The sequence below is a fragment of the Pteronotus mesoamericanus genome, unplaced genomic scaffold (assembly GCF_021234165.1).
Source record: "Pteronotus mesoamericanus isolate MK-2021 breed Mesoamerican mustached bat unplaced genomic scaffold, CSHL_Meso_final contig_538, whole genome shotgun sequence".
NCBI lineage: Eukaryota > Metazoa > Chordata > Mammalia > Chiroptera > Mormoopidae > Pteronotus > Pteronotus mesoamericanus.
Genome location: NW_026555197.1, coordinates 86,087 through 147,034, shown reverse-complemented (window position 1 = coordinate 147,034; position 60,948 = coordinate 86,087). Strand labels below are relative to the sequence as shown.

The following is a 60,948-nucleotide window of genomic DNA, read 5'->3' as shown; positions in this document are numbered from 1 at the left end:
GGGAGAGGCAGCAGGGATGAGGAAAGGGGAGGGGAGAGAAAGGGAGGCAGAGGGGAGGGGTCACAGACATAGTAAATAGTTGTCTCCGTCCTAGCAACACTTCTGTCTGGATTTTTCTCTCCTTTTTGTGTTTAACAAGGAGCTAACATCTCAAGGACAAATACTCAAAAATATACATTATTTTTTCCTTTTTTTTTGTTTCGCCTTTGTCATCGTCATCTTGCTTTGGAGACTGCTGAGGTCAAAGTTCAAACCGCACAAAGGAACTGCGGCTTGTTTTGTGTATTTTTTTAAAATTTTTATTTTTAAATTTTTTTCACTTTTTTTCCCAACGTATAAAAAGGTAGCGGAGTTGTCTGTGGGTTTTTTTTTTTTTTTAATGGTTAAATCTTTGGTTTGTTTCTTTTTTGTCTTGGAGGCCTTTATCTCTCGCACTTGCCTTTCCCACTCAGAGACCAGTGGGGGCCCGCGTGTCTCAGTCTTGCTCAGTCTGTCTCACTCTCTCACTCAGTTCCCCCTACCCTGGGCTAAAAGGGAGAGAGGCAGTCTGGAATCTGGGTGGATGAGGAAATCTAGTCATGTCAGGAGGTCGCCCCCTATTTGGCTTGGGTGTGAAGCTCAGAGACCCTTTCTCTTGGCCCTCTCCAGGGAGAAGTGTGGGACACTCATATCTTTCTCCTTTCTCCTGATCTCAGCGCCAACTCATACAGAGGCCTGGTTAACCCATCTTCACCCACCCCCACTTACAACTCAGCTCCTCTCTCCCAGAAGAGAACAGAGACAGATGTTTTAGTTACTGGCTTTTTTTTTTTTTTTTTTTGGCACAATTAAAAGGCCCACCATTAGGGTAGACCCAGTCTCTGTCCCTCCCTCAGCAGGAGGTCACAGTTGGGGAAAAGAGAAATTCACCACCCCTTTTCTCCAATCTATTCATCTTCCTCTTTTTCTAGCCCAGGCCCCGGCCCCTCACCTCAGACATCTCACCTAGCCCAGAGCCTGGCCTGGAGTCTCCCTCCCCAGCCCCAACATAATATTCCTCAACCCCCCAACTCTCGCTCACACACAGACACACGGACACAGGCTCTGCACAGACCACAAAATAAAAACGATGAGATAGTTTTGTTTCCCGGAGTCGAGACGGGGGACTGGAGTGGAAGGGGCAAGAGGAGGGTGGGAGGCATGAATTCCCCCATCACCTTCCCAACCCTGGTTCCCTCCTGCCCCCCAGCCCCTTGCCCTGGCTGGCCCCCAGCCAACGATATTTGGTTTCCTTTTTTAACATTAAAGTTCTATGAGGTATTTGGTGCCTTATCTCGAGTCCTCGGGGGAGGGGGCCCAGGGGGGAGACCTGGGGCACACTTGCCCCTCCCTCCCTCCCACCCCCTTCCCAATATTTGGTTTCACAGCTGTAGTTAAAGCTTGGGATTTGGTTATTTTTTCCCCCACCCAGGAATTTTCTTTTATTCTTGTTTTTCTTTTCCCAGTCATGGGGGTTGTATGGGGAGGGTCCCCACCACCCCCAGCTGCATTGGGGGTCCCTCCACCAGTGTCAGGGCATCAGCCCATCCCTGCCCCTACTTCCTCCTCTGCTGTCTGCCCCACTCCCCCCACACTGGGGTTGGGGAGAGGTCCCAGGTGGCAGGACTTGATGGGGAGAAAGCAGGATGAAGTGGGTGGTGGTGAGTCCTGGATTTTTTTTCCTTTTTTTTTTCCATTTTTTCTTTTTTTTTCTTTTCTTTTTTTTTTGTGTTTTTTTTTTTTGTTTGTTTTTGGTTTTTTTTGTTTTGGTCTAGAATCATAGTTTTTGTTTGAGTCATCTCCACCATGCCTTCCATGCTGCCTGTCTTCTCGGAGGGGTTTTTGGTTGTAATTCTTTCAACTTTGCTCAAATGTCCTTACTGTCTGTTCAGGAGCCCTTGGCCCCCCTCTCCACCCTTGGGCTGGGGCCCAGGCCCTCTCAACAGTCTCTTCTCTTCAGGAAATAAAAATGGACAAACTCAGAGGTAGGGTGAGGGCAGGGAGTCGGAGATGCTTACATTCCGGTGAGGACGGGCCAATGGCAGGCCAGGCCCCATCATGGGTGCCAGGGTCGTAGGGGTGACCACCCCATTGCTGCCCAGACAAGGCACCCCAGACCCCCGCAACAGCCGAGTCTCTGCTGCTTCCGCGGCCCAGCCCAACAGTTTCATTTCCCAGGTGGAAGGAGACAAGAGAAAAAGAACGCTGAGGCCTTGAGACCCAGGGCGGCCCCCGAGGCTCTGCCTGCCTCTCCTCGGAGTGTCCAGCAGCACTGTCTCCCAGGGCGCTCCCCTCCCTTTGCTACACTCTGCCCAGTGAGGGGCGGGGCCACTCTGACTTCATGGCTCGTGTCCTTCACAGCAACACTTTGGTTTGAGGAGAGACACAGAAAGAACGAGATTGAGAAAAGTGAGAGAAGAAGGAGAGGGAGACAGAGACAGAGGCGAGCAGAGAGAAAGGACACAGAGGAGAGAGGACAGACAGAAGAGAATAGAAAAAGAAATCAAAGGAGAAATCAAACCACCCGAAAGTTTGTTAGTTTTCCTTCGTCCACTCGTTTTGTCTTCTTATTCCTTTTTTCCTTTTTTAAAGCTTTTTCAGTTGATTGGGGTGGGGCAGGGAGTGTGGAGCTCTTTACCCCAGTCCCTGACACCCTCTCTCAGCCCTGCCCACCCACTTCCATCCGCCCTGGCTGAGGGACAGGCCCTGCCCCAGCCGCCCCCCTCCGGCTTTCCCGAAGACGACGTCCATGAGGTATTTGTGAAGAGAAAGAAGCATCCGTCCTTCCATCCATGCCTTGGGGACCAAGGGCCTGGACCATTGGGGCAGGGCTTGGCTCCGCCTCGCGGCTCCTTCTTGTACTTTAAGAGTCCTCATCTTCTTTCCCTTAAATATATATATATATATATAAATTCTTTTTTTCTAGTTTTAATTTATTGTTTGTTTGGTTTTCTGTTTTTGTTTTTGGTTCAAAACTTTGTTGGCCTCCACAATAGCAGGAGGGCAAAGTGGCTCCCAGCAGCGTCTCCCCTCTGTCTGTCGTCGTCGTCAAGATGTGTCTAGGGCTGAGCAAACACAGGATCCAGCCAAGACTCTGGGGAAGTCTCATGGGAGCACTGGTTACCGCAGTGCCCTCTTGGATGGGGACCACAGGTCATGGCACTGTCCCCGCCACATGGACCCTGATGGGGGTGCCATCTCGAGGAACCCCACCACTGGGGTGCGTGCGTGTCTGCATGTGTGTTGGGGGAGAGGAAGAGGCATCTGCCAGTATCAGAGGGGCACGGGATAGGGGGGGAGTGAATGAGTTCTCTTTTTGGTTTCTGGTCAATGTCAAAGAACGTGAAGGATTCCACGGATAGGCACTGGAATATGAATTTTTTTTTTCAGGGAAACTGACAGACAAGGATGGAAAAAAAGACAACTTGAATGCCCTCACCTCGTTCCCCCCTTGCCTGGAACTTCCACCTTCCCATGGGCTGGGGAGGGGGGAGATCCCAGAGCAGAGGAGGGTGACCTGGTGAGGGGGATGGACAAGTGAGAGCTAGAACTTGGCAAAATGGCCTAGCCCAACCTTCAAAGGAAAACGGGGGAGGTACGGGGATGATAAGTCATCCCAGGCCTTCCCCTGTACTTTCCCCTGGCTGAGTTAGGGAGAAGGTTAAAGCGAGACCCCCCTGTCTGGGTGAGGAGAACCAGGGGTCAGGGGAGAGAGGGACACATGGTAGGGACACATTCTGTTGAGCGCAACGCTAAAAATTCTGTACATCCTTTGGATGAAGCTACTGAATATTTGGTGTAAGGTTGTTTAGGCCCTTTCTCTTTCACCTTCTGGAAAGGAACATTTGGTGGGTGGTTCTGAGCCCACCCTTCTGCCCCAGGCTGTGGCCTGTCTTCACTGGCCCAGGGCTGGGGTCTGAGGCTAGGAGGCTGGCACGTTCTCTTTTTCCTTCTTTGGCCCCCACTGGGGGAGTCAAGGTTGTGGGTTGGCCCCACGGCCAGGGTTTCCGGGTGAGGTCCGCCCTGCAAGGCTTCTCGGCCCCTGGCTGGGGGTTCTTATTTGGTGTCATAGCGGTGAGGGTGAGCACACTGAGGTCTGGCTTGCAACTGGTTTTTGGTTTGTTTAGTTTTGTGAGGGATTTTTTGGTCTGTTTTTGGTTTTTTGTTTGTTTTTCACCTCTGGTTCCTTTGGGGCAGCTGGTTTCTGTTGTGACTATTTTTGGTTTTCTTTTTGTTGGTTTCTTTCTTTCTTTCTTTTTTTGGTTGGTTGATTTTTTTTTTTTTGGTCTTTCCTCCCTTGTCACTTCTGCTCCGAGGACCCTCTACGCCCCCACCACTGGCCTCCTCGCCCTCTTCTAGGCGAGGGACCAAGGCGGGGGTCAGAGGAGTAGGAGGGGAGGCGTGGCGGGCCTTCACTCGGGCTTGGACCCTGACTCTGGCCCCCCTGGACCTCCAGGGGTCTGTGCTGCAGCCTCACTGCAAGTGGAGGAGGAGGACGAGGACGAGGACGAGGACGAGGAGGATGAGGAGAGGCCAGGAGACTTGCTGGAGATGGAGGCCGCCACAGCTGCAGCAGCTGCTGAGACCAGGCCCACGCCAGGCGGGGCACTGAGCAGGGGCAGCCCAGCGTGGTTCAAGAAGAGCGGCGAGGTCACCAGGCCAGGGCTCCCCGGGGCTGCACCAGCTGCCCCCAGCACCAGGTTCCCGCTGCCGTCAAGGCTGGTAAGGGGCAGGGTTCCACCAGAGGCCAGGGCTGGCAGGGAGAGAGAGAGGCTGGGCTGGGGGCGCCTTTCAGCATCCTGCCTGCGGCGCCCTGTCTTTCCATCAGCCCCACTGACCCCCGTGAGCAGCCTTCACACTTTCCCCAAAGGTGAGATGGGTATGAAGAGGCGAGCAATGCAGTGAGCAGGGGCAGGGTGGCATGGCTGGAGCAGCAATGGAGGGGCTCGAGGCCCCCAGGGGTGGGGCTGGTGACCATGGGAGTGACATGAGGCAGCACGCACCTTGGATAGTGGCCAAAGGGTTGTTGCTCATGAGGGCTGGACTCAGCCCGGAGCTCAACCCCACCATTGTGCTTCTGCAAGAGGCAAAGCAGAGGCATTAGCAAGGGCAGGGCCACCGGCAGAACTGGGGCTCGGCTACCCGCCCTGGAAGCAGCAGCGATCCTGCTTCTCCCCGCAGTCTCCCCACCTGCAGCTGCCCACTTACCCCGCGCTGGGGTTCAGACCCGACAAGCCGATAGCCGAGTGGCTGCCTTGAGGGCTGGGATTTGTGCTGTTGGTGGTGGCCGGGGGTGGGGGAGTGACAGAAGGGATGGAATTGAGGGGGGGCGCGGCCCCGCCCCCGCCCCCGCCCCCTCCAGCTGTCCGGCTGGGGTGGAGCGTCCCCACAGCTGAGGATAAGGTAGTAACTGCCAGAGAGAGACAGAGAAAGGGAGACTTCAGCTTCCACTTGCCCTCCACTCAGGAACCTGGGGTCAACTCCTGCCTGCCTCCTCCACCCCCCAGTCTGCCAAGATCTCCTCATTCAGAGCCTACTTAGGCCTCCCTCCCTCTCCTCCCAGGGCCGTTTCTTTGTGCCACTGCCATGATAACGGCAGTCACAGTCATCAAACAAGAGCAGCTGTCACTCACTGAGCCAGTGCGCTGCGCCCAGCGTGTGCCACCACCCTAGCACATCTTGTACGCTGCCCTGAACCTCACCCAGGGCTCCTTTTATACAGATAAGAAATGAGGGAGGAAGAAGTGGGGGCACCCAGAAGACAAAGCCCCATGGCTCCCTCTAGGGGCCAGGTCGGGGAGTGCAGCTGTGATTGGCTTTTGGCTCAGGAATTGGCCGGTTGAGAGGGCTCAGAGCCCAGACTCAGGCCAGACAGCCAGGACAGCCTTTCCTGGCTCTGTCACATCCTACCTGTGCCCTTGGGCAAGCACCTTCACCTCTCTGGCCTTCAGTTCCCTCATCAGGAAAATGGGGATAATAAAATGGGTGTGAAGATTAAATGAGTCAATATTCTTTGTAAAGCATTTAGAACAGTGCCAGGCACACCCTTACTGTTTTTTAAATCTCCACTTATTATTTACTAACCTGGGGAAGGGCAATATTGTGGGCTTTTAAAGATAGTATTCTTATGCGTGGTGTATGATGCCCTGTCCCCAGTAAAGGAGGGCTTTGTACAAAAGTGTGTACATGTGTGTGACGCTTGTATGTATATGTATATATGCATGCATATAGCTTCTGCATGTATTATACATTCACAGTAATTTTATAAAAACTGAGGCCCAGAGAGGTAAAGTCACTTCTGGTAAAGGTCACAGTTTATAAATGCCAGGAACAGAACCCAAGCACATCGCCTTTAAGCAACCCCATGCTTTTTGCTGGCCTGAAGGAGTGAGTCTGTCCTCTCCCCTCTGTCCTTCCTGCCCCCTCCTCCCCAGGCTCAGCCTTGAGGCCTATGGACACCCTGAGCCACTTGAGACCCTTGGGCTCAGGCCTGCATTGTGTCCTCCCCCACCATCTTCTGCCCTCCCTGACCTGTTGTGCTCAGGCTGCTGGAAGCTTGGGACATCGGCAAGGTCCCAGCACCCCCTTGGGGTGTGACCTGGGGAGAGAGGAGAGAAGACATGGTTAGGCCGCTGTCTCCCAGCAGCCCCTGTGGTGCTCCGTGTGGGTATGACCCCTACTCCTCTGCTCCCAGGATGGAGAAGGGGGGCTCTGGGGACAACACTCCATGTTGTGCCAGGTGCTTCCCACCATCTTTCTTCACGAGAAGCACAGGTGATCCCGAGCCACCAACAAGAGGGAATAATTCCCAACTGAGGGGCTCCCCACCTCTCCTCTGACACTATACACTTGTTGGTCTCAAGGGTGTGTCGGAGGGTTAAGGGTTAGTTGTGTCTCTGCTTCAGAGGTCTCAAGGGTGTGTCGGAGGGTTAAGGGTTAGTTGTGTCTCTGCTTCAGAGTGTTAGGATGTCCGGCGGCTTGGTTTTCTGGGAACACCCACCAGGCTTCTTCTTGGCCTCCCTGCCTCCAGTCTCATCCTTCCATCGGCCCCAGAAGCTTCACTCTAAATGTGATCCTGTCCCTGCCCAGCTCAAAACTCCTCCTTAGCTCCTCACTGCACAAGATCAAGTTCAAGCTCCTCAGTATATAACTTGGATATTTGGTCCCTCCCCACCCCCTCACCCCCATTCAATTCAATACATTCCAGCTCCAACCACACTAAACTGTACCGGAGTTCCTCAAATTGGGCTGGACACACTCTGGCTTCCAGGCCTTTGTGTGCCCCCGTCCCTTTGCCTGTCTTTCACGGGGCTGGCTAGCTCTCTCTTGCCCTTTATGACTCAGCTCAGATGGTCCTTCGCTACCCAGCATCACGGAATGGAGGGTGCTCCTCTCTGTTGTCACAGCCCTCTCCACGCTAGATGGAACAAAGGGATGTCCTGGTGTGTCTGATCCCAAGCAGGTCTGTGTGCAGCTGTAGACCCGAGTGCACACTGAGGGATGAACTAATGTCCCTGCCTCTGTCTGTATGGCTGTGCACCGTGGGGGGGATGCCTGCATCCCCTAGCTGGTATCCATCCCTGTGTGACTATGTCCTGTGATAACTGTTTGGCTGTGTCAGTGTGTGTGGGTGCTTGTATTCCCCACATGAGACCACAGCTCCCTGGGAGCTCTGTGTCCGTGTGAGACAGTGCTCCACCCACGTGACAGACTGTCCGCAAGGGTGACTCTCCTTGGTTCTGTTCTAGGCACTGTGAACAAACATGCAGATTGTGCTTCATGCACGGTGCCTGCTGAGGGACAAGGAGGCGGCAGAGTTTTGTGCCCCCGCCCCGCCCCGAGGGGTTCTGGTACCAGATGGGGGCTGTAGCTGGCTGGCTTTCCCGGGCTGGGCAGCATGGGGGCCGCACTGCAGGGGTTGATGCGTTTCTCCTTCTGGCGCCTGTTGCAGAACCAGACGCGGATCACTTCCTTCTCCATGTGCAGCTGCTCTGCGATCATCAGGATCTCCTCTGAGGTAGGCTTCTGGTTCTGCGGGCAGAGGGCTCATTAGCCCAGGCCCACTCTCCCACCAGCCCTCAGGGCTGCCCAGGACCGGGGCCTCACCGCTAGAAAACTCTTCTCTAAGGCGAAGCGGACGTTTGTCTCGATGCTGGTCCTCTTCTTGCGTCTCCGGCCAGGGAGCCCGTCGAAACCCAGGCTGGGGCTGCTCAGCTGGTTGGGGCTGGGCAGGCTGGAGTCCACAGACATAGTCTCTGTGCCCAGGAGGAGAAAGGAAGGGGGGCATGAGAGGGCGCCTCCCCCGACCCTGTGCCTGCCACCCACCTGGGAGCCCCAGTCCCACCTGCATCGTTGAGCCACTTCTCCAGGAGGGGCTTAAGTTTGCACATGTTCTTGAAGCTCAGGTTGAGGGCCTCGAAGCGGGAGATAGTCGTCTGGCTGAAGTCATTGCCGTAGAGCTTGCCCATGGCCAGGCCCACGTCACCCTGGGCCAGTGTGGCAGGGAGAGGGTGGTGGTCAGGGCAGGGTTTTTGGGTACTGGACTCACTCCACCCATCAGCTTGTCCTGTCCCCTCACCCCCTCGCCCACTGCCGGTTCAGCCAGGTGGCCCCAGACCTGCGTGAAGCCCAACTTGATGCGGCGTTGCTTGAAGGTGCGGGCGAACTGCTCCAGCTCCTCCAGGTCACTGGGCTCCTCGGGGTGGGATGGTGGCTCCAAGCATTTGGGGGGCTGCGGGTGTGAGAGGTGCGGGTCGGGCAGCATGGGGCGGGTCACGGCCTGGTGAGGAGGGCAGGTGGGCAGGAAGCAGGACGGGGGAACCAGGACGGGGCTCAGCAATGGCTGCGCAGTCCCCCTCCCCTCCATCCCTCCCTGCCTTCCAGCCTCTTCCTGCAGATTCTGCTTCACTGGCCCCCAAAAGACCCCCTTCCCCGACACCGGGCTGCCAGTTCCATCAAGGTTACACTCTGTGCCCTGACTGGCGTGGCTCAGTGGGTTGGGTATCATCACAAGAAGCAAAACATTGCCAGTTCGATTCCTGGTCCGGGCACGCGCCTGGATTGCAGGCCAGATCCCCAGTTTGGAGCATGAGAGAGGCAACTGATCAATGTTTCCCTCACACATTAATATTTCTCTCCCCTTCTTTCTCTGTCCCTTTCCCTCTCTCTAATATATATATATATATATATATATATATATATATATATATATATATATATATAAATTTTTTTTTTTTTAAAGTTACACTCTGCTGCCCTACGTGTGGCCTCTCACTGCTAGAACTCTCTGCAGATTCCCTCCCAGGCTGCAAACCCCCAGAAGGAGGGTTCTTGCACCACGAGCTCTTTTCCTGGAGCTGGGACAGTGAGTCCTCTCAGACAGGAAACAAGGACTGTCTCTGCTACAGAACTGAGGGTACTCATCAGCCTCAACTTCCCAGGGCCTCAGTTTCCCCCTGTTCTGCCTACCCCATGGGGTTGTTGAGGGAACTTGGTTTAAAATGGTACACTGTTCCCTAGTTGGTGTGGCTCAGTGGATTGAGTGCCAGCCTGTGAACCAAAGGGTCACCAGTTTGATTCCCATTCAGGGCACATGCCTGGGTTGCGGGCCAGGGCCAGTAGGGGGGCGTGTGAGAGGCAACCACACATTGATGTTTCTCTCCCTCTCTTTCTCCCTCCCTTCCCTTCTCTAAAAACAAATAAAAATAATAATAAAATCTTTAAAAAAATAAAATGGTAGGTTGCAAATAAAGTAAAAGTATTAAAAAGCAGATGGAAAGGGCAACTGGGGGATTTACAAAGAAGCAATAGCTCTTCCTGAAATGCTTCATCTCCCTAAAAACAAGGGATCTGAAGCAGATGGTAGGTGCAGAGAAGTTGGTCACACAAGTCCTTGATCTGTTATCTAAAACCTGGGCCAGATCTGTTTCGGAATTCAGAAGTGTTCAGATTGTAGAAAGCCTACATGGGGCATATATCATAGATGGTGTGACCCCCTCCCCCCCCCACCATCAGGGTCAAACCATCACCCTGTAACTGGGCACATTAACAGTTCTCAGTAAAGCCTGAATCACACGAGAGAGAAAGAAAAGTCACTGGCCACCCTGCATCAGGTCAGGACAGGTTTTGCAGCCAAATGACTTCTGGTGTCCACATTACAAGAACGGCTTGATTTCAAAACATTTTTCGATTTCGGAATTGCAGCTAAGCCCTCTATTGGTCTATAAACTTTTAGGGCTTTCTAAATAGTTCATATTTTTTTTTGAAAGGGCTGTTACAAAAATGGGTAGGAGGGAGCTTTGAAATCTGTAAAGGATTGTGAAAGATTACTACGAAAGTCTAGAGCCTGGGCAGCAAACCAGGAAAGACCACGGAGGCCGGGCAGGAGGAGGCCGAGGTGGCCTGCAGAGTTCACACCCTGTTCGAGGGGACCTCTGCTCCGGCCAGTGGCCAGCTGCCAACTGCCGTCACACCATGTGGACACAGATCAGTTTTGCCAGGGTTGCTGGTTTGTCAAGAAAAGGTGCGAATCTGGCATTTTCTGGGAATTCTGTCAACTAATTCAACTTTAAAAATATGGTGTGGGCTAACCCTGGCTGATGTGGCTCAGTGGATTGAGCACTGCCCACAAACCAAAAGGTCACCAGTTAGATTCCCAGTCAGGGCACATGCCTGGGTTGCAGGCCAGGTCCCCAGTTGGGGGTGTGCGAGAGGCAACCCATTGCTGTATCTCTCACACATCCATGTTTCTCTCCCTCTCTTTCACCCTTCCCCTCTCTCTAAAAATAAATAAATAAATAAATAATATGGTAGAGGCTGAATAAAACATATCTGTGGGCCCTTGTTTTCAGTGTGTGGTCTAGGAAGAGGGTGCAAACTAGTACCCAACAGGGCCTTCCTCAGAGACCCTCCATTTGGAGTCCTGGAAGAGACCCAAGGCACTTGAATCTAAAGGCTTTCTAACCCCCCAAATTTCCTGTGTTTGTGCACATGTGCAGTCAGGGGTACTTGGGGTCAGATCCAAACCTTCCATCAAATTCTCAAAGGAGTCCATGTGCCTGAAAGATTAAGAGCCACTGGTTTGGTTGACTTCCCTCATTCTGCAGAGCAGTGATTTTCAACCTTTTTCATCTTGTGGCACACATAAACTACGAAAAATCTGCAGCACATCAAAAAAACTTTTTTGCCAATCTGATAAAAAAAAATTGGTATAATTTTGATTCATTCACACCAGACAGCTATCGTTGTGTTGGCTGTTGTCATCTTTTTAAAATTGACAATCTAAGAAAAAAGATCAGTGCTCCTAAGTAGTCAAGTATTGCATGTTTTAAAAATCCTTGCAGCACACCTGTGGAAAATCGCTGCTGCGGAGGAAGATGCAGACAGAGGAAATGGCTTCCCTAAGGTCCCACAGCAACTTAGTGGTAGAACAGGGCTGGGTTCCAGGTTTCCCAACACCCGTCCTGGCCCCGTGGTTGTGGAGTGGGCCAAAGGGAGAGGAGACCCTCACCCTCAGCCCCACCCTCATTCACCCAGCCCTCCACAGCCCTGCTGCCGGCCCAGCCTGGTGCGCTCGGGGGACACTCACCTGCGTGGGCAGCCCGGCCCGGGGCTGGGAGGTCAGGAGAGCTCCCTGGGTTTGCTGAGGTAGCTGGAATAGATTTGGCGTCGGTAGCAGGCCTGGGAAGACAAGGGGGACAGCCAGGGTGAGGGGGAGGGGAGTTCTGTGGGGGCATCAGGGAGGCCACCAGGTGAAGGCCTTACCTGGCTGACTCTGCTGGGCCTGCGGCAGCAGGAACTGAGCAGGTGGCTGGAGGTGATGACCCGGCACGAGCACCAGCTGTTGGAGCTGGAGGAGCTGCTGTATGTCCTGGCAGGGAGGGGGATGGACAGAAAGACAGCCTGAGCCCCTCTGCCTCACCTGAACCATCAGGGGTGCTGCACAGGGTGGCCAGGCAGCAGATGGGGAGGGACAGAGCAGGGGGTCTCTGAACAGCACACCTGAGCTAAGGGCACCTGGGAGGTTTGTCCCAACCTTAGGCTTCCAGGGTGTCCTACCTGGGCCATCCCAGGAGGGCTCACTCTTTATTTACCTTTTCTTTCTTGATGAAGTATTTGCCTTGTCTTACATCCCCATAGAATAAAGAGAATTGTTAAAAAATGTAAATCAGACCAAGTCTTCTCTCCTTTTAAAATACTCCCGAGACAAATGGTATCATGTCTGGACTGAACTTCAGAGTATTGCAGCACATAGTGAGTCAGAAGATTGAACAACCACTTTGGAAAACTTCGGCACTGTTACAGTTGAACTGTGTTTCCCCCAAAATGCATATGTTAGAATCCCCACCTCTTGACCCCTAGTGTGTGCCCTTACTGAGATATGGGGTCTTTGCAGATGATCAAGTTAACATGAGGTCACTAGGCTGGGGCCTGATCCACTATGACTGGTTTCCATACGAAAAGGGGGAATTTGGACACAGACAGACACGCACAGAAGTAAGATGATGTGAAGACACAAGGAGAAAATGGCCCCCTACAAGCCAGGGAGAAAGGCTGAAACAGACCCTTCCTTCACAGCCCCCAGGAGGAACCAACCCTGTTGATACCTTGATTGTGGACTCTTAGCCTCCAGAACTGCAAGAGAATAAATTTCTGTTTTTTAAGACACTCAATCTATTGTTCTTTGTTGCAGCAGCTCTAGCAAATGAATACAGGCACTGTTTACTAAAGCCGATTCCATACCTGGGTTTGAGCCACCACAAGTGGCTCAAAAGAAGTTTACACTTGTGAGTACGCCAAACAATTAATTCTTGTATTACTACTTATTAATTATTGTAGTATCTTCCATACGAACAACTGTAAACCTAGTTTTGCCCTACCCTGCATATTACCTACAGTTAAAATACTTTTTGCTTCTGAGAACTTGGAAAGATGACACATGCTCCTCAATTCCTCCCAATGCTATTATTATTCCAAAGACCAATTTAATGTCCCAGGAGGTGAACCACTGGGGGAAAATAAAAGGAACTCAACACTAAGTGCTTATTTCTCCAATATATGAACAGCGGTTTAAAATCAGTAAGAAAAAACCTAATGACCCAATAGTAATCTGGTCAACAGATAGGTCTGATGACTGCCCAGCAAAAGAAAAAAAACAGCTCTGAATGAAAAAATATTCAGAGTTACTCACAATAAGATAAACACACCTACAACAGCACCGAGACACTATTTTTACCTATCAGATCAGCAAAGATAACAGTGAATAACATGCTATGTTAGGGTGTGAGGGGAAATACTCTTGCACTTTGCTGGTGGGAGAGTAATTTGGCAATGTCTATCAAAGTTACAAATGCACATACCTTTTGACTCAGCCATTCCACGTCTAGGGATTTATCTTAAGGATATACTCATACTTGCGCAAAGTAGCCTCTCTAAAAGGATAGCCCCAACTGCAAGCTGCGTGTTAGCAAGAGTGGAAACAGCTGAGCATGCAGCAGCAGGGGACAAGTGAGTGCATCAGGGCAGATCTTTACAATGAAATATTAGGCACTCGTGAAAAATAACAGGGATGATCTTTGTGCCCTGATACGGAGCAACCTCCAAGAAGTTCTGTTGAGTAGAAAGCTCAAAAGGCAGAAGAGTGGGTATGATGTGTGCTACTCTTTGTGTTTTTAAAAAATTATATCTAGGTATCTGCTTGGGTATACATGGATTAGACCTAGAAAACTATACCAGAAACTGGCAACACTGTAAACCTTCTGTATCTCTTGAATTTTCATCATTTAGTTAGTCCAAATAAAGAAAGAAATATTGAACAGTCACTTCTGCCCAGCAGTTCTGCTTTCCCAACCATTCGTTTTGCCACATTTTTTCCCCCCAATGACTCAGATGTTTCTTTCTAATGAATTGACCATTAAATTCCCTAAGTTCTGAAATGGCCAACAGGCCATAGGAAGACATTCCTTTAGGCTCCTGCTTGAAACCACTCATCTTGCCACATTCCAAGGCTGTTCCCTGTCTGCCTGTGAAGGTCTCTGTGTGCTTTGGAGAGTGGATGGGGTACCCGGATGCTCCTGACCTTTCACCTTTCTCACTCTTACTGCTAATCATCCAAGATTACAGTTTAAGGGATTCGAAGTCCTAATGCTCTATCCTTAGAAACTGTGTCCATGGTGCCTTCCCTTTCACAACCCCCTACCTACTCATCAATAAAAACTGCATGGCTGTCTCCCTCCTGCATGCGGACTGGCCCTGAAGCGAGGGAAGCTTGGGCTTCCGCCCCACCGCGATGGGCCCTCCCAAGAACCCATACCTAATTTTGGTCTCATAATTTTGTCTTCCTTTTCTCTAAAAGGCCCTGAAAATTGTATAAAATTCACGTCCCACAAAACGGTACCCACCTGCTCCACTCTGCATTTCTCACAATGCATTGTGTTTGCTTACCTATACTTTCCTCTGCTAGACTGAAACTCTAGAAGGCAGAGGCCAAGTCTTGTTCTTCTTTATTGATCAATTGATTGATTGATTGGTTTTAGAGACAGAAGAAGGGAAGGAAAGGAGGGAGAGGGAGACATCGATTTGTTGTACCACTTATTTATGCATCCAGTGGTTGATTCTCTTTTTCTTTAAGATTATATTTATTTATTTTTAGAGAGAGGGGAGGGGAAGGAGAAAGAGAAGGAGAAAAACATCGATTGGTTACCTCTTGCATTCCCTCAACCAGGGACCTGGCCCGCATCCCAGGCATGTGCCCTGACCAGGAATTGAACTGGCGACACTTTGGTTTGCAGTACGACACCCAACCCACTGAGTCATGCTGGTCACGGCTTATTGGTTGATTCTTTTCTTTTTTTAAAAATTGTATTTGTTTATTTTTAGAGAGCGAGAAAGAGAGGGAGAAAGGGAGAGAAACATTGATGTGCGAGACATACATCAACTGGCTGCCTCTCGCGCTCCTCCTACTGGAGACCTTGCCTGCAACCCAGGCTTGTGCCCGACTGGGAATAGAACCGGTGACCTTTCGGTTTGCAGGCCAGCACTCAACCCACTGAGCCACAGCAGCCAGGGCTCATTGGTCGATTCTTGTATGTGCCCTGACTGGGAATGGAACGCACAATTTTGGTGTATTAGGACGATGTTCTAACCAATTGAGGTACCCTCCCAAGGCCCATGTCTCATTCTTCTTGCATCACTAAAACTTAACAGGGCCTGGTAAGCTTCCACTAAAAGCCCATTGAGTTGAATCAAATAAGAACAGAAATAAGGTTGTATTACTAGTGTTTTCCTGATTTTCTATAACCCTTAGCTTGTTAATTAAAATATTTAACTACTGTCTTTCCCAAGCTTGACACTCAGTGAAACACCCTCTTTCCCCCCAAAAGCCTGAAAGAGTGGTGTCTGCAGATTTCTCTCTGAATCAGCAGGAGGAGGAAAAGAGTGGAGAAGATGAAGCTCAGTTTGCAGTGGGGTCGCACAGTGAGGAGTCCAAGTAAAGAATTTAACCACAGCCCATCCACCATTACTCAGACCATAAACTCGGTTCCCTCATCCCCATCCTCTCCCCAATTCATCCAATCCACCACACATCTCACCCAAAAAAGTTATAAAGGTTTTGTGCTCCCTCTGAATTCTTTGGTGTCTCATAAAACCTACTGTCTCTTATCAAAATTAAAAAAAAAAAAAGGATAGTCCTGATTGGTGTGGCTCAGTGGGATAATTGTACAGCAAACCGAAGGGTTACCAGTTTAATTCCCAGTCTGGGCACCTGCCTGGGTTGCAGCTCAGGTCTTCAGTTGGGAGCATGCGAGAGGCAACCCATTGATGTTTCTCTTGCACATTAATGCTTCTCTCCCTCTCCCTCTCTTTCCTTCTCTCTAAATATAAATAAATAAAATCTCTTTAGAAAATGTATAAAATAAAATATATTGTCATCAGAAGTATTTTGAATTGTGATCATGGTAATCGATGGGCTCCTTTAATCAGCACATTACTTAAGATCAAGCAATAGGGGAAATGACTGTAATCTCAAAGCAATAATGAGTGAAAACAGTATTTTAAGAGACTTGCAACAACTATACGGAATATGGAAGTAGTTGTGTGTCCCATTGGTGACAAAGCCCAAGTACGGCTGCATCACTGCCGGCTATTGTCCATATTCATAATAGAAGGAAATACTGCGCTCCTCATGAGAGGACAGTAAACATCAAGACATCATTGTTTTCCCATCTGAGTTCATGGACCCGCTGAATTCTTCCCACAGACCCCAAGGCAGGGCGTTCTGTGGAACTGTAGTTCCTGCTCTAAAATATTAATCGAACCAGAAAATGTCCTTTGGGTTTCATCACATTTGTAATATAATCGAACTCCTTGTCGTGGCCCTGACTGAGCCAGACCCCTGCTCGCCTCTGCTTCCTCACCCCCCATCACTTTGTCACTCCTTGACTCTAATCCAGCCACACTGGTTTCCTTCCTGTTACTGAACCGCAAAAAGAACTCCCCACCTCAGGTCCTCTGTACATGCTGTTGCTTTGTACCTACCCCCCTTTTAAATCCTCACCCCAAAACATGCTTATTAATTTTAGAGAGAGACGAAGGGGGAAGGAGAGAGAGAGAAACATTGATATCAGAGAGAAACATTGATCGGTTCCCTCCAGCATGCGCCCCACCTAGGGATTGACCCTGCAGGGTCCCAGTTATGTACCCTGACCAGGAATCGAACCTGTGACCTTTTGGTGTACAGTGTGATGCTCCAGCCAACTGAACCACCAGGCCAGGGCCTTCCTCCTCTTTTTCCTCTGCACATGACTGCCCCCTCCTCATCATTCAAGTCTCTATCAAACGCCTCCTCCTCAGAGAGGCCTCCTCTGGCTGCTCACTCTTATAAGGAGCCTGCCTCCCTTTCCCTCAGTCACTCTCTAGCCCATTGCATTCTTTTCTTTCCGTCACAGCAGTTGTCAGCTTCCTGTCTATCTCCCCAGAGAGAGTGGGTGCCGGCTGCAGAGGGCACACACTTGTCTGCCTTATTCCTCACTGTATCCCCCATGTAGAAAGGTGCCTGGACATGGAAGACATTCACTAAATGTTTGTTGACTAGGGGAATTAAAGAATGAGAGAGAGAGAAGACTCTGGTGACCAGTGAGCTGGCTCAGGACTGGATTGGCCAGTAGGTGGCCCCATTTCTCCACAATCTAAAGTCAGGGTACCATCTGAAGCCACTTGGGGGCGCATTACTACCAAGTCAGACAGCAGAGAAGTTGAGAGTGCAGAAATGCTAGTGGTGGAAAGGGCCCCTGCCAGAATATTCAGTGTATCATCTGCTCAGTCTCTAACCTGTGAGAAAGATTAGCACGAGGGCTAGCACACCCCACCGAAGCCAAGAAGCGAAGAGACTCATTCTTGCTCATTGCTGTGCTCAGATCACCCCCACACCAGTGCAAGCACCTAACAGGCCACCGAGTTCTCAGCGAATGAATGAGGTAATATCTAGGACTCGTGGTGTTTGAGGCAGGCTGTCCTTTGCTGCAGCTTGGATCTTGGCCACAGATGGGGGCAGAAAGGCTGAGATGCATGGTTTATACGACACACAGGTGACCTGGAGTATACATGTTCGTTTTCCCATCTGGCTTGGTGCCAGCTCGGGGGAAGGAACTAGAGGAGGCCTGAGGCCAGAGCAGCAGTGTACCCAGCCCAGGTGCAGCGCCTCACCCCTGCGTACCAAGAAGACTCCCCTGGCCCCCGGCATAGGCCCCCACACCTGCTCTGACAGCCACCACGACTGGAATGGTGTCGGCGTGTACGTCGACACCCACTGGCCATCCCTGATCTGACAACCTATGACCAGTTCTAAGACATGGACAGCCTAGAGTTCAGTCCAGAGTGGGGAGGACAGGAAGGGATGGGGTCTGGAGACCACGTGAATTATGTTGTGACCGACAGTGTTCAAAACGAGGACACGATTGTGTCAGTTTGCCCAGTGGAGGAATAAGCCCCCCGGGAAGGCAGTGAGCGCCTGTCCTGAGGGCAATCTGGGTAAAATTGCACCCCCACCTGCCCAGAACAGTGCACAGGGTAGACCAGAGGAGGGCCACGGCCCCTTCCAGCTGAGAACCTTGGGGGCTTGACCTTGGCCCTCTTGCCTGCTTCTTGCTCTGTGACTTGGGGAAAGCCAACTCCCTCCAGCCTCGTTCTCCCTAACTCTGTAGGGTGATAATGCACAGTGTCCTGGAAAGACCCAGGCCCTGTAGATAGCCAGAAACTTAACTTCGTTCCTCACACATCATGGGACTGCAGGCACCTCGCCCTCTTTAAGCCTCACCTTCCTCAGGTGTCACCTCAATAATTCTGACCTAAAGGGGCCATTAAAGAAATTAATGAGACAACATGTGTAGAAAGTTTAGGCTGACTTATATTCACTTACATGGTCCTCCCTAAATGGCAGTCATTGTTACAAAGTCATTTCTCTCTCAGGGACTCAGTTTTCTCATCTACACAGTGGGGGTAATAATATCTAATTCTCCACTGGATGGTTCTGAGGCCTGAGAAATATGATCCACAAAGCATTTTGGAAATCTCAACATACTCTTCCAACACAACCATTTGCTACCCCTGCACCTTCATGTCACCCCTCACATCCCTCCACTCGACCTGGAGCCTGGATGGCATTAATGGCCACGCAGAAGCCCCATCTGGCCATTAATGCCATCCTCTTCCTGACAACTCACAACTTCCAGTCCCCGCCCAGGCTCTTTGCTGAGCTCCAGCCTCGCATATCCATCTGTCTGTCTGACGTCTCTACTTGGATGATTAAGACTCTTCACATCATACCGTCCAAAGTGAAACTCCTGGTTCCCTACCCCAGCGTTCCTGTTCCTCCCCATCTCGCCCATCTCAGAAAACCACCTGACCACCACACAGATGCTGATGCCAAAGTCGTAGGAGTCAGCCTCAACCTATCCGGCGATACCAAGCAGCGCCCCGGGCCCCCGCCATCACCCCCATCTCCCACCTGATGACTGCAGAGACTGGGATCCTCGCTTCTATTCCTGCCCCCCACCCCGTCCATTCTCCCCGCGGCATCTGGAGGGAGCTTTGTCAAGGGTCAATCGGGGTGTCAAGGGCCTGTTTTAAAAACCTCAATAGTTTCTCATCACACTTATCATACATTCCCAATTCCTTGATCGAGCCCTACACGGCCCTGTACAACCTGGTCCTGTCTGCCTCCCCCTCACCTTACTTGTCTCCTACTCACTAGCTTTGCACCAGCCACACCCCCTTCCTCTGTGTCCGGGACAGGTCACGCTGCTTTCTGCCTCAGGGCCTTTGCACGTGCTGTTGCCTGTTTCTAAGCTCTCCCTCTGGCTTCTTCATGACTGACTCGCTCAGGCCTCAGCTCTCAGAGGCCGCCTTCCCAGGGAAGCTTTTCTTGCCTACCCTATTAAAAGTGGCTTCCTTCCTCGATGGCACCGCCCAGTTTCATTTTCTTCATTACACTTACTCTAAAACAGCCTTGTTTTGCTGGGCTGTTTACTTGTTTACTGTCCATCTCCCCACTAGAACAGAAGGTCCTCTGCCTTGTTCACAGCTGTCCCTCTGGGCCATGAGTGGGCGCCCAGCATGCACACGGTCCTCAGTGTTAGCTGAATGAATGAGTGACTATGACTTTCCAGTCACTCTGCTAGGAGAAACTCTAAAAGTAGGTGCGGGGGGGGGGGGGGCAGGACGGGGGGTGCCGGCGCATGAACAGAGATGGTCTGTCTCTAGTGTGGGCTCTTCTGTGCCTTCTATGCATCAATGTCCCCCAGAGGCTGGCCCTGCCACATGGAGCCCAGGAAGTCCCAGTGACTGGGACAGAACACCACAGAGAGCCATTCAACAGGGGGAAAAACTGCCTGCACATGGGTTATGGGCTACAGTCATGCTACCTCATGCTTAAAGTCCAGGACAAATGAGCCATAGCAAATCCCAACCCAGGAACTGTGGGATGACCGGCGTGCCTCGGCTGGACTCCTGGCCCCCTGGCCCTGTGTGCGTACATGCCCCCACCCTCCAGGTGACTGGTTTGATTGGCCTGGCACCCACTGCCTGTTCTTCAACCAATAGGACCCATCTCCCTTTTAGGGACTTGCCCTCCTTCACTTTCACACAGTCCAAGTGAGACATATCCCACCTTCTCTTGGTCAGGGGAACAGACTCAAACCTGGCCAAGCCTGGCCCTGGGATGTGTTTTACCTCCCTGAGCAGGGTGGCTACAAGTTTACAAGTTCTGGCACCCATCTTGCCTGTCCCAGAATGAAAAGAGAGGTCCCTGATGTTCCAGGTCAGGCCTTCCCAGGGCCTTTCAGTGCCATGAGCCAAATATTCCCTTTTCTTTCCAGCCGCCTGGAGTGGCCCAGCTGACACCCTCTCCCATCTCATCCTTCATTGTCTTCCAACACGGCTCCCACCCCCAACTCCCTGAGCCCACCCTGCTCTCTCAGTTAGAATTCCCTGGTCCCACTGCCCTTTCTCCAGCATATCCACCTGGGAAACTCTTATTTAAATTGATTTATTGATTTGAGAGAGAGAAGCATCAATTTCTGTTGTTCCACTTATTTATGTGTTCATGGGTTGCCCATTGTATGTGCCCTGACCGGGGATCAAACCTACAACCTTGGCCTATCGGGACAATGCTCTAACCAACTGAGCTACCTGGCCAGGGCCCACCTGGTAAGCTCTGATTTGTCCTACATTGGTTCAGATACTGCCTCCTCCCAGAAGCCTTCCCTGACCCTCTCAGCCCTAGGTCACCTTTCTTTTCCCACCACCTCCAGTAGGTTTCTCTGGGAAACCTTTATCCACTAGATCCTACCAGCCAAGCTCTATTTGCCATGGTTATATTACAAAAATAGAGATTTTTTTTTCGGTCTCCAAATACAAAATGATGTTTTAACAGTTAATGTAAATTTTCAATCAATACCTACCCCTAGCCAAAACATTCTGAATGACTCCTCTGGAGAGACGTCTTCCCTACTCTTGATTGAAAAGCTGCAGCAAAACATCTCTCATTGATTCAGTAAACACCCGTGTAGCCCCCTCAGTGGAAAGCATTGTGCCAAGGGCTGAACACACAAATTATGAAATCGTATGCTAATCATCCCTTTATTTGTACAAGCTAGGAAAATGCAGGAGGGTTCCTGCCAAACGGTTTAACCAACATTACTTTGGAAGCTGGCATTAGAGGGACAGGAAGGGGGCTTTCCCCTTGGACTTTTTATAATTTTAAAGCAGGAGGGTTAGTGGCTCTGGCCAGGCTGCTCAGCTGGTTAGAGTGTTGTCCTGATACTCTGACGTTGCAAGGTTGCGGGTTCGGTCTCTGATCAGGGCACATATAAGAAGCAATCGATGAATGCACAATTAAGTGGAACAACAAATCGACTCTCTCTCCCCCACTTCCTCTCTCTCTCTCTCTCTCTCTCTCTCATATCAATAAATAAAATTTAAAATAAATTGGTAAGGTTGGGGTGCTTTTGGCTTTTCTAGTAGTTTTCAACGGAAACATTTCTTAGTGGTTCTTTGGTGTATTTGTTTCCCTATAAGATTGGGAGACCTCAGGGGCAAGGATGAGTCTGAGTCACTCCAGGGCCTGACACACAGGAAGCCGGGAGATGTCTGTGAAATGACCGCAGGACAGAGCTGAGCAGGCACGGAGAGCAGAATCGGCGGGCATGGGATGCAGGCTGGGGCCTGCCATGCCTCAGTGGGCAGCCAGGGCAGGAGAAGCGTGGTCCCTGCCACAACCTGGGCCCAGCGTGGTGCCTGCACACCGGCAGAACAGAATACACGTTTGTCTGTCAAAGAAAGAGGCCACGGGTGACAGAACTCCCAGGAAACAAACTTGGCCCAGCTTTGCACTTGCAGAGGACGGACAGGGAAGATGAGCTGGGGGGAGCTGGGGGAACCTGGCGCAGGCCAAGCGAGAGGGGAGGGCTTGGCAGTGAGGGGTCCAGGAGACCTTGAGTATCAGGCCTGGTGGGGTGGCGGGTGGCAGGGGTCAGCCTGCTGCTGCGATCCGCGGGGAGCCTGGGGCACTTAATTCTAGGGGTGTACGAACACGAGGGGTGTCTCCTGCACACAGGGGATGATGGCCGGGCTGGGTCTGCAGTAGGCTGCCCTGTCTTTCCTCCACCCTGTCATCTTTGTTCTTTCAACAGATATTTCCCCGAGCATAGTGGGACACAGCCCTGGGTGATCGGAAGGAGAGGCCTGGGCTTGTGGCCCCCAGAGGAGGCAGGAAAGCAAGCCAGCTGGAGGGAGGCACGTCATCAAGGCGTTCTGCAGGTGTGGACTCCCCAGCTGGGGTTTGAAGGGTGAAGAGGAGCTGTCCAGGGAAAGGGAGGGAGCTGACTTCCAGGTAGAAAGAAGTACAAGAGCAGAGACACCAAGATTCAAGATCTAGTGCGGAGCCCTGAGCCTTGGTGTTGCTCTATGAGGAGCCGTGTGTGCCACGAGGCAACCAGAACACCTGCTGCTGGGATCTCTGGTGCCGGGGTGGGGAGGCAGGACACACGCGCCTTGAAGGACAGCTAAAACAGCAGCCCCAGATCTTGTGATTAGAGCCCTGGACTCCCAGGCTGCTTGCTCTGCCACTCATGTCACGGTGTGACCTGGAGCAGGCAAGTCACTTTGCCCCTCAGAGGCTTGGCCGTGGTGATTTGTGGATTCCAGGTGGTCACATTAACACAGTGCTTGGTGCCAAGGTGGTACCAAACAGGCTCTAGTTATGGTTACCATGGTGAGCCCGGCATTGGGAGGGCACATCTAGAGGATACGTTACAGAGCTGTGGGCACGGATGGCCCTGTGGGTTCCTGCAGAACCAGGCCCAGAGGTGGGAAGCTCTCACGAGGCAGATACCAGCTCAGTGTGAAGGACAGTCCCAAACGAGCACGCTTGTCAGTATGAAAAGGCCCTTCGGAGGCAGGACTCTGTCCAGGGAACAGCCTCGCGGGCGCTGGACAGCACCCTGGAGTAGCAGCGTCTGCCCAGGCATCCCACAGAAAGGGGTGGAGAGAGAGACAAAGCTACTTGCCTAGCGTCATTGTGGGAAGCACGGGGCTAAGGGAAGTGAAACAGGATTCCTTGCTGCTGGACTTCTCAGGACCTTCACCGTCTTGGAACATGGGCCACAAACAGGTGCTTACGGTAACCAAGCAGGTAGCACAAATGGGTGACGTGGGCAGGTACAGGCGGGATGGGTTGGAGGGAGCAGACCCAGTGGAAGGAGAAACTGCCCAGCTCCCACTCTGCTCCCTTCAGTTATTCCCTTAAGGGGAATCTGTCGGCCACAGTCATGGGTTGAATTGTCCCCAAAAAAGATGTGTTGGAAGTCCTAATCCCTGGTACCTATAAATATGACCTTATTTGAAATAGGGTCTTTGCAGATGTAACCAAGTTAAAATGAGGTCATTGGGGTGGTCCCTAATCTAATGATTGGTGTTCTTATAAAAAGGAGAAATTTGGACACAGAGAGATACCCACAGACAGAAGATGGCAGAGGGAGAAATTGGAACAATCCATCTACAAGACACCAAGGATTTCTGCACCCCCGGAACCTAAAAGAAGCAAAGAGAGATTCTCCCCTAGGGCCTCCAGAGGGAGCACGCCTTGATGTTGGAATCGGGTCTGCAATAATAAATTTCTGTTGTGTTAAGCCACCCAGTTTGCGGAACATTGTTATGGCAGCCCCAGGAAACTAAGGCAAAATCCCTAACTCAGCATCTGATGCCCAGAAGTTGCCAGAATGGGGAGAAATGATGCAGGATTCCCTAACTCAGAGAGCACAACCCCCTTTTCTGAAAGAGCCGGGGACACAATTCTGAAGCCCTAATTCTGATTCTCAGCCTTTCATTTTGCACCCACACAGGTACCATTCATGGGGTGACCCCTGGTTTGCTCAGCTGTAAATTGAGGATAATGTGCCAGCCTCCCAGCTGGCTGTGATCCCTCAGCCAGGTGCACAGAGCGCACTCAACCCAGGGTTCCATGGAGAGAGAGAGAAAGCCATCTGCAGAGCAGTCATTGTGGGAAGCGGTCGGTCCTGTGGAGGATGTCCCTTCTCTGAGCCTCCCTCTGCCTGACTGAGAGATGGGGACAGCATCTCCCAAGGCTTCCTAAGGTTTCTGGGAACTGCCTGCATGTGCGCTGCTGGTGGGAAGAGTCCGCAAGGACGAGTCAGTCCTGCGTGCCCCTGTGGGTCCTCCACTGGGGGGGCCGTGCCCTGGGCCACCCTTACCTGTGCTGTGAGCTGGATGGGCTGGGACAGGGTGAGCTGTGGGGTCCCGGGGGACTGGCTGGCAGGCTGTGGTTGTGGCAGGTCGCCTCCCCCAGAGGAGGATGGGGGCTGAGAGGTTGAGGAGGAGGCAGAGGAGGAGGAGGAAGAGGAGGAGGAGGAGGAGCTGGAGGAGGCGGCAGCGGCGGCGGCGGCATTGGACTGTTGCACGGCGGCGGCCAGGAGCTGGGCCTGTGCTTGCTGCAGGAGGAGCTGCTGCTGTGCTGGCATCAGCGCCGTGAGCTGTGGGGGGCGGGGGGGGGGGCGGCGGGGTGCGGGGGGCATGGAGAGCAGAGAAGGCAGAGAGGGGTTAGTGCCTGAGCCAAACAGGTAAGGAAGCAGGCCTTCCAGGAGGCAGAGGAGGGCAAGAGGCAGACGACAGAGAGCAGCTGTGGCCCTGGAAGGACACCCAGGCCACCGGCCCCGTAACTGATGGAGGCAGCAGGCCTGTGCCCCTGTCCCTGTCCTCCCCAAGTACTTACCCCGGCAAGCTGGCTGCCCGTCAGCATGAGCTGGGCCTGGGGCAGATGTGGTTGAGCCGGCTGGGGGGGCGGGGGCGCTGCTGGGGCTGAGTCGCCACTGGGGTCTTCAGCCTTGATCTGGGGGGGAGAGAGGCAGGGTCCGGGACCCCAGAATGTTAAGTGGAGGCCAGAGAGAATGCCCACCTGCGAACCAAAGAGAGGGCACTTGTGTGGCAACAGCAGCCTCCAGCCGGCACAGGAGATGTGGACAGGGGTACGGAGGCCAGACCCTGCGCTGACTAGCTGGGGCCTCGGCCACCCCTCTCGCCTGTCTCCTCAGCAGTCGGATAGGCTCCCACACCCCCCTGCACCCAAACTCCCTATGGGTCAGGGCCACCTTTGGAGAGCACTTTTCCCTTCTCGGGAGTCAGGTTCCCCATTTGTAAAATGGGAAATGATGCCATGGGGCCCTGGGACCTCAAATAAGGGGGTCTGGGTCCCAGAGCCATCATCTGCTTCAGCCAGAGGTGCAGCTCTTATCTGTCCCATGCAGTAAAATTTTATTGGAAGAAAGGTCTTAGGATATTAAACACACACACACACACACACACACACACACACACACACTCACACACACACACACACACACTGCTTTGGGTCACAAATTCCAATGCAGACAGAAACAGGCAGACAACGCAGACGGGTGACCTGGGCAGAGGACCACGGGTGGGCCGAAGATGCTGCCCACCTGCCCGCCTGCAGGAGAGGCCTGCCCAGCTCCTGCTGCTCCTGCCAGCCACAGGTTTTAAAATCTAAAGCAAAAACTCTGCAGAACAAGGAAAGCGCATCTGCAGGCCCAATGTGGCCCAAGTGCTGCCAGATGTCAGCCTGCATGGCTGCCACCCCTGGCTCCTCCTCATCTCTCTGTCAGGTGTGACGGCATCTTGCACCGAAAACACAGGACAGACCAGCATAAAGCAGCCCTGACCTCCTTCCTCTCCTACACAAAAAGCCAGACAACGGTGGTCTCACGGGGCAGGGCGGGGGCAGGGGGGGGTCTGTTGGCAAAGGGCACATGGGAATGAGAGGAAGCCCAGAGGGGACATTTGGGATCATCTTGCAGCCCAATGTCCCAGCATCATTTTGCTTAAAAAAAAAAAAAAAAAAGTCCGTAGTAAAGGCAGTCGTGCAAGGTGACACGGCAGCTGGCAGGGGCATGGCATTTGGAATGCAGACTGAAGGACAGTCAGACAGAGGCCCGGAAAAGGTCACAGACCAGAGGGCGAGTGACGTGCCCCTAAGTATGGGATACAAATGTCAGAAAGTTTTAAGGGTACAGGGTGCAGCACGAAACGACAGTGAGTATTAGAAGGCAGGGGCAGTGGCAGGGAATTAAGGACCTTCTGGAAGTCTGGTCATGCTCTGCTTCTCGATTTGGTGCTGGAGACACAGCTGCTCAGTGTGTGAAAATCCACAGAACCGTATGCTGAGGACCCATGTGCGTGTCATATTTTAATTAAAATTTTTTTAAAAATTGGCAGCCATGGTGAGGACACTATTCCTCCTTCAGAGCTCTTTCATTCTTCCTGGGTCTCAGAACGTCTCTCTCAGGGGCTAGGATGTCTCTAACGCCTCCCAACCAGCCGACGGCCCTGTTAACAGAGAGCGGGCCTCAGGCTAAACCGGGCGACAGGCAAGCTTCTCTAGGTACATTTTAATAGTCGTATTTATTTCCATGGCAAGTGATTTTGGTTTTCCATTCATGAAATTTCCATTAAAAAAAATAAAACAAAACATTTATTTCAGCTGTTAAAAGAGCAAGCTGGTTCGTGAGTCGGTAATTATTGAAGCTGGCTGGGGGGGCGGGGGGGCTGGTACTTGAGGGTTCTTTTTATTATGCTCTCCTTTCTACTTTAGTATCTTCTGCAAAATAAAATGCTTTTTAAAAAATTGAGCCAATTAACAAAGTTACTACATAAACAATTGCACACGGTGGTGTGTGGATTTCTGTGAAATCACGATGGGAGCACGTGAGCCCTGCAGCAGGGGAAAGACTGACACAGGAGGGCGGGGGACGGACAGGTCAAGGCTGGCAGCCGCCTCGCGCTTCCTCTGGGAACCAGGTCCAGGCTCGAGAAGGGAAATGAGGACCCTTCCTTCCCTGGGCACCATGGGTGTCCCCGCGGAGAAACGGGGCTGCTGTGAGGCCAGGGGAGACTGCAGAGACTCAGCTGAGGAGGGTGGTGTGGAGAAGATAGATGGACGCTCTGAGGGCAAAGGTCAGAGCCAAAACTGAAATCAGAGGGAGAGAGGTCCAAGCTGGGGACCTTCTCCCCTGGGCCCTGGCCAACTTGCTCAAGACAAGACACCCGCCCACCAAGTGGCATCAGGGCACACTAGCTGTGGAGCGGTCCTCAGAGGCCATCTAATCTGACTCCCCCCCCCCCCCCCATGTTAGAGAAGAGGAAACTGAAAAGCACAGGGCGGGGAAGTGATTTTCCCATGGTCCCAGAGCAGGTCCCAGCCCCCTCGCCCCATCCCTCTGCTGCCATCGGTCAGGGTCAGGAGCCCACCCACGCCCCAGCTGCCCTGCCCCAGGGCTGCCTGCAGGCCTCTCGCTGCGGCTGCCCCACCGCCGGGCTGGAGGATGGAGACCTGGGCCCAGGCGGCCCAGGAAGTCCCGCTGCCCAGCAGTGGGGGGGCCCCCTCTGGATTTGGGATTCACTCTGTTTGGCCACTTCCGGCCTCCTTACCGCCCTCTCCTCCAGCATCTCCTCAGTCCCCCAGCCAACCTCACTGAGTCTGCCTCCCCTGACCCCAGAACCCCTCTCTTCTCCCTGAGGGTGTGATGGGGGGCAGAGGGTGGGGTAGGGCAGGCCCCTCTTCGGTCAGGGAAGTTGGGATGGGGGCGGGCCCTTGGCTTCCTGTTGTTCATCGCCCTGGGGCTCCGGGGGGGATTTCCCTGGCCACCCCCACCCCCCAGGGAAGGGGAAGGAGCCCGCGTGAGTCACAGGCCTGGGGCGGGAGCCCGAGGGTGAGAAGGGGTGGGAGGAGCCTTGTCACTAAGATGCCAGGGCTAGGTGCCCCCTCAGGCCCTGGGTCAGTGGCAGGCCTGTGGGACCCTCTCCCAAAAGCAACTGCCACCCATCACAGGACACCCCTCCCCCTCCCCTGCCCTGGCTGTTCTGACAGGTGCTTACCTTGGTGCCGGGGCCAGTTGGGGACACGGAGAACGGGGAGGTCTTACTCTGGGGGTTCTGTGAAGAGAAGTTGGGGTGGGGATGGGACTAGTGAAATGAGGCAGCTGCTGACACTTCCCAGCTTCCCCCGCAGAGCCCCGTTCTGCCCCCTTCTCTCCGACCCCACACCCTGCCCATCCACTCCCCCCTGACCTGGTGGTTAGTGTCTGGTCCATTTCTTTCGGTGTCTGCAACGAGAGGGAAAAGGTGAGTGTCACCAGGTGCCCCTGCAGCTCCCCACCACACCTGCCCCCTGCCTGCCCTCTGCCTTCCCACACACCTGTGTGCTCTGACGGGGAGTCCAGACCTTGCTTCTCGGCCTCCAGGGGCTTAGACATTCTTATTTCTGGGGACACAGAAGGGATGGAAGCGCAGTGAGGGGATGCCAGGAGGGCTCTCGGACGTTGCTGCAGCGCCACCCCAGCTCCCCCTCACACCCTGCCACCTTGGAAGTGTCTCCTTCCGGAAGACATGCCCTTGGTCCTGGGCCTCTGCCCTTCTCTGGGGACATAAGGGAGGGGCTTTCAGGCCTTGAGGCTCGTGCCTGATCCTTTTCACCCCCCAGAAGGTGCACTGGGCGGCTCGGCCCTGGGAGGCCCTGGGGCAGGGGTCGTGAGAAGGCCTCGGCTGCCCGGCTGCCTGGGAGGGGGGGCTGGTGATGTTCCAAAGGAGAGAGTCAGCCTGGGCCTCCTGCTGAGGCGTGCCGCCCAGGCACCCGTCCTGCCTCACCAAGTTTCAGCTGAGACATGTTTTCCACTCTGCGCGGGGCCAGGGGATGTGGCAGGACTGCAGCATCCCCAAAGGAGCAAGTCTTCAGATCTCGGGGTGTGATTCAGCCGCCCGCTGGCCCTCCCCCGGCCCACCACTTTCCCGTCCACACCTCACTCCCACTGGCCTCCCTTCTTGTCTTCAGCGCCTAGCAGCCGCAACCTCTTCCGGCTCTGCCCCTGACCTTACCTGGGCCTTCAGCCCTGAGTTCTAACTGCACACCCAAATCCCAGCAAGATACGTGGCCCCTAAAACGCAATCCCTTTCTATAGTTCTGTAGACCCCGGAAACAAAAGGAGGTGGCCAGGGGGAGGTGGTGAGCAGGTAGCTGGCCCCAGGGGACACAAAGCGATGGAGAGGGCTCTGTCTTCTTAGTGCTCTCATGCTGACAATGGGAAGCTGAGTGCTTCCCAGGGCCAAGCACAGCGCTAAGGATGAGCTTAAAATCACGTTAGCAGTTGGTGCTAATATTACCCCCATTTCACAGAGAAGGGACCTGAGGCTCTGAGGGGGTACCACCTCCCTGAGGACACCATGAGACAGCAGAGCTCCCCTGATCGGACCCCCGTCACCGTGACTCCGGGGCTCCTGCATTTGATCAGGGCTGCCATGGGCCAGTGACCCCAGTCGTGACTTCCACCCACCTCCTCTCCAACGGTCACCCCGACGTCGACTCGAGCCCAGTCCTTCCTGGTCCTGCACCCCCACACAAATCTGGGCTTCTGCCTGGCCCCTTCTCAATCCCTTTACTCACCCTGGATCCCAAATCCCATCCAGATAGTCTAAGATCTTTTCTGGGGCTCAATTCCCAACTTGGCCTCAGACCGACCTTACTTGTGACCCTGACTCAGACCCAAATGTGTCTCCCACAAGTCATTATAAATCCCCACCCGCACCGTGACCCCACCCTATCAAAGGAGCTGTCCAACTCTAGTGTGCTCTGCACCCAGTATCTCTAGAAGGCCAGCGAAAGAGAGAGCTGGACATCCTCAGCAGCTGAAGAAAAAAAAGTCCAGGAATTTTGCAACTGAGGATTACTTGACACAAAACACTGCTCGGGTTTAAAATTTCTTATTAACAAGCCAGGTCACATACTGCTGGTGGGAGTGTAGACTAATACAAGCACAAGTCAAGAAAGCCAAGAGGTGCCCCCTTCCTATGACGCCCTATGTCCACTCCCCGGTGTCCTGCCCACCAACGCCCACGGGCGCATGCGTTCCCAGCAGCCCTTCAGTAAAGACTCTGAAATAGCTCAAAGGCCCATCAATGGGGAATGGATCAACAAAACATGGTATGCCCACACAGTGAAGTACTCCGCAGCAAGGAAAAGAACAAACTCCTGCATCGCAGACCAATCAATCCCACAGACTTGACGCTGAGGGAAAGACATCAGACACAAAAGCAGACAGACAGTAGGGCTCCAATTACTCAAAGCTCAGAAAGAGGCAAGATGACATCAGATGATCAACGTTGGACAAGTGGGTGCTCTGGGGGTGCTGACCAAGAAAGGGCATGAGAAAAGCTACAGGGGCTGGAAATGTTCTGCATCTTGATCTGTTCGGTGGTTATGTGAATTTGTACACATGTTAAAAATGTGTACAAACTGATGTAAAAATTCATCAGACTGTACACTTAAAACTGGGCACTTGACTATATGTACATTGTTTTCACAAAAAGAAAAGAATGCTCAGCATGTGGTCCTATGGAGGAATAGGCAGATGGGGGTGAGGTAGGGAGCAGGAGCCCAGGATGGTACAGGAGCTCAGGCCCTGTTCCTGGGCACTGAGGATGGGGCACCGAGTGGCCAACGATCTTGAGAGACACAGGAGGGCCCAAAGGGAGCTGCGATGAGGCTCCGCTCCTGACACTGGGGCATCAAAGGCAGGAATCCTGCCTAATCTTGGCTCAAAATCACCCAGCTCTTCGCCCTGCTCCAGGCAACAGCTAACCCAAAGGCAGCCCTAAATCCCTCCTTCCTAGCATCCCTGAAACCCCTGCCCCAGCCCTGTCCTCTCCCTCCAGCCAGTGTCCACAGTGCCCCAGGAAGATCCTTCACACACCCAGCACTCCCTGGCCCTAAACCCTTCCCTGGCTAGCCATGTCTCCGAGAAAAGCCCAGGGTCCTTGGCCTCCCTTCAGGGTGTGGCCTCTGCCACCCTCCACTGCATCTCTAACCACTCTTGCATCATGGTCTTCAACCACACCAGGCAGCTCCTTCGGCTTGGGGGTTCTGCTTCATGGAGAGCCCAGGCCTTGCAGGTTCTCTACTCCCCACCTAGTTAGGGAATTCCTCTCCTGCCACAGGCCAGGGCAGCCTCTGACCTCACCTCCAACCCAGAGAGTTTGTGCTCGTCCCCTGCCTCTGTTACGGGCTGTGCTATGGCCCAATGTTCGCATGGAAGCCTTAACCCCTGGTACCACAGAATGCGACTGTATTTGGAGATAAGGTCTTTAAAGAGGTAATAAAGCTAAAATAAGGTCATCGGGGTGGGCCTTCATCCAATATGACTGCTGTCCTTATAAGAAGAGGAGGTTGGGACACAGACACGCACAAAGTGAAGGCACAGGGAAAAGATGACCGTCCCAAGCCTAGGAGAGAGGCCTCAGAAGACACCAGTCTGCTGACACCCTGACCCTGGACTTCCAGCGTTCAGAATCTCGAGAAAAATTAATTTCTGTTGTTTAAACCACCCCACTGTGCTACTCGTTACAGCAGCCCTAGCAGACTGACACAGCCTCCCACAGCTGTGCCTCCCTCTGCGCCAGCCCCGACCCCACAGGGCTGCGTGTGTCCCGGTCCGTTCCTACCAGGCCAGGATGCAAAGCTGGGTCTGACTCATCCCTGGGTCTCTGGCATCACACAGCTCAGAAGAATAGGTTACTAATGACTGTCCCTCGCTGCAGCCCCGTCTCTTACTTGTCCCTGCTGCTGGCCTGCTGTCTCTCTGCCGTTTAACAAATGCTTCCTGAGACCTTGCCGTGAGCTGGTCCCTCCGCTGGAGTGCTGCTCTCCGTGCTGTCCACCTGGCGACCTCCTACTCACCCTTCAGGACCCAGCACAGACTTCTCCTCTGTGAAGTCAGCCCTGCCCCGATGCCTCCAGATGTCTCTCCCTTGCTCACTCTTCTCTGACCCGGCATCTCCCCTTGTCACTGTGCTGCAGGCCATCTAGGTCCCAGGATGTCTCCCCCATCACACGAGGACCCCCTCAAGGGCAGGGCTGACTCATGCTGGGGTGCCTGACACTGCCCAGCACAGGGTGTGTGGGTCCAACGAAAAAGGGTGGCCCCGAGCCCCGATCTCCCTCCTCTGGGCCTTTGCTCTTCTCCCACCTGGGGCCACCTTGTCCTTCTTTAGCAGAAAACGCCTGCTCCTTTTTAAGGCCCCAGTTCACATGTCCCCTCCTCTGTGAGGTCTTCCCCAACCCCCCGGGTGGTCAGTGTCTCTCTCGTCTGGGATCCCCCTGCCCCTCTCCCTAACACACCCTGACCACCTGGGCAGTGACCGCCAGGCCCAGACTGTGGGCCCAGGCTGGAGTCATTGCTGCACAGGCTGGGACTGTGTCTTTGGAATGAATTGATGCATGAAAGAATTTCCGAGGGACCAAGACCCAGTCCTGTCCCAAACAAACCCCTCTCCCTGCTCTCACCCGACGACTCAACCATCAGCCCAACCCCCAGTTAACTTCAACCTACCCCTTTAAGGTAATAGCCCCTCTGCAAAGATAGTGGCTGAAGGGGCAAAGTGGTCTGAGGGGACATTTCTGCCACTGTTTCCTTTGTTCTCCCTAATCCCCTGCTTACTCACACTGCCTGGCTGATGGCAAAATGGCCGGAGCTGCCCTTTGCCCAGGCCTCGCTGGCCCTTCTCCTCCTCCACCAGAGCTCTCATCTGATCATCCCCACCAAGGACAAATAGGGGACTCCATTTCCCCCATGAACCCAAAGCCAAAAGATGACTTCCTGGGGACCGGAGACCCCTGAGCCGCCCACCAGCAGGCCGTCTGCGCCTGGGCCCAGGCAGGGCTACCCCACACCCCTCTTTCTCGACAACAGAAATACTAATGCTATTCCCACCCCAGACATGACAACTTTTGACCTGAGTATCAGATTTTTTAAAAGCTTCCCCGCTCCCCGTACCCCACCGCCAGGACTCCAATGGGCTCCTGCCCCTTGGAAATTTCCAAAGCTCCTCTTAAAGCCTCATTCACACAGAAAGGTTCATTGGTTCTTTCTGGCCAACCGGCCCTTCTCCCACCCCAGGCAGTGGGTAACTCTACAGCGGAACAGGCAGGGAAACACGATGCAGAACCCTGCGGGCCCCCTGGTTCCCACCATCCTCGAGTCAGACCCACCCAGGGCTGTCCACACCCCTGGCCTCACGCCCGCTTGCCCGCCTACCCCAGGCCAGGGGCTCTGGCTGCCCTCCTCTCCTCATCCCTCCCTGCCCCTCCCTCCCCGACTTTCACTTCTCCTCTGCATTTCCCCCAGCCGGTTTTAGCAGACTTGGGTCAGCTTCTCGTTAGCACTTACCGAAAACGGGGCTAAATATAGAGGGCCCAAGGGCTGCCCCTCACCCCTCCTGGCCCCGCTTGGCCTGTCCCCTGGGTCCCCTGCCTCCACAGCCTGCTTCAATCAGAGCTAGGCCTGGGAGCCCCTTTGGGCTGGGTCTGCACTGCCGGGAACCTCTGTGGGCCCAGCTGGCCTAGTCCTGGCCTCCTGAGGAACTGCACCTCACACCCCCACAGCCCCACAGCTGTCCCTGGGCAGCCTCAAGGGAGTGAGCACTTCTGAGCTGTCAGGAGGAGGGGATGGAGATACAGGGCAGACACAACAAGAGATGTGGCTCCACAGCTGTGCTGACAATAGGCAAGAGCTGCTGCCGCACACATACCCAGAGTCACAGCCAGGTCGGGTCCCCAGACATGGACAGAGACCTGCAAACACACACAGGGGCAGGTGTGCACTGATCCCAGACAGGAATGTGGGCAGACGAAGATATAGGCCCAGACACAATGACACGGGCAGACATGCAAAACACACCCAGATGTGAGTGTGCACACCTGAGCATACTCACACACCGAGTCACACTGAGAGAGTCACACGCTCACACATTCAGGGTCACTCACAGATGGAAATACAGACAGATACAGACGTGCACATACGCACTCAGGTCACTCAGACGCACATGCAGATGTGCGCATACTCACACCCCAGAGTCACTCTCAAACAGACATACAGACATGCACACACTCACACATCCAGAGTCACTCACAGGCAGATACATACTCACTGACAGATGTGCATCACAGACACACCCAGGTCACTCACCTAGACACACACTCTCACACGCCCAGAGCCACCTCATCCTGGGACACGGCCAGGCAGGCCCCTGAACCTAGTTCATAGGTGTGCAGCCGAAGACCAGGTAGAAAGAGTGATCTGCCCAAGGCGACACAATGTATTAATTCCTGTCCAGGCAGGGAGACCCAGGTCAAGCCTCCTGGGCAGGGCAATTCAGTGAGAAATCCCAAGTAAATGGTCTAACCCAGTGCCTGGCACGTATGAGACCCCCATTCGACTCCAGCCAGGGATGAGTCAGTGGTGGAGCAAACAGCATGTGCGTGTAGACCCTCTGGATCTCCGTGTCCACAATGTATGCACACACACATATGTATGGTTGCACATACGATCACTTCAATAAATAATCACATGCCAAAAGGTGTCTTCCTTCCATTTCAATTCTTTCCTCACCTTCTTGCCTCGCTTACACCCACTTTTCCTTCACATATCAACAGAGACATCCCCTCCTCCAGGAAGCCCTCCCTGACAGCCCACAGGCTGAATTGGGCAAATCTTCTGGGCTCCCACAGTCCCCAGTCCTTGGCATCCCAGCTCTGACCCCCTGCCTGCGCCTCTCTCTGGTGACAGATCTGTCTCCCCTACTGGACTCAGGACTCAAAGAATACAGAACTAAAGTTGCCTGTCAGTTGTATGTCCAACACCTGACACAGAACTGCTGAATAAATAAATACACGTTGGTGAAGGATCACATACACTGATCACACAGGATGGCATACACCAAAGGAGAACTCATCCCCAAAGACAACCACAAATGTGACACATACCCACAGTCGTGCCTATATGGCCACAAATAAAACAATCATGAAGTATTGACGCTAGCCGTGTTCCAGGCACTGTGTTACGCGTTGACATACATTACCTCATTTAACTGTCCCTTCAGCACCGCTGAGAGATAACTATCACTATGCAGAGATAGACACCTTATACCAAATGAGACAACAAACCCAAATTGCCTTGCATGGTGCCTGGAACACAATGTTCACTCAGCCATCTCCCATATAATAGATTTTCAGACGATGGTAAGTGCCATGAAGGAAAGACAAACAGGGCAAGGGTACTGAGAATGGCGAGATCAGTGCCAGTTTAGATGGGAAGGTCAGGTAAGGCCTCCCTGAGGTGACAGCTGAGGCGAATGAAGTAAGGAAGTAAGCTGTGAGATCACTGCCCAGGCTACCCCTACAGTGTCACACACAACAGCCCCCCGCGCTCCCTCACACACAGCCACAAGACAGTCACACTCAGACTCAGTGGGACTCAGGACTGCCTCTCGCGTAGGGTGCACGGAGGCACGCACACTCAGAAGTCCAGCCACTCACTCTGCCTTCCCACCGATTTGCAGCCCCTACTCAGGTTGCCCCCCACCCACCTGTCCTCCGCATAAGAGTCCGCTATGGACCTCAGGTTGCATCCCTCCCCCAGAGCCTTCAGAACAGGGCAGCAGAGCTGGGGTGAAGAGATTGGGAGCCCCCAGGTGTCTGATGTGAAAGGAGAGAAGAAAAAGGAGCTGCGAGTGGGGACCCAGGATGGGAAGTGGGGAGCTGCTGAGGTACAGAGTAGAAGGACAGAGGAGACAGCTAAGGAGGAAGGGCAGGGCAGGGCAGGCCAGCGATGTGCACAACAGGACCAACCCGGAGGAGCGGCCCCTATTCCCGGGCCGGGGCGCCGGCCCCTTACCTGGAGCCCCCATGCTGGAGTGAACCGTGCTGCCCGCCCCGCAGGGCTGGGGGAACAACTGTGTCATCTCCCCGCCCTCTCTGGGGGCCAAGCCCTCTCTGCCGGAAGTCACCCTGAGAGGAAACCACAGGTCCGCCCCCTTCGGAAGGGAAAATACCCTGGCTGGAAGGCCCACCCCAGCAGGCAGCGACCCCAAATCGTGCGTGGTGGGGAAGTGGGAGTAGTGAAGCAGAGCGCAAGCAGGCTGGAAGAGCTGACTCCTACCGAGGTGCCTCCAGGAGGTGCCCGCAACACTTGCCCCAGCCCCTGCTGCCTCCAGAGCAGATCTGGAACAGGATATGTGGGCTGGGAGAGAATGTGGACCCATCATAACGACATTAAAACATCAGCTAGAAGTGTTTGGAGGAAGCGGGAGTCTTTCCCAGTGCCAGGCTCTGCGCCACGCACTTGACAAGCGTCATCCTGAGGCAATCACTGTTTGCTCCATTATACAAAAGAAAAGACTGAGGCAGAGAGGGGAGGTAGTCTTCACAGGAGCCCAGAGCCAGAAAGCACAGCAGGAGGCGGCGTCCGCGGTGGGTTTCTACACGGTTCTGGGAGGGGGCAGGCGGGGAGAGGGCCCTGCCGTGCACCTGTCCGCAGGTGAGGCATCCGGGACCACCACCGGGCGGAAGCGGCGCCTGTGGGCAATGGGAGTACAGGCGGCAGGTCGGGACCTGGCCCTGGAGCAGCAAGAAGTCTTCCGGGGGGCAAATACCGGCGCCTGAGGAGGTTCACGTGAAGGGGAGCACGGGGTCCCCTGGCCGCCGGCTGGCCCTTCGCGCCGCTCCGCTCCCGGCCCCGCGCTTCCCTCCGCGCCCGCCAGAGGGCGGCAGCGCCCAGCCAATGGGCGGGAGGGCGGGGCCGGCTGCGGGGAAGGGAGCCCCTTCCTCGGCTCCCCTCTCCGCCCACCCCTCTTCCGCGCCCCGCGCGCACACCTGCGAGGGTCACACAAAGGCGCAGGACTCCCGGCGCACCGCGGCGCAGACAAAGGCGCGGCCAGGCGGCTGTCCTCTTCCTGCTCCAGGTGCCAGGTCCGAGGCCGCCAGGCTGCCTGGCTTCTCCAAACGGTTCACCTGCCCTCCCGGGGCCCTGCAATACCTACTGCGTCCCACTTTGGGGGACCCCCAAACCACATGCGCGCACACTGACGCCCGGACACTCACCCTCCCCTGGCACACACATACACTGAAGTACTTCTACACACAGACCCCAGCACTTCACGCACACGTGTGCACACGCAGACACACAGGCACACTCCCCTGTGCACAGGCCCCAACACCAACCCTCCCTGATGACTCGCCTTTCAGACACCCCCCCTGCTCCCTCACGTGGACACATGGGCACAAGGGCACACCTAGACACATGTGCCCAAGCAGGCCTCCTGCCATGTGTGCCCACCCTCACACCCATGCACACTCACGCAGGGTATAATACAGACAGAGCTTCACAAGTGCCCTTCGTCTGCGTGGGCCCCGTGCACCCAGACACGCCCAGGCAGGCCAGCAGGCCCACTCCACGGGAATGGCCAGCAGTCCTTACATCTGCACACAGAGGGGGACGGTTCCCAGCTGTCTACACTCCACAACATCCCACATTGTAAATGCTACCCAGCATCAACCTGGCTCCAACTCAGACTTCCTTCCTCCTGTCTCTGCATCTCACTTTCCCTCTCCTTTTTCTCTCTCTCGCTCTCTCCCTCCCTCCCTCCATCTATCTCTATCTCTATCCCTATTTCTATCTCTCAACTCTATCTTTGTCTCTATCTCTCATGAAGGATTTCTATACATGAGAGCCTTCCAGACAGCTGTCTGGTGGCAGTGGGGTACTGGAGCCTTGTCTTAAAGCTTCATTTGCCCAGTATATTCTGTTTTGATTTAGGATTTATGTTTTGGATGATTTGGAAATGAGTGTCATAAGGACACTATGGGGGGGGCGCCAAAACCCACCAAGCCACCCTCATGCTCTGCCCCGGAGGTAGTCACCATAGCCTATGTATGATGAGTACTTTTGGACATGACCAGGTGTCAGTCCCCACTGGTGAGCAAAGAGAAGCACCACACTCCCGAGCTGCCCTCCCAGGCCTGCAGCTGAGCAGGGGAGCAGAGGAAAGCCTTCCGTGCTCCCCCATGGGATGAAACCACCCCACCCTTACTGCCTCCCCTGTTGGCTCCACTATTATGGCCTCAGGCAGACCAGGACTGAGTCCCTGAGCCAGAGTCAGGGAACCTTGAAGGAGAATGGGCGTGAGTTGTCCCCCTGCCTGAAAGAGAAGAGAGGAGCAGAGCTTGGGGCACACTGGGTGGGTAAGGCCTGGCAGCCAGGAATGAGGTGGCCCAGGCAGGGGAGATGGTGGCCTCTCAGCTGGAGAAGAAAGATCAAGCTGTGTAGAGCAAGACAGGTAGGGCATGGGAGCTGGGGAGCACTGGGGGCCCTCGGGGTGCAGGGAGCTTGAGCGGGAAGCGGCGCGGGGAGGCCAGGCTGGGCTCAGGGCTGAGCGGTAATTAAAGGAGACGCAGGGGGCTCCCCAGGGCCAGCGGGGCTGGTAACTGACACGCGGGCCCCATTGCTCCGCTCATATTTCTCACCGGATCGATACGTTTGACTCCCGACAAGACAATAATCGCTTGTACGCGGCCGGCGAGTCGATCAAATACATTATTAGAGCGAGGTCCCCCGGGGGCCCGGCGGGGAGTGCTGGGGGGAGCAGCCAGCCCACCGGGGACAGCAGAGCAGGATTCTTCACCCCTCAAGGCCCCCAGCCATGGCCTCTTCCTCTCAGCCGCCGCCCCCGGGGACCCTGTCTGCGGCTTGGTTCCCCAGCCTCTTTCTGGATCCTGCTGTGTCTGGCGACATCTCCACTGAGCCCCTGGCTGTGTCCCTATGCTGTGTGGGGACCCAAGGGGTCTTTCCCAGTAAGTGCTGCCTAATCTGCAGGGTGGTAGAATGTGGGAGCTCAGAGGCCCCTTAGAACCCCCCAGCTTGGCAGGAGATAGAGAGACTGGGTTGCAGGCCACGCTCCGAGTCAACACCTAAGCCAGAAGATGAACTCAGGCCTAAGATTCATCGACACCAACCTCCCTTTGCATCTCAGCATATTGGCCCAGGCCAGGGCAGCCCCTGGGGAGGGGGAGACAGGAGAAGTGGAGTCAGGCTCCCAAACAGATGGGAAAACAGGTTGGGGGTGGCAGACAGACACACAGACAAAAGGATGTCTAGCTGGCCCAGCTATGTGGCCATGCAGTCCTCCAACGGGCCTCCAGTCAGATGAAACCCAGTCTGGTCTGCCCAGGGCATTACTTGCCTACCTCTCTCCCACTTTGCTGGCTTCTGGGCTCACGCCTTCATTTTCTGTTTACACACCTGCTTCACCCTTGGGTCTGTCCTCAGAACTGCTTCTCCAGTGGCCCTAAGCCAAGGTAAAGCTCTATCTACCCCACGTTCTGCTTAGGAGCAGCCAGCATCCAGGGACTTAAAATATTTCAGCAGCAGCAGCAATAACAGCATCACTGCCTATTCTCTGCTAATTGAGCCAATACATTGTTTCTAATCTTCACGACAATCTCAGGAGGTAAGGTCTGTCATCATCCCTTTTGATGGACTGGAGCTCAGAGAGGCGAAGTCACTTGCCACATGTCACACAGCATGTGAGTGGTAGAGCAGGATTCAAACCAGACCTGTCTTCACAGCTTGCTCCTTTTATACTCTGCCATGGGCCTCCTCAGAGCTCTGAAATGCTCCCCATCCTCCAGTGGACAGCGAATCCATTCCCTGCCCACTCAGGAACACTGGAGTCTCCTCATGGTCCACAGCCCAACCCCCCCCAACACACACACAGCCCTGAGAGTTTATTTTTTATACTCAGTAATGCACTAGACTCCTTCTATTGAAGGAACCCATCAGTTCCCCATTTCCTTCCATTCAAACATTTCCTACTTGTCCCTTAGTAACAAGCTCTGGGCTGGAGCTGAGGACCCAGAGTTGAGCTTGAACCTGACTCAGGAGCTCATGGTCCAAGGGGAGTGACTCAAGTTGATGAAATACCCTGATATTCCATCATTGAGTGAGTGAGTATCTAGTAAACACTATTATGTGCTGGGCCATTGTTAAGCTCAGAGAATACAGGGGTTAAAAGTCAAAACAATCAAATATACCTTAGTAAAGCTGATTTTTAAAAAAAATAGCAAAACAAACAAAGATATGCTTTCTCTCTCCCCCACCCTCAATTTGGCTTACAGTCTTTTGGGAGTAACAATTTTAAAGCCATCAAGTACATATGTAATTCCAAGTTGGGAAAAGTGCTTTCAGGAAAAAAATACCTGATGTAAGCTGAAGAGTAGCACTTACTCAGCAGTTGGACCATTCATAAGGCAAAGAGTGTCGGGAAGAGCACACAGGCCACAGGAACAGAGGAGGTGATGGCCCTGAGGCAGCAAGTGACACGGCAATTCCAGTAGCAAAAAGGAAGCACGTCTGGCTGGATGGAGCAAAGCGTACAAGGGGGATGTGGGAAATGAGATGGAGAGGAAGGCGGACAAACCACAGGGCCTTGCAGGCTAGGGTAAGCCTTTTGGACTTTGCTGTAAGTACAGTGGGATACCACTGAGAGGGTTTTAAGCCGGGGAGTGACATGGTTCTGTGAACGTTTTCCTGGACGATTCTGGCTGCTGTGAGAGGCTAGTCCAAAGGGGACAGAACATGAGATGGGTCCGCTGTAAAGAAATGGGGGTGTCATGAGAGCTGGTGATGGCGAGACCATGGTGGTGGCAGCGGGGGCAGAAAAGGAGCAGGTGTCTCCAGAAGCAATTTTGAGAGTAGACCCAACAGGACTGGTGACTGGCTGAAGGCGGGGTGCGGGGGAGAGGGACAAGCAAAGAATGAGGGTCAGGTACGCAGAAGTGCCTTTCCTGCCATAGAAAGATTGGGGGAGGAGGGATCAGGCTCAGATGTGAAGGATCAAGGCAGGACTCCATCGGCGCCCTGAGGCTGGACCTGACACTGTAGGTGGAAGCCTTTGGAGGAGGGAGAGTCTGCATAAGGGAGATCCGTGGGAGAGGGGCGTGAGGACAGGCTGGTGGGTGCGAGCTGCAGGCAGGACCACCAGAGGAGACAATGGCTCAGACATCAGAGGAGGAAGGGGCCATGAGGATGCAGATGTGGCTACAAATTCCCGTGAGAGTCTGCAGGATTCCAGTGGGTCTGTAAGTGGGCGGCTGGGTGGACCCTGAGGCTGTCATCAATGGACAGTGGGGAGAAGAGCAGTTGAGGAAGAGGCTTGGGTCTGTGCCAAGGAGAAGATCAGGAAGAGGCATTTCAGACGTTGCAAAGTCTACACACCAGGAAGCCAGTAGATGCTTAATAAATGCATTGACACAAACATTCCTTCTTGTATCCCCCCCATACCAATTTCCCAAACCCACTAGAATTTCCAGGAGTTCTCTTCAAATAAGAAGAAATTGAGAAGCATTGTAATGTGACTCAAAGAAGATAAAAGTCAGAAGACCAACCAGGCTGCCATTCTGAAAGTGGCCATCTTGTGACCTAGGGCCAGCTCCCTGTGCTCTCTGGGTCTCGGTTTCCTCACCCATAAGTGGGAGGTGGGGTTGGAGAAGCACTCCAAGATTTCCAGCTCTAACATTCTAGAGCTTGAAAGAAACAAGAACAGTCCAGGCTGGTGTGGCTCAGTGGATTGAGTGCCAGCCTGTGAACCGAAGGGCTGCTGATTCGATTCCCAGTCAGGGCACATGCCTGGGTTGTGGGCCAGGTCCCCAGTTTGGGGCATGAGAAAGGCAACTGACTGATGTATGTCTCACACATCAATGTTTCCCTCCCTCTCCCTTTCTTTCTTTTTCCCTTCCCTCTCTCTAAAAAATAAATAAATAAAATCTTTTAAAAAACAAAAAGAAACAAGAACAGGCAAGATGGATTGATGGATCAACTCGCTGTAGGACGAATAACAGAAAGAGAGAATGTATTGTGGGCTTAGTCTACAGAGGGCCTGGCTGAGTATACTCAGGGTCCACTGACTCCTCATTTTTTATTAGGGACTTGTATTATCCCAATTTTATTTTTTTAATTTTTGAAAATGTTTATTGATTTTAGAGAGAGGGGAAGAGAGAAAGAGAGAGAAACATTGATGTGAGGGAAAAAGATCGATTCTCATACACACCACGACCAAGGATTGAACCGGCATCCTAGGTATGTGCCCTGACCAGGAATCAAACCCCCAACCTTTTGTGTACAGGATGATGCTCCAACCAACTGAGCCACACTGGCCAGAGCTATCATCCCCATTTTAAAGATGAGGAAACTGAGGCCCATGGTCATATAGCTAGGCTGGCATGGACCCAGAGTCTCTCACATCAAAGCCTATTAGGCACTGGCTAACTGCTTTGCTGAGCTCCCTCGCTCCTCATCTTGACTTGTATGTCTCTCTCAGACTGTAAGTCCTCCAAGAACAAGCTCCTTGGCATCCGTCACCACATACCCACTGGGGCCCTAGGCCCTCCCCTGACAAGGCTCCGCCCTCAGCCCAGAAACCCCAACCTGCCCCCATGCGGCAACACGCCACTCACCCAGTGCCGGCTTCAGGCTCAAGGCCACCGCTGTGTCCACAGCGCAGGGAGCTGTCCAAAGGCTGAAATGCACAGTCCCTTGTCCTTGGTACAGAAGCCCTCCAGTAACTCCCTGCTGCCTCCAGGACAAGCCCCCTCCCCTCACCATGGCCTCTAGCACCCTGCAGAACCTCACTTCTCCCCATAAGAGTGCCACATGTCAGCTACGCTGGAGGAAGCCAAGTTTGTCCCCACCTTGGGGCCTTTGACCTTGCTGACCTCTCCCCTAGAATTCTGGTTCCCATCTCTTTCCATTCTTTTGACCCTTCTGGCCTCAGCACACAAGCCACCTCCTCAGAGAGGCCCTTCCTTAGTCACTCTCCTCTTCACCACCCAAGTTCACTTTCTTCAATTCCTGCCAACATGGTTTCCTGTCTGTTTCCCCCTCTAAAATGTCAGTGCTCCGAAAACAGGGGTCCTCTTTTGCCTTGTTCCCTGTGATATCCCCAACACCTGAAAATACTGCCTGGCGCATAGCAGGTGTTCAAACCCTATTTGCTGAATGAATGACTCCCTCTAGGCTCCTACGACCCACAGACCGAAGTCCAAGGCTAGCTCTCCAAGCTCAAGTGGATATGGGCACCTGCTAACCTTTCACTATGTTGCGCTCAGAGCTCACCTTCTCTTCTGTTCAACAACTTGTCACCTAAATTCCACCCACCTCTACAGACTCTGTTCAAATCTCCCCTCTCCGGAAGCTTTCTCAGATTCCACAGAGGCCCAGCCGATAGCAGTGACCCCCATCTGCCACAGCTCCGGGCGGCATCCCGGGCTTTAGCACTAATTACTTCTCAATGAGTCTGTTCCCACGGGGCAAAGCTTGAGGGCAAGGGGGGTTTGAAGAGCCCTGGAAAGGTCTGGTGAAGGAGAACAGCTGTCCCACAGACTGTAATTACCTGGACAGGTATATATAAGCATTGGTTTGGGAGTCAGGCATGTGAAAATTTGGGAACTGGTTCCTCCACTCACTTGCTGTGTGACCCTGGGCAAGTGACTGCGTCTTTCTGAGCCTCCTCAGGTACCTTACCTGTGAAATTGGGGTAGTAACATGGACTGACAGGAACTTCATTAATATTAAAAATAACACGTGCCGCCATGCACAAGGAATTCAAAAAGTTCACAAAGTGTTCATCACATCAAGGTTTGAAATGGAGAAAAATCAAACCACCTAGAGGACACAACAGGACGAGGGCTAAGTAAACTGTTCATAGTCAGTATATGGTCATAGAAGGAAATGAGACAGGCCGAGGGGTACAGACGTAGGAAGTTTTCTAAGACACTGCTGAGTGGAAAGGCAAGATGTGAGTTATACAACTTAATGTCATTGATGTAAAACACATACAAAAACAGTACACATTTTCTGAGGGTGCATCAGTAGCAACAAACACAGAGAAAAGGGCCTAGAAGGCAACGAATGACCTGAAAGTGGCTGCCTCTGGCGAGGGGACCAGGATGTGGGAAGCAGAGGGGACTCAAAGGGGGTTTTAACCTTCTCTGTTATTATTTTGGGTTTTATAATGAGATTCATTTATTTTCTGAATTAAAATTAAGATAGATTAAAGGATGCGCAAGTGGCTAACACAAAGAAAAACAAAGACATGATTGCCCGCGCAGTGAGGACAGCGGCACTTCCAGCAGGAGGGGAGGAAGGAATGTGCTTGGGAGGACGGGGCTGGGTGGAGGGGCGCTGCTGGGCACGGCCGCCTCCTTTATCCCCGACCTAAGTAGTCATTGCACAGATGTTTGTGCGATAAAGATTGATTAAACTGCGCATTTATGACTCATCCACATGATTGTGCTTCCTGTGGGCAGGGGTCAATTCGTCCACGTTGCAATACCATGTGCTCCCCCTACCCCCAATCCACTGCCAAGAAGCAGTCCTTAGCAGCAAAGTCCACGTTCGGTAGGGTGCGCCCCACGGCTGCGAGTACGCCGAGGGGCGGGTGCCGCTGTCCAGGGTACTTGCAGCTCACTTCAAGACTCCCTCTCCTCACCCGCCGGCCTTGACCCGGCCACGTGGCTTGGCCTCGGCCTGCCTCTAATACATCACCTCCCGTCGCTCCCCAACGCTCGCTCACTCGCTTACCCCCGGCTGGTTTTTGTTTCTGCGGCCCAAGCACAAGCTCTGATATGCCACAGGACCTTTGCTCTTGCTCTCCCCTCCCTCCCATCTTTCCCCAGGTGTCCCGTGATGTGTTCCCTCACTTATTCCAGGATTCCACGTATACATCCTCTCCACAAAGAAGTATTTTTGATCATCCCATCTACATAGCCTTCCCTCTCCCCTTCACTCCCTATCCTTTGCTGTGTTGCATTTTCTTCCAGCACTGCTCTTTCTCACATCCAAATGTCCACGTGTCATGTGTAGATCATCGGTCTTTCCCCACCTGAGTGTTCATGCCAGGAGGACAAGGAGCATGTCTGTCCTGTTTGGTTTATCCTTCACTTTAAAATGGCCTCTGGTGCACAAAATTGCATTAGTCATAAGCCTTGGTTCACAGCATACTCCCATCACTAGGCTGGGCAGAACCCTCTTCCACTCGTTCACTTTATTTATTTTTAATAATGTGTTCATGTGAACCCACTCAACATTCAGATTAGAATTGTGACAATAGTCACATTGACTCGTGTCTGAGCTGTTCATTGCTGTGTCCCCAGCACCTGTACATAAGAGGCACTGAGTATCTATTTGCTAAAGAAAAAGCTTTTAGCTTTTTCTAAGGGACAGCGACCTCCACACCATGCAAAAGGGAGTTGTTGGGAGCGTCCTCCTGGCCTCACAAGAGGTGGATGGAGGTGGAAAAGAAATCAAAGGCCAGGCCCTCTGCTCAGCTTCCCTATCCTTCCTGGGGCTCTCACTGGCTAAAACCTCTTCAACAGGATTCAGTTCTACACCTTCCCAAAGGCCACTGTGCCAGACCCTGTGCCAAGATCCAAGGACACAGGGTGTGTCAGCCTTGGCCATGCCCTTGAGAGGTTCTCAAACCTCGATGCCCCCTGTCCCTTGACCATCCACTGTCATGCTAAGCGGTGAGGGCAGCTCCCGCGCCTGCTCTGTGCTTTCCTTGCATTGTCTCTTGGCATCTTCCCAATAATCCAGTACAGCAGGTGCTACTATTACCCCCCTCTCCCCCTTTCAGGGAAGCACTCCGAAGTGGGTCAGAGCAGACAGGTCAGTTCCAGACTTTCCTTCCCACCAGCCACACTGCCTGAGTTACACTGATTCATGTTTCTCCCCTCAAAAGTTTGCCTGGTCCTGGCCCTCCTGCATTTCTGCAAAAGCAGCTGGGGATGGTGGAAAAGATATCAACTGTGGAATCATCTAATGAGTTGTTACACCCCACCCGCAGAGCTTGAGAGGTGGACAGGGTGTCACCTGGCCCAGGTATCACATTCATGAAGGGCTTCCTTAAACGAGATGTGCATTTTGACTACAGTTGGTGCCACTGTAGACCACACTACGTAACACACCTACAAATCTTGTTTTTAAAAATCTTGACGTGACCTCATAAATTTCAGTTAATGAAATATTTTGTTGCTGTTGTGGCTAAGAGCACAAGTCTGTAATTCCGTTTGGTGTTCATTCTTAGCATGCTGGGAGGCTCAAAAATTAGAAGTGGCCTGGGTCTCTTAGAGCCTCTGTCAAGCCTGCCAAGTCTTTGCTGTGTGACTTCAAGCTGGCCACTCCACCTCTTTGTGCCCCTTCTTGAGCTGTGTGGTCTCTGAGCAGCATCCGCAAAGGGTCCCGCCTGCAGGAGATACTCCACAAACAGTTATTCAGAGGAGTTCAGCTTGATGGAATCAGGGTGGCCCAGGTAGTGTGAGACATAGTTCCTGCCACCAGGGAAGCAAACTCTGAGCCCTGGCCACTTACAGGGAAGTGAAAGACCAAGGGAAATGTGTAGGTTTTTACCACTGACTGAGATGGGGACAAGTTCCTGGAGGAGCTCTGGGACAAAGAATCAAGAGTTCTGCTTTAGACAATTAAAGGAGGAACCCTGAACTTACCAGTTAGAAACACTTTCCACGCCTTTTCTCATTGAATTGTCGCAACACTCCCCAAGAGAACCAGTCAACATATCTGTTTCACGGATGAAGAAACTGATGCTCAGCAAGGTTGAATCATTTGCCTGGGGCCACATACGTGGAACCAGGATTGGCATCCAGGCGGCTGGACTCCAAAGTCCACACTGCCACCCACTGCACTCTGCCCCTGATCCTTGCCACCTCTTCCCTTTCGCTCAGGAGGAAATACTGGACTTGGACCTGGGCTTGCCTTCTGAGGCATCCACATGTCTCCCATCCCTGTCCCAGTTATGGCCGTCTGCCAATATGAGCCATTTAGTAAGAGCTTTCACGCCGGTTGCCTGCCTTGAGTCACAGCAATGCCGGGATTCACAGTGAACAGTATCCCTGGGACCCTGGGACATTCTCCAAACTCACACAGCAAGGGCAGCTGTGAGAGGGCCCACTCTCCCCCTGCACCACCTTGCTCAGGGCTCTTGTCCTCCAGGAATCTCCTGCAGGCAGGCCTCTCATCGTCCTCCATGCAGGACCTCTGTCTGTCAATGGGCTTCTCCTCGGTGCCAACAACACCAGGCACCTTGAGGTTTGTGTGGAGGATACCAAATAGATACAACCCTGGTCTCTGCCTTCCAGAGGCTTCCCTGGCCTACTACAGAAAAAGCCTTCAAACGGAGCTCTTTCCAACCCCAGACCCTCTGCATGTACCCTTCCCTCTACCTAGAACATCCTTTACCTGGTTAAGTGCTACTCATCTTCCAAAGTTCAGTTTAAATGTCTTGCCCTCTCTCTGTTTGTTCCCTATTTTTGTGTATACATTAGGGGAATTTATCACAATTTCTGACTTGGCATTTAATTGATATGTACACTTAAAGATCAGCATCCCTTCCAGTTTTTCGACTCCATGAAATTGGGCTATGCCAGTTTGGTTCACTGCCTTATCTCCAGTGCCCAACACAAGGCCTGACACACAGCAGGTGCTCTGCAGGCATGAGAAACGTGTCAGTTAAGTGAAGCCTTTATGGAGACAAGAGCCCAAGGAAGAGGACTTGGGTCTTCTGGGCCTCAATGTCCACTTCTGCAAAATCAGGATAATAATTCCTTGCTTACATGTAGTGGTGGGGATCTAAGCAAACAGTGAATATTGATAGTGGTTGGGAAAAATGCTCTTCAAATGTAAAAGCTCAATGGGGCTGGGACTTTGAGGCTGGGCAGACTCAGAGAAAGAACAAGAGAGAAGGCCATGGCCGTTTGTCACGTAACCTTGTCTGTGGAATAGTTTACATTTCCTCATTCGCTGACTCCTGCAAGGTGGTGGCTCTGACCCAGAGAAGGAAACTGAGGCTCAAAAAGGAGAAACCACCTGCCCACAGTGTCACAGTGAGTCCGTGGCAGAGCTGGGATTGAATCCCTCCCACCCCGGCAGTCACGTTTCCCACGCACATCCAGGCAAAACTTGACCCCCAGCAGTGAGCTCTTGACAAACACTTGTGGGGTGGACCAATGAAGAGAGCCAGCCAGAGTCCCTTGGGCCTGAACGACAGTCATGGCTCTGCCACTCACTGGCCGGCGACCTTGGACAAGCTCCTTCCTTCCCCTGAGCCTCAGTGTCCCCATCTGCAAAGGGAGTAATGATCATGCCTGCCACCTAGGGTGGCCGGGGGATTCAGCGAGAGCATGCAGGTCGAGTGCCTAGCGGGCAGTAGCCGTCCATGAGCAGCTGTGACAATTGTTACTCTTCCAGCAAGGGAACAGCATGAGCAAAGGGGCCGGTTGGAGGGCGATAAGAGACCAGTGGAGAGGTCAACCACAGAGGATCTCTCGGAGGAGAGGCATCTAGAGACAGATGGAGGGGGACTCCCAGGTCTGTGCCCAGCTGTCCAGTCGGGCAGTGGGCCGCTGATCTCCTGCCCCCTCTGTCCACCCTCCGCCCTCAGACCCCCTCACCTCCTTCCAGGTCTCCTGGGCCTCAGCCAGCATCCCATACACCTCCATCACATGCCAACCTCGTCCCCATCCTGGGGCCCGCAGGCCCACACAGACAGGCCCTTCTGCTCAGGCCCTGCCCCCCACCACATGGCCCAAAGGGATTTTTCTCTCTCCTGTTAGGACAACACTTTACTAATTGCAAAACAGTTATCTGAAAGGAGTACGTAAAAATCCCTAACAGTGAAATGTAAAAGCTGTTTTAGGCATAAGCAAGCACATGACGTGGGTAGGCGTGCCTGTTTATACACCATGTTTTTAACACAAGTGCTTCTTCCCACGCACCAGTGGGATCCACCGGAGCTCCTTACTGCCCTTCTAAAACCAGGTAGCTGTGAGGCCCGACAGGAGGGAATGTGAGTGCCGCACCAGTGTGGGGGACCGCTGACTGTGTCGCTGTCACTGAGTCCTGGGCCAAGGGTGGCTGCCTGGAAAGGAGACCTGAACCCTTCTCCTCCTGAGTGCCCCCCAACTTCCCATTGATTCAACCTAGAGATGCTGAACCCTTCTGCTCCTTCCCCCCCACCCCAGCCCTGCCCCCCAGCCATCTCTCTGTCTCACTCCTCCAGCCTAACCACTGCGCAGGCTCTTCTTCCACAGATACCTCTTGAACCCCATCCATGTGTTGGACCCTGAACTAGGGACAAGTGACACGGTCCCTGCCCTCCAGAACTGACAATGGAGGCGGGGCCTCCCAACTCCGTAAAGCATGAGCCTGGTGGGTGGCTTCCCTGCCCGCCCAAGACGGAAGGTCTTGGCCTCCTGGGCTTCCCCAGCACCGCTGTCCCAGGTTGCCAGGAGGAGGCGAGAGGGCAGGCCTGCAGCCTGGAACTGTCACTGCCGTAGAGGCACGTGGGTAAAGGGGAGACCAGCTTCCCCAGGAGGAGGGTTCTGCCCCCGGCTCCCTCCCCTGCAGCCTGAGAGAGATCTGGCCCCTTCAGGGCCCTCGTTTGCCACAGGACAGGCCTTAAAGGCCATCTGAGCAGCTCATTTTTCAGGGTTCAGGGCAGGCTACTGACTTGAGAGAAGCCACGCAGCACACCTGTGGCAGATAGACGGGCCCCAGCCTCCAATTCTCCAGCTCTATCTTTGCCCGTGTAAACGAGTTCTAACTCTTCTGGACACTGATGCCCCCAAGAGAAGCAAGAAGAGTGGCTTTGGACCTTTTCTCTGCACTCTATGCTGACATTCCCGGGACCTGGGCCTCTGTTTATTTTCACAGATGCGGGAGGGGGCTAAACCAAGGGAGCTGTGGAACGAGGCAGGGTTGGGGGCCAGGCAGGGCAGCAGAGGTCCGGGGTGGGGGAAGCAGGTAGCCAGGCAGAGAAAGAGGGGCCTAGGGAAAGAACAGTCGGGGACTATCAGGGAGAGCAGAAAAGGATGTGAGTTCTTCAATACCTAAAGGGAGAGGCAGCCATAAAGGAGAGTTGAGTCACACAGAGAGACAGACAGAAAGATGCAAAAAGAAAAAGGTGAGAAAATCGGAAAGAGAGACAAAGAGAGAGAGAAGGGGCAGAGGGAGAGAAACAGCAAACCGGGTGGGGCCACCAGGGTCCCTGTAAATTGCTTCCGGGGCAGCCTCCCCTCTGGCCCTCCCGGCAGCTGTGGGCGGTGTGGTGTGTCCCCAGCCCTGAAGGTCAGGGCTGTTCGGACCAGGCTGAAATGGGTAGATAAGCGGGAGAGATGCCCAGCCCCAGCCTGTTCTTCCCCCAGGGCTCCCAGCCATCTCCCTGAGACACAGACCCAAGTTCAGTGTGGGGGGGGGGGGGGGGCGGGCTCTGGAGGACCTCAGCTGATCACAGGGCAGGGACCAGGGCAGCCGGCCGCCTTCCCCCACCTGTTCTCACCCCCAGCCCGCTGCCACTGTGGACGGCTTCTGCTCTCCTGACTTCTGCCCACGCCTCCCTCAACCTGTGGCCAACACCTCCCTGCCTGGCCACCCCGCACCCTCCTGCCGTCCCTGGGCTCCCCCCACCCCCGGGCCACTCCTCCAGAGCCCACCTTTCTGCACCCTACAGATTTGGGGCTAGGGAGGGTGCCCAGCACCCTGGCTTGGGAGGGGGTTAGGTGGACCATTGAGGATGTAAGGGACTGAGGCTGACATGGATGAGGAGGAAGACAAGGGGGTCTTGGTGATGGACGATGCTGATTCTGCGGTGGGGGGTGGCGGGGAGGGGGTAGAGGGCTGGGGGAGGGGTGGTGAGGAAGCGGTTTGAGGGGGGAGCAGGACCAGGCTCACATTTGGCATTCAGGGCAGCTGACAATAAAAATGCTTTATTGCCAAGAAACTGGATCGATCGGGGCTGGAGGGGGCCGGCAGGGGGGACGCGGAGGGCTCAGCGCAGAGGCCGGCGGCCGGGCCTCCGCAGCGACCAGGGCCCAGCCGCCCTCCCCCCTGCGCCCCCCTCCCCGCCTCCTGCCCTTTCTCTCTCCTGCAGCCACCGCTTAGTTCTTATTATATTTTTTCTTATATATTTTTCCCCCAGCTTCTCCTGCTCCTGTTATTTTTTTCTTTTAATTTTTTTTTAAAACTCACTGCACTCCCAATGCCGCAGGCCGGGTGTGGGGGGGCGGTGTCTGCTCAGGCCAGGCCCCTGCCCACAGGGCTTCCAGGGCTGCTGTCTCTGAGCTGAGCCCCATTTTGCCTCCACATCCCCCAGCGCAATCAGGCTTCCCCAGGACCTGCCCCAGTGGGTACCTATCTCCCCCTGCCGCTCAAGAAACACCCATGAAACACCCCCGCCTCAGATGGGCTCCGGGCCTCGGCCAGGCCTTCCTCCCCTCCCCCCTACCTGGCCCCCTGCTCACTCCCAGAGCCATTTGGCTGATGGTCAGAACTGTCCGTCAAGGGGGCTCTGAGCCCCTGGGGACCCAGATGGGAGGAGGGAAAGGGAGAGGTCGAGGGTCAAGGCACGTTCCCTCAGCTCGGCTCTTTCCCCTCCCCCTTCCTAACAAAGGGAACAGCAGCCCCTACGAAAGGGTGGGGGGGCAGCCTGGTACTCCAGGAAGCAGGGAGGAGAGGGGCTGCAGGGATGGCCAAGGGCAGGAGGTGGGGGCGGGGCCGCCTGCCCCTCCTCTGCCCTCCCCCTCGGGTCAAGGCTAAGGTGATTCCTCAACCTCTGGGAGGCTGGGCTGGGAGGGGAGGAGGATCTGGACAGACAAAGAGCCCGAGCCCCGGGGAGCTGGGGGTGGGGGGAACACCTGGGACCCAAGCAATCCGGCCGGCCGCGGGAGGGGCAGCAGGCACCCCTCTGGCCTTGGCCTCACCCTCCCCTGGCCCTGCCCCCCGTCTGTACCAATCCTGGCAGATCCCAGAGCGGCATAGAACCTTTGAGTTTGGCCAGGGTCGGATGCAGGTAGGAGGGAAACTGAGGCCCGGAGAGGGGAGGCAGAGCGAGGGCTGGGATCCAGGATGGAAGCACAGCCCCAGGGTTCTCGGCGGGGTCCAGAAGCTTCTCCCTTTCCTCCCTTTTTACCCAGGGAGACGGAGACATCCCTCCTTTCCCCACAGAGGTCAGGGGGAGGCTGCGTTGAGGGGGAGGTGGTCGCAGGTTCTGCAGAGAGGGAGGAGGAGGCTGAGGAGAGCAGAAGCTGAGTTTTCTGCCTCAGACCATTGAGGTCAGGGGACCAGGAGAAAGAAAATTTAAATGTGGTCTGTCTAGCATGGCCCAACACAGCTCTGAGGTAGGACTTCTGGTTCGAAAGGAGAGGGCAGGAAACCGATGTGGACAAATCCCTCCTGAGCACCTGGCTGGCGGTGGCGAGGGAAGGGGGCCTACAGAGAGGCTCTCTCACTTGCCCACGACCCCAGGCCCAGCCCCGCCCAGCCCAGCCCCGCAGTCCAGCGGGGCCTAGAGGCCTCACACCTGCCCAACCCAACTGTGCGGGGCAGAGGGGAGCTGAGACGGTATAAACAGCTGGAAGACCCCCGACCCATGCCCACGAGAGATGAAGAACCACCACAAACAAAAAGAAATGGGCCACTCTGTGTTTAAATTATTTTACAAAAGCGGCTCTCTGGGAGCGGGCCGCAGCCGAGAGGAAGAGGGGGAGGACACGGCAACGGGCCTCTTTCGGGGGTGTAGGCCGGTGGCTGCATGCCCCCACAGCCTGCCAAGGAGGCCCCAGATGGGCCAAGGACTATAGGGGTCCCGCTGCCCTCCCCCAAACCTCCCCTCCCCTCACTCCCTCTCTTTCTCGGCTGGCTATCGACCGGGGCTGTGACATGGTGGATCAATACGGCAGGGATATAAAGCCGGCTGGCTGCCTGCCTGCCTCTGCGTCTCTCTCTCCACTTGCCTTGCTTCCCTTTCCCGGAGCCGCACCCAGGCCCCCCACCCCCAGGCCCCCCTAACCCACGTCTCAGTGGGTCCAGAACCCCCATCACCGCCCCCTGCAGCGGGAGAGCTTAGGGAAGCTGAGAACCTGGACAGCCAGGAAGGGGGTGAGTATGGGAGTGGGTAGGGAGCAGATGGGGATGGGGATCACCCTGGCAGGGAAGGGGGCCGGGAGACATGGAGGGACAGTCCCCCAGAGAAAGCAGTGATCCCCTCAGTTGGGAGCAGACCAGGGAGATGGGGCCCTTTGAAGGTATGAGAGGGATGGGCCTCCGGGAGGTGGGCAGGGGCACCTGGGGGCCTGAGGAGACATTGTCCCGAGCCTGTGGGCAGGGGAAGGCCTGGCCGGGGATGTTGGAGTAAACCAGGATGAGCGAATGCTGGGGAGAGCGGGGCAGCCCCCAGGCAGCCTCTTGCCCACTCACAGAGCCCCTGGCTGCCCCATGCTTGGGGCTTGGTGAGCAGAGGCACCTTGGCCTCGCTCCAGAGCCTGGCCTGCTCTTGCATGTGGGGAGTGAGGCTTAGGACAGGAGGTTCCAGGGGGACAGGCGGTGCTGTGCCGTACGTGTGGGGTGCACGTGTGTCCCCTGTGTGCCTGGGTGGCTGTGCGCCTTTGAGTCCCTGTGCTCTGCCGTGGGTCTCCGGGACTGTGTGTCCCATGTGTCTCAGCTAACGAGTCATGGCTCTGTGGCCTCCAGCCTGCGGGTGTGTCCCAGGGGGCTTGATGGCTCTGCGTGTGCTTCCATGAGTGGATCCCCAAATGTCTGAATGTGTATGAGGATCTGTTTGTCCCTCAGGGGCGTGCAGAAGTACTCCCAGGAGCCTCTCAGTGACCCCCTGTCCCCAGGTGGTTGCGTGTCCTGTGTTCCAGGAAATCGGTATGTTGGTGTGTTCAAGCCCCTGCCCGCATGTGTCGGAGCACGGATGTTTCTGTGAGTGCCTGGGGACCGTGGCATGAGTCCCCGTGTGTCCGTGTGAGTAGATTCTGTGCTTGTGTCAATGGGCGGCTATAGGTGCGGTTGTCTCTGCACAATCAGAGGCCCTTTCTCTATGAGTGCCAGAGATCCCATGTGCTTTCTGTGTGTCTACGTGACTCCCCGTGCCCCTGTGTGCCGATGGCCGAGTGTGTCTCCATGAGTGGCTTGGAGGCTTTGGGTGTGTTTCCGTGTGTGTCATGGTGACTCGGTGGACATGATGGTGTTTGGGGGGTTCTCTGAGCGGGGGGACAGTTTGAGGCAGCACAGGCAGGCTGCTCCTACAATGCTGGCTAGCCCGTTTTATTGCTACATCGCCTCCACATCCTCGTGTGAGGGCCTGCTTGCCTCTTCCTTTGCCTGCCAGAGGCCCAGGCCCCTACCAGGATGAGCCCAGGGCCCCTCCCCCTCCCCCCATGGACAGTGGACCTCTGCTCCTTAGCATCCCCTGCTTTGGCAGATGCCACCTCAACTCCACTAAGCGACCTCCGTCCCTCCCAACCCCCCCAGCGCCACCCGCTCCCCCCGCCCTCCCCCCACCACAAGTCCAGTCCAACCCAGACAAAAGCAATTACTCCTGAGGTAGGATGTGAGTGTGGGTGTTAGAAACAGAAAAAAGGGGGGAAGGGAGGGGGAGCAAGAGAGGCACACACAGAGGCAGGGATGGACGCCAGAGACACAGAGAGACAAGGGATGAGGTAGAGACCCGCAGAGAGTGTGAGAGACAGACCGGAGAGACCGAAGATGAAAGAGACCAGAAGAGACAGATGCAGGAGGCAAAGGCAAAGAAAAAAGCAGAGGAAAGGCAAACAAGAGGACCAGATGGAGAAGCAGAAGAGAGACAGGAGAGACAGAAAGAGATACGGGGAGGGCGGGAATGCAACAGAGAAACCCAGTGATGGAGCCCTGCAGCGAAGGCACAGATAAAGAGAGAACGGGGCCAGAGACAGGGAGAACTGGCCAAGAGCGAGGGAGAGAGGTGTGGAGGGAGCGGATGGGGTGACAGCAGGAGCGATGCCGAGAGATGCTGGACAGAAAGACCGAGTGAGAGAATGAGATGAGGTGGAGAGGCAGAGGGACAGGGAAAGGAGACAAGGAAAGTGAGAGACAGCTGGTGAGAGGAACCTTGAAGGACATGCAGCGTGAGGTGGAGGGAAGTTGATAATGTAGGAAAGTCTAAGACAGCAAAGCTAGAGAGGGGCAGAAGAGAGACCTAGTCCACAGTGATCGCCCTCTCTCTCTCTTTCTCTCTGTGTCTGTCTCTCTGACTCTCTGACTCTGTCTCTCTGTCTCTCACACACACACACAAACATGCGCGCGCCTGCGCGGCTTTCTCTCCATCCACCCCCAGGCCGGAAGTCTGGGGTGCCCAAGCCCTTCCCATGGTCCTCTGGGCCCCTGTGAGCTGCGGTGGGCAGGGGACCGGATAGACCCACAGGGCAGCGGCAGGGAGGATCGGAGCAGTCGGGCCCAGGAGCACAAGGGCAGGTGGGAGCAGGGCATCCCTCCTACCACACTCCTGCACCTTCTCCTTCCACACACACAGACGCATACTAGGGGCCTTGGTCAAGCTTCTTATACTCTGCCCAGCACAGCAGCCTGAGGGGTGGGGCCCCCAGACACCAAGCACCTTCCTCAGCCCAGCTCATTCTTGTTGCCCCTCCCCCCCAAGCCGAGCGGCTGTCCTCTCTCAGCAGCTCAGCCCCACGCTGGCACACTCACAGGGCTCTCCGCTTCTTTCTAACTGTCTCTGAGTCTCCGACTCTGCTTTCCCGGCTGACTTTTTGCTATCCCCATGTCTCTTTGTCTGCTCAGCTCAGTTGCTCCTTCTCTCCAGGAATTTCTCTATTGTGGGTTGTTCTCGGCATCTCCCTGAGTCTCCACTCCCACTCTACTCCTTCCTGGGGGATTTCTGGACTCCCCTTTCTCAGATGACCCCTGCGGCCCTGCACATGCCCCCCGAGGAGGAGGGCAGGTGGTTGTGCAGAAACCTCAGGAACCAGCCTGGAATGGGGGGGTGGCACTTCCTTTCTAGCTTTTCCCTCAAGCACAGCTTTTCCTTCTCTCTTCCTCATCCCCTTTCACCCCCACTAGGTCCACATCTCTGTGCAGCTCTTTCTGGAGCCAGAAAGCTAGACGTGGACCCAGATACAGCCTACATGCAAGACTGGAAACAGAGCCAAGCTCAGAGAAAAAGGAGGCAACCGGGGTGGAAGGGAGAGACTAAGAGAGGGATGAAGACCAAGCAAAGGAAAAGAGAAGAGGACGGGTGGAGCCCCAGGGTGAGGAAAAGAAGAGGAAGGAAACCAGGGGCAGAGGCCGTGGGGGACAGGGCGGACCAGCAGGACAGAGCCTCACGGCCTGACGATGCCGGGGCAGGGGTGCCCTGGAGTCACAAGCCAAGTGCCTGCCCTGGCCCCCTGGGGCCTGCCGGCACAGGGAGCCCTTCAGCCTTCATTTACTCTGGGACTGTCGCAGATCTCAGGGACCCACCGAAGCTGCCAAGAGCGATGAGCCACTGTTCCCTCCTCCACATCTGCAGCACCCCGCCCAGTGGCTGACAGACACTCCCAGTCCTGGGTGGGCGTCAGCTGCCTCCACCCACCCAGGGACAGCAAAGGCAGTCCAAGGAATCCAGTGATCTCTCGCCACCTCCCAGCACCTGCCAAGGGCAACAGCCCCCTGTATCCTGAGCCCACGCCCGGGGAGGTGTGCCACTGCCTCAGCCCAGCCGCGGTGCCTGCTGCCGCACAGCCCTGCACAGCCCTGCACTGCCCTGCTCGCAGCCCCATACAGCCTCGCCCTGCGGGCTGCCCCTGCGGGGCCCGCCCCCGCAGTCACAGCACGCCCACCGCATCCAACCTTATCCAAGGAGCCACCCCCACACTAAAGCTCCTGCCTCGCCCACCCACATCTATCACAGCACACACCCTGTTCATGGAGCCAAAACCCAGGTCCCCAGCACAGTCCTAAGTGTGGCTAAGGGCCTGGGGCAACCAGGCGAATCCCTGACCCCACCTACTGGCTTCTCAGCTCTGGTCTGCAGGACACCTGTACTGCCTCACAGGCCAATCCTGGACCATTCCACCGCCACACCCGCGCTCTCCCTCAGGGGTTCTCCGTCCTACCCAGTCAGTCCTAGGTTCTCTCCAAGTCACCTCCCCAGACCCTGCCTTGGGAGCCCGTCACCCACAGCTGAGCTCCTGCTTTCGAGGTTTTCCAGAACCCGCAGGGGCTGTGAGTGGGCCCCCTGGGCATGTCCTGGGACTAGTGTCTGTGACCCCCAGGGCCTGGGCCACACTGAAGGCCACCAAGTCTTTTTGTGGACAGATGGAAGGACAGAAGGCAGGATGAGACAAGGCGGGGACAGAGCCCAGCCCTGGGAAGGCCCCAGACAGGTAGTGACAACTAGAGTCCCCACGGGGACTCTAAGGCCAGACCAGCATCCTCCATCCCCAGCAGCGGCCCACTCACTCACTCACTCCTTGGCTTCTCCTAACCCTTCAGAAGCCCCCCTTGCCACTCCCCCCTCCCAAAGACACCAAAGCCCATCAGGTGGGTCGGTCCATCCTACCCCTCCCTGACCTTGCCGACCCACCAGTTCAGACTAGTAGCCTCTGTGCCTGTCTCCCACCAGCCTGGGGACCCTCTCTGTCACCAGACTGAGGCACACAAAGAACCCCAGGAGACGTTGGCTGAAGGAATAAAGGGATGGATACGGTCTGTGTGTCTGTGTGCTCACTTCCTCACTCAACAAATACCTACTAAGCATTTACACTGTGCCAGGGGCTGGGTGTAGACATGCTGGACAAATAGAGACACCCCCCTGCCTCACCGTAAAGCTATGAGGAGACACTACACATATAACACGTGATCAGATATGGTAACAGTGCTCAGGAAAGAAGAACAGTCAGGGGGGCAACCCGGCCTGGGGAGGAATGAACCCAGCCAAGAGGGAGAGAGCGGCCTGGTCAGGCTGGGAGGAAGGCAGAGGAAAAGCCAGGACGGGTGGAGGAAGGGGAGAGCACGGGTACCAGGGGCTGACCCACAGCCTCAGGGGCTGGAGGGGGTCTCACTCATTCTGGGGTTCCAAGTTCCAGCTTGCACCAGGGCTCCGAGGAGGCCTCCATTCATCTTTGGGGAATTGCTCACCTTCCAAGTGTGACTATAAAGGAGAGATGATGGGGGTGGGGCAGTGTTTGTGGTAGTTGTTGTTTATAACAAAGTTCTAGGCCTAAAAGAATGTGTCCTCCTTCAAACACATCTGCCTGTGAGGTTGAACTTTCCCATGAACCACATGGATATTTTGGCAACTGCCATCAAGGTGAGTACAGACTCCATCAGCCAAACACCTCTCTGTTGTAGGTTTGTTTCTAGTTTCTATCAAAAATGCAACAAGTCACACCAGTATTATCCCACCCAGCAATCCCCAATCTTTGGTACCAGGGACCGATTTTGTGGAAAACAATTTTTCCACAGGTAGGGGTGCGGGGGGAGCTGGTTTCGGGATGATTCAAGCACACTCCATTCAAGCTCACCTCCTGCAGTGCAGCCCGGTTCCTAACAGGCCCGGACCGGTACTGGTCCGCGGCCCGGAGGTGGGGGACCCCTGATCCAACCCCTTCATTGTTAAATTTATCAACATTGGCACCAAAAAAGACTCCAAGTGGTTTCCCCAGATCAAATTCGCTGCCAGAGCACAAAGATTGGCGTCCCGAACAGATCCCAACACCTCAGGTGGGTTTTGGTGCGGCGGAGGAATGAGAGCCTGAAGTCCAGGCAGACCCTAGTTCAAACTCGGTCTCTATCACACTTACTTGCTCAGTAACCTTAGGCCAGTTGCCTCCCCTCTCTGTGCCTCAGTTCCCATCTCCTGTAACAGGTGGCTAAACCTACTTTACAGGGCTGCAGTGAAGGTTAAGTGCAAAGTACCCAGAACAGGCCCTGGCATATAGGTGGTCGCTGACAATTATCGGTTTCCTCATTAGGATTTAACAGCTCTCGGGCACGTTACCAAATCTGTCCCGCATATGTCTATGAAAACTTGGATACTTAACAAATATCTGTTTGAACACAAATACTACCTCCCCCAACTCTGAAACATAATTACTTTCAAACTCTTCTGTTACTTTAGCCCAACATTCAGGAGTTCTTCAAAACCAGCCTCCAGCCCTCGAGCAAGTTCTGCAACCTGGAAGCTCCTTGACCCGCTTTTCAACGTCAAGAGTGTCAGAGAACGTGAGGGTTCCTGGGAAAGCTATAACCTGGTCTCCTGGAGAAAGCAAGCAACCTGCAGCCAGACCCCGATGTTCCTTACCAGTTAGAAGGGGGTCCATGGATGAGTTTCAGGGGCTTGCGAACATCCTGAGGTTGGAGCACACAGTCATATAGACGTAGGAATGTTTTCCTGGGAGAAAGTCTATACTAAAACTAGAAAGCTATGGGCCAAGGCTGCCTAAAGCGTGCAGTTTGGCCACACATGGGATTTTGAAATGTTGTGTTAATTGCCAACACAGCATTTCTGGCTTCTTTCAAAAAACCGGAAAACCGGGCACATAGGGGACCTTGTCCCCTTGCATCTCTGTAGGGGACAGCCAGTACCCCTGAAAAACAGCCCCAGCCCACCATGGTCCCCAGCACATCAGGTTGCAAACCCTGCACTACAGCTGGGTCTGCTTCTGAGAGTGAGCTTGTGACCCGGTGTGCAGCACGGACGCCTGGGTAGGAGGACTACGAGGGCAGCCAGAGGACGCCCAGGGGTCCCGAGGCCTGCGGGTTAAGCTGCTCTGGCTGGAATAGAGGGGGCAGCATGGAAGGACCACCCCACAGGCCCTGGCGCCACTCCCGAAGCTCACTGCCGGGGTCTCGCCGAGCTGAGTGGAGCAGGCTCCTAGATACCCGGAGCCCCTGCTTCCCACGGGACGGAACGGTTGAAGAACACCTACCTCTGTCTGGGGGTCTCGGTGGGCTCCGAGAGGGGCCTCACTAGCCCTCACTTGTTCAGGGAGCTTCCACCTGTATCTTGAGCTCCCCCTTCCTGAGGCTACATGCTTTCATGGAGTGACTTCTCTCATTCCCGAACCCTGGGGGGTGGGTGTTGTCACTACCCGCCTTTGACAGGTGGGGAAACTGAGGATCACACAGCTGGCATGCGGTATGGCTGGTGCCATTCGGCTCCGAAGCTGGACTTAAAACGGCCTCACTAGCCTTCGGTCCTCAGGGCCGCACTTAAGGTCGCTTCTGTCATTACTCCCTTTTACAGATGAGGAAATAGAAGCTCTGACGGTCCCCAGTCGCTTGCAGCAAGGAAGGGACAAAAAAGAGATTCAGGTGCAGGTGTGCCTTACCCCAAGCTGTGATCTGAGCCACCAGGTCACCCTCCCTCTCACCCACTGAGCCCCCACACTCAGCAGAAACCCCCACAGTCACCAACACCCAGAACCACTGGCTTGGCCAGAAAGTCACAAGATACACAGCGGATGAAAACACGAATTAGCCAGACAAACCTCATGGAGGGCAGAGGCCGAAAGGAAGGGCAGCGCCCCTGGGGTGGGGCAGGGACAAGGACAAGGACGGGAAAGCAGAGGCTCTCAGGGGGAACGGGGCCGGAGCACCGTAACGAGCAGAACCCTGGCGCCGTGGCCCTTACCTCTTGGGCAGACGCAGCGAAGCTAATACATTCAGGCCACCAACCCGGTCCAGTCGAGAACCTGCAGAGAAAGGAGGAGGTCGTGAGCATCCTGGGGAATCTGTGAAGCATCTCCACCTCGTGCAGGACGCCGTTGTCCTTGAGTGGAGGGCCCTGCTCCTGCCGCGCCATCCGGAGTCACAAGTTGGTGAATGTGGAATCAGGTCCCGACAGCCCCTTGCTGCCTTTGGTGGTCACGTCTGAGCTCTGAGCCTCAGTGTTCCCGTCTCATCAGTGAGCACACTGCCTCCTGCCCTTGGGAAACATGTTTTTCCCCTCAGACTGGAACCTCCTTAAAGGGCAGGGACTGCGTCTTCCAGCTTTAGCCTTTGGCAGAGGACCAAGCAAAGGTGCGATACTCAATAAGTACATGATAGATGCCGAGTGAATGGATGGATGAAGGAATTAATTCATTAACAAACTGTGTATCTCAAAGGAATGCTGGGAGAGTCGAATGAGAAA

At 54.5% G+C, this 60,948-nt stretch overlaps 1 protein-coding gene and 1 non-coding gene across 2 annotated transcripts; both read right to left on the bottom strand.

Moving 5' to 3' along the window:
• Window positions 1–4,086: 4,086 nt before the first annotated feature.
• POU2F2 (POU class 2 homeobox 2) lies at window positions 4,087–35,881 on the bottom strand. Its single transcript, XM_054579496.1, has 16 exons — window positions 35,826–35,881; window positions 28,301–28,366; window positions 28,174–28,208; window positions 27,982–28,038; window positions 24,803–24,985; window positions 24,285–24,563; window positions 11,782–11,887; window positions 11,606–11,697; window positions 8,636–8,749; window positions 8,363–8,504; window positions 8,125–8,273; window positions 7,873–8,049; window positions 6,550–6,616; window positions 5,227–5,428; window positions 5,022–5,095; window positions 4,087–4,771 (listed from the first exon to the last, which is right to left on the bottom strand). Exons 1-16 carry the CDS (start codon window positions 35,836–35,838, stop codon window positions 4,431–4,433), a joined length of 2,097 nt encoding a protein of 698 aa, XP_054435471.1. The 5' UTR covers window positions 35,839–35,881; the 3' UTR covers window positions 4,087–4,430.
• On the bottom strand, window positions 13,904–14,028 carry LOC129075425 (small nucleolar RNA SNORA2/SNORA34 family). The gene has a single exon (XR_008529642.1). It is a non-coding gene; the product is annotated as a small nucleolar RNA SNORA2/SNORA34 family (small nucleolar RNA).
• Window positions 35,882–60,948: the final 25,067 nt, after the last annotated feature.

Excerpts from the sequence above, each read along its gene's own strand:
- POU2F2 (XM_054579496.1), bottom strand. Across the intron at positions 24,986-27,981 it reads CAACTGGCCCCGGCACCAAG|GTGGGCATTCTCTCTGGCCT; the intron begins GTAAGCACCTGT and ends TTTGGTTCGCAG. Across the intron at positions 8,750-11,605 it reads GGGCCGGGCTGCCCACGCAG|CCCCCCAAATGCTTGGAGCC; the intron begins GTGAGTGTCCCC and ends TCACACCCGCAG.